The 50886-nt window shown below is 45.7% G+C and overlaps 2 protein-coding genes and 2 long non-coding RNA genes across 9 annotated transcripts; 2 read left to right on the plus strand and 2 right to left on the minus strand.

Moving 5' to 3' along the window:
• Positions 1-7364: 7364 nt before the first annotated feature.
• On the minus strand, positions 7365-26264 carry LOC123589098 (pyridoxal phosphate binding protein). 3 transcript variants are annotated; one of them, XM_045460755.1, is made up of 9 exons: positions 26108-26232; positions 25670-25902; positions 23771-23878; positions 23657-23692; positions 22956-23031; positions 12937-13071; positions 10908-11050; positions 10412-10510; positions 7365-8803 (listed from the first exon to the last, which is right to left on the minus strand). In XM_045460755.1, exons 3-9 carry the CDS (start codon positions 23819-23821, stop codon positions 8672-8674), a joined length of 672 nt encoding a protein of 223 aa, XP_045316711.1. In that variant the 5' UTR covers positions 23822-23878; positions 25670-25902; positions 26108-26232; the 3' UTR covers positions 7365-8671. The 3 variants fall into 3 exon arrangements, with proteins under 3 accessions (XP_045316711.1, XP_045316704.1, XP_045316700.1); XM_045460748.1 differs by lacking the exon at positions 25670-25902 and having other exon boundaries at positions 26108-26262; XM_045460744.1 differs by lacking the exon at positions 25670-25902 and having other exon boundaries at positions 23657-23878; positions 26108-26264.
• A 129-nt stretch (positions 26265-26393) lies between these two features.
• LOC123589113 lies at positions 26394-37944 on the plus strand. Of its 2 annotated transcripts, none has more exons than XR_006708170.1 (5): positions 26394-26476; positions 27515-27625; positions 30522-30697; positions 36385-36467; positions 37798-37944. It is a non-coding gene; the product is annotated as an uncharacterized LOC123589113 (long non-coding RNA). The 2 variants fall into 2 exon arrangements; XR_006708168.1 differs by lacking the exon at positions 26394-26476 and adding an exon at positions 26492-26904.
• ERLIN2 (ER lipid raft associated 2) lies at positions 31536-49487 on the minus strand. Of its 3 annotated transcripts, none has more exons than XM_045460724.1 (12): positions 49368-49487; positions 48057-48178; positions 46457-46538; positions 45204-45250; positions 43260-43321; positions 43000-43125; positions 38846-38919; positions 38628-38686; positions 38001-38092; positions 37126-37215; positions 35378-35457; positions 31536-34985 (listed from the first exon to the last, which is right to left on the minus strand). In XM_045460724.1, the coding sequence occupies exons 2-12, from the start codon at positions 48161-48163 to the stop codon at positions 34791-34793; spliced, it is 1014 nt and encodes a 337-aa protein (XP_045316680.1). In that variant the 5' UTR covers positions 48164-48178; positions 49368-49487; the 3' UTR covers positions 31536-34790. The 3 variants fall into 3 exon arrangements, with proteins under 3 accessions (XP_045316680.1, XP_045316688.1, XP_045316681.1); XM_045460732.1 differs by having other exon boundaries at positions 49088-49369; XM_045460725.1 differs by lacking the exon at positions 49368-49487 and adding an exon at positions 48393-49349.
• LOC123589122 lies at positions 38047-40202 on the plus strand. Its single transcript, XR_006708172.1, has 2 exons — positions 38047-38240; positions 40032-40202. It is a non-coding gene; the product is annotated as an uncharacterized LOC123589122 (long non-coding RNA).
• Positions 49488-50886: the final 1399 nt, after the last annotated feature.

The following is a 50886-nucleotide window of genomic DNA, read 5'->3' on the forward strand; positions in this document are numbered from 1 at the left end:
CCCCAACCGCCATGTTATGCAAGGGTCAACTGTATTTCATTTAATCTTCAGTGTCGCCCCCCTATGGGGCTACTATATTGTCTCAGAGATGAGGACGTTGGAACTGCTCTTAACCAACTTAACGGTGGTTAAGCGACATGCGTGTGTGGGCACGCGTGCGTGTGAGGGCAGCTGCGTGTTGGGGCTGGAGGGGGCTCATTTGGCCTCACTCCTTTCTGTGCTATGGCAGAGTCCCTCAGTGGAGCAGCTGGTTGGGGAGGGAAGTAGGGCTCTCCCCAATCCCTCCCTCCCCCACACACTCATGGTGGGTGAGGGCCTCCCCAACCCAGGGCCCAGGCTCACACATCCGCGTCCCTCTCAGCCCACGCAGCACTGAAGAAGACTGAAGAGGCACAAAAAGCTACTTGGTGGAGAAAGCTGGCATGTGCTATTCCTGGTGGGAGGAGAGATCCAGATAAGCCGGGGGTATTTCGGGTCCCCCCATGCAGGGGGACAGGGCCAGCTGGGGGCTGGTGAGGCTGAGGACTGGGCTCTCCCTTTGCAAGGCATGTGGCAAGGGGCCCAAGGTTGAGGCAAACCTCAGACTTTGTCTAGAGCTAAGCTTGCTTCCAGCCCTCACCGCTATTTATAAAAATTATTTTTATCAAAGTAATGCACACAGATGGTTAAAATATGAAATCTCATGGAAGCGCTTGTAATGAAAAGGAACAGTCCCCTCCCAAACCAGCTCCCCGGAGGCGGCTTTCACCCGGGTTTGCTTTTAGTTCTATGCTCTTTGTTGATGAAGCCACTGAGGGAGCTTTTTAGTCCCCGGGATGGAGGGGGGAGGTCGTTCCTCTGGCTGAGGGTGGCTTTGCAGGTTCAGCTTTCAGGAGCACCCCCAACAGCTCTCCACCGGATGGAGCTGCCTTCAGGCTGGTGGCTCTCCATAGATTTTCAAACCTGGTTCTCTGGGTCACCATCACCCTCTCCCAGCACCATGGCCTGTCCCCGCAGGTCCCTCTGGCCCACTTGGAGTGTGTGGGAAGCCCCTCCAGTCGCGGGGAGCCTCATTAACACACATCTACGGCTGAGCCTCAGCCTGGCAGTTTGGGCTTGTAATCTGCATGGGACCCCAATTCCCTGAAGCAGCTGTCCTCTTGATGCCTTGCCGGCCATGGGGGATTTCTGGGCTGGCCCTTTGGCCTTTGTCTCTCTTATCTCTCTCTGCTTCTTTCCCTCTCTCTGTCATTTCTTCCTCCTTTCCTTTCCTTTCCTGTCCACTTTGTGCACCCTAAACCTCTCCCCCACCCCACCCCCCCTGGACGGTCAAGGTCAGACTTCCGTGCAGGAGATGAGGCTCTATTCCCTAAGACCTGTCAGGCTGCCTTGGGGCCCTGGCAGGCCTGTGGCCATGGAGGGGGAGGTTGGGAGACACATGGAAGGAGAAGCCCCCTCCCTGGGCCTCCGTCCTGGGGACTGCGCTCAGGGAGTTTGGGTGTGTCACTGGAGTCTCAGTGCCCCGGGTGTGTGAGCCAGAGTATCTAGTTTTGGTTTCACTCGGGGCTGATTTGGCTGTTTTTCTGCCCCAGTCCCTAGCTGGGTCTTTGGTTTAAAGCTATGGGGAAGGGAAGCGAAGGCTTGGGTGTCCGGATCGGGCAGCCTGTTAAGGGGAAGTGGGGCCTCTTAACCTCCCTGTGTCCAGCTTCCTTATGTACTCAGTGAGATGCCCATGAGGGCAGCTGGTTGCGGGCGCTCAGGAGTTAGTTGCCTCTTGGACGGTCTCCCTTCCTCCTCAGCCTTAGAGGATCATGTTTCATTTATGAAGGAAGGCAACAGTTTTCCCGACAGCCCTTATCTGCTGGGTCCATCAGGACTCCACCCCGGTTTTCCATGGAGATTCAGGCAGACCGCAAAGCCCAAGCGGGCTGGGTCCAGCACAGGGACACTAATGTCTACTGAGATTTTACTACGTGCCAGGTTCTGTATACAGCGTTTCACATGCTGAATCGCATTAAAAAAACACGCGTCCTTGATTTTTTTATGTTTAACTAGTCTCTACACCCAACGTGGGGCTTGAACTGACGACCCTAAGATGGCGTTGATGCCTTAATCACATTTAAACTTCACAACAACACCAGGAGGCAGTCATTCTTCCTATCACCTTGGGGCACCTGGGTAAGTGGCCAACTGTTGATTTTGGTTCAGGTCATCATCTCACAGTCATGAGATCGAGGCTTCCCCCCGCCCACCCACCTTAAGTGCTCTCTCTCTCTCTCTCTCTCTCAAAAAAGTTTAATATCACCGCTATTTACAGATGAGGAAACTGAGTCACCAAGGAGGTTAAGTCTTTGGCCGAAGGGAATTTGACTGGTGAGGAACAGATGTGGGAGTCAAACCCAGACAGACTGGTGCCAGAGTCTTGGAGCAAGCATTTCGGCTCTGTGCGTGTGCGCGCGCGCATGGGTACACACGTGTGCACGTGTGTGTGCCTGTGGGCAATAGCTGCTCCCCACCCCTGGCGTGGGCCTTCTCATTTCACTTCTGCAGCTCTTCTCCCCGTGAGCATGTTCCCAAATCAAATGCATAATGTCCTTTTGATGCCTGGGCTCCTTGAAGTAGACACAGTGAGAGCCCTGTTCCTCCGTCGCCGCCCGCCCCCCTCCCCCACCCCGCCACCGCCCCAGGCTTGGGCGTCAGCTCAGGACTCTGGGGGGGGCACAGTGGCTGCCAGATTGGCCCGGGCCTCACAGGTGAACAGAGCCATACTGTGGACAGCCTGCACCACGGCCGAGACGCACATTCAGTCTGGGAGAAGGCCCGTGACCAGGCACACAGACCCAGGCCCAGGCAGAGGAAGAAGGTGGCTCTCACATGCATCCCAAACCTGGACCTTTACAGTCCCTGCAGGCCCCAAAGTCCTCACACCGTCAGCAGCAAGGTCAAGTAGGAAAGCAAAGCAGGGACCCTGAGAGACCTCGGCTTTGAGGTTCTTGCCCTCACCTGCAGGCAGTTTGTGGGGGAAGGGTGATGAAAGGGATCAGAGGCCAAGGTGAGTAGAGACAGGATACAAAGAAGGAAAAAAGGGGAGACAGGGAGAGGGCTGGGCTCACCCAGAGGCCCCCCCCCCCCAAAATGGAGGGACGCCCGCCCTCTTTCTCCGGTGGAGGAGACGCCCCTCTTCGGAAGCCAGCAGGAGGCAGGAAGGCTGTGCCCGACTAGGGTGAGACCAAGCCGGCTGGGCTGTCTGGTCCATGGAGGTGTCTGTGGGGAGCCCTGGGGGATCAGCGGCAGCCCCTCCAGCCTGAGGCCCAGCTGGTAATCTCTTCCCCGGGGGCCAGCCGCCCCAGCTGAGGAAAGCTGTTGGCGGAGGCTGCCTCTGCGGATCCTGGCTTTATCTTCCCCACACATTGAAACCATCAGGCCCTCCGACTGCAGCCTGCCTGGCCCTGTCAGCTAGAGACACCGCGCTTTCATCCAAACCAGACCTTCCCTCCTCTGGTTCCCCCCCCCCCCCCCCCCACCGGGGCAGGGGGCAGTGAGCACAGCCTCACTCGTGCCCCCCTGGAGCCACTCTCAGAACTTCTTAACTAAAAGTTAAGATTTTGCTCTCCTCTCTGAAATGTTTACGAGGCCACCTTCCATGCTGGGCCCCTTGCTCCGCCCTCATTCTCCAAAGGGGATTTTAGTCGATGCTGCAGAAAGCGGGAGTTCTGGGGGCCCCGAAGCACCAAGCTGCTCCATGAAAGCAGTGAGTGAACACTCTTCAGCGCTGCTTGTTCTGGGGAAGCCAAATCAGAGGCAAACCCTGAATTCCTCTTGCTCACGGCCAATAAAAACCTTGCTTCAGTGCCGGCTTCCTCTGCTGAAATCAGATATCCTAGTAATAAACAAGTCTGAAAGGCAGGGAAAAGCTCTTGCTTCTTTTTTCTGATTAGTTTTTCTTCCTTTTAAAAAAAGTTTTCTCCTATAACAGGACGCCTGCCCCAGAAACTTGAGCCCCGAATTGTGCCCTCTCCTGCCCCTGTACCCCCACTCCTTACCCTCTGGGTTCCCGCCGGCGAAGGGTGGGGCCTGCCTTCCCCAACACTAGGCCACTAGGTGGCTGAGCTCAAAGTCAAGTCAAAGGGTCTTGGGGAGAAGGGTCTTTGCTGCAGGGGGAGTTGACTGCCAGCTTACGGGGAGAGCTGGGTTCTCAGCCTTCCGCTGCAGGTGGCGGTCAGCATTGGGAAAGTGAGGCAGGAGAGGTTGGGACCACTTTTTTTCCCCCCTGAAGACAGTCCTTCTGAATCTCCCTTGGTGCATCACGAGGCCGTAAAAAGCCCAGCACTGTGGATTCTGGTGTTGAGGGCACAGGTGAGAAAGCCAGATAAAGTGCATCTCTGATGAGAGGGGCTCGTAGGGCAGAGGACTTGGAGTTTCCCTTCCTGGGGTTGTCCTCGCCTGGGCTCCCCTTCCTGTCCTTGTCCCTTCCCAGGGTAAGCCGTGTCTGCACACGTGGCCTGCAGTGGAGCGCCCTCCCCTACGTGCTGACATCTCTTCTCTCCCCTCCCTCCCCCAAATAGGTTTTTAAGTGACTTTGCTGTCAAAGATGCTATTCTGTTTGTTTTTCCTTCTGACACTATCTCTCTGGAGAGTTTCTGGTCAAGAGAATTATGTCGAGGCGGCAGATTGCAAAAGGATTGCGCCTAATGGGGAACAGACAGACAAGACACCTTTCAAGTCCAGCCAAGTTTTCCCCCCTCTTTCTCTCTCTCCCAACTTCTCATCTTCCCTTCTTGGCTTCAAAGTTGGCCCTGGTTTGTGCTAGTTTCTTCGGTACAGCTGGCGAGTAAGGTCACACATTGATTTTATTGTGGAGATTGGCAGCTGGGTCAAGCTTTGCTGCGGAGTCTGAGAGCCTCAGGGCGGCGCTGAGCTGGGGCGCCTGGGCGGGGTGGGGCGGAGTGGGGGGGAGGTGCTGGCAGGGGGCACATGGAGCCCCCGGAGTGCAGCTTAGGAGGGCACTCAGGCACCCAAGGAGTGCCTTCTGCTCCTTTGTGAGCTCGGAAAACCTATTTGAAATACAAGAAAGGTACCCAAAGCCCCTTCCCCTTTGTCCCTAGCATATTCCATTTTAAATGTTCATCTGTGCTGGACTTTACCAGGCAAAGAGTGTTAGCTCTGAAGTCTCTTGCACCCTTGAAGTGATTAAAGGAGAGGAGGTGAAGTTCAAGGGCCCCCTACCTTGTGTATAGCCCAACAGCACACGGCCACGGCCACGGCGGATGCCCATTGATGCAAACTGGCTGGAAGAGGAAGCCCTTTTCTTTTTTACCTATAGGCTTCTTGCAGGGAGAGGGCAGATTAGTACAACTTCTTGGTGGACGGTTTGGATTCTTTTGCCCTTAGTCATGAGGCTGATGTAATAGCAATTCGACTGATTTCATGGTAAAGAGGGTCACAGTTCCCACAGCAAATCAGTTCCAATTGCACCACTGACGACATCCACCCTTATCACAGCCCTTCAGGAATTGGTGGGCGAGTCCTTCCTGTGCAGAGCTTTGGTGGGAAGCACGGGGCCACTGCTTTTCAGAAGGAAAGAAGTGCCTTGGGTTTTAAGAATGTCCCATTTGACCTCATTCCCCCATGTAGCCGTGGGGAACACAATTTCCTGCCAGTCTGGCTCAAAGGGGAAAAGGGCACTGCTCTGCACGACCCGATCTGGGCCTCGCGGCCCATGGGATAGTTTGAATCTGGGGGGGTGGGAGGGGGGGAGATGTGTGTTAGGGAAACAGAATGACAGAAGGGAGAGGCTGGGTTCCACTCAGGCTGAGTTTAATTCTCTCCTCCCTGCTCATCCTCACTGCTTGTGGTTTCAGAGTTTGTTCTGCATTAAAGATGTGTCAGTTTTCCACAACTGCAATAGACTAAAAGCATACAGTTCTTTAACGGGAATACGCTTCTCTTAACTGAAACTTATAGATCTATGAATATGCCGCTTACCAATCATTATAAGCCTGCTCTGGACTGGGAATCAAGAGCCTGGAGTTTATTTCTTGCTCTGCCACTGACCCACTCTACCCTCAGAAGAGTGTGCAGGGCACCTGGGTGGCTCAGTCGGTTAAGTGTCTGACTTCTGCTCAGGTCATGAGCTCACAGTTCATGAGTTCAAGCCCCGTGTCGGGCTCTGTGCTGATGGTGTGGAACTTGCTTGGGAGTCTGTCTTTCCTCTCTGACCCTCCCCAATGTCTCTCCCAAAATAAATAAACATTAAAAAAAAAAAAAAAAAAAAGGAGTGCAGAACCTTCTCTGGGACTCAGCACTCTGTCCACAAAGGGACACCACCATGTAGCCTAAATTATCCTACCAACTTCTGTGAGGGCAAAATGAGAGAATATAGGTGAGAGCACTCTATGTGCCTGGAATGTTTACAAAGTGAGGTACGGGGAGCAGAGTATGATTTGAGTAAGAGATGCAGTAGCTGGAAACTAGGAGGAAGTTTTCCAGGACAAAGCCTTGCGGGCTAATTGGGAGCCTTTGAGCATCCAAACCTTCTGAGGCAGACACCGGCCCTGGCAGCTGGTGGCACAGAGAATGCTAGGCTGAGTGGCGGGTCAGCCCCGAACAGCATGCTGTGGGGACCTGGGAAACTTGCTGGGGATGCTATCACTGATCTGATGAAAATCTGGGAGTGTTCTACCTGCTGCCTGTCACATGTAACAAAAGCAAAGTCACAATTTTGTTCAATTTTCTTTCCGCCGTGGGTACACTGGACAGACTTACCATGGTTTCCCTTTCCTTATCTGCATTTGATCAGGCCCTGGCTCGCCTCTTTCATTGCTCTCAATCTCTAGGCACAGTCCAGAGAGTTCTTTATTAAGCTTAGTTAGACCAGTTCCCCTCTCCCAAAGTGCTCCACGGCCACCGTCAGGCCACTAGCCCAGGTAGCAAAGAAATGAAGCATCTGGAAGAACCTAGCGGCGCCGCAAGAGTCAGTCACATCACTTGGAAAAATCGTGCTCTTTGGCCTCCACTCCTGCTCTCTGAAGGGGTGAGACTAAGGGTGAGGGGCCCCTCCCAGGAAATTTGCTGAGCTGGGAACCCCAGTGCTTGCCCACAGGTTAGCCAATGTCGCCATCTAGAGGCCACTTAGAATACAGGTTCTTGCAGTAAGAGGTTAGTAAGCTCTTGATTTTGGTAATTCCTGAAATGCCAACATTTCCTTTTCTTGCCTTTAGAAGTTCAGAATTGCTCTCTCATCCACTGTGTGGCTTTGGCTGCATTTGGGACTCAAGGGAAGCCCTCCTCTGAAGCCAGGCTGGCACAATGTCAAGTGATGGGCACAGCTGCTACCTGTTGGTTCCAATGCCCCGCTCCTGTTAATACTCACTCGTTACACAGGGTCATAAAAAATAAATCTTTTAATTGCTTTGTAATTGGCACAGATGGTATAATTCAAACTCACATTTTTATTTACTAGACTCTGAGACATGTTATAGCTCTGACTGAAACAGTGCAGGAATCATAATGGTTTAAGTTTTACAAAATTACATTCAGCAGCAGCAGCATCATGTTCTGAAAGTTATTTCATAAAATGAAGACTGGGGCTTGAATAAATAAGGAAAAAAACATCTAGAAAATAAACCACCCAGACGGAAGTCATCTGTTATGGATATCTGAGAATTGTGCTTTCTGGTGTTTGAAGACCTTGCTGCTACTTAACAATCAAGAAGTTGCCAAATTCTGGCTTATATATACAGCAGGGCAGTGGGGACGAGGAAGGGCTTTAGAGGTGCCTGGAAAATGCTCTGCAGGAACAGGAACCTCAAAGCCAGGCCTTGTTGGAACTGTGGGCCTGAACTGGCCTTAAAGGAGTTTCTGGGGAGCTACACTCACTGTGGGGCTGATCTTTGAGGCTGCCTAGAGATTGAGAAGGAGTCACTGGCCTTTGAGATAAATCACCATTAAGAGGATTAGAGTGGAGAACAAATCATAGCATTTAATTCTCATTGAGGAGAGCCCTGTCTCTTCAGGAGGATATTCGAAAGGCCCAAGTCCCTTTATTTTACCCCTGTAGTTTTCAGGGTCCACAGGGACCACCGAGGTAACCAATGACATAACCTCTGATCAATGTGATTTGGGTTTGCAGCACTACCTTGAGCCAGCTCCTGAAGTTACCTGCACTGTCATTCCAGAGTAGGGACAAATATTTACTGAGTGGAGTCAAACCTGGGGGCAGAAATCACTTTGCCCCAGAGCAGCAAAGGTGATTACTCAGTAGGGGGTCTGCATGAAGGGACTTTCCATTAACGTGGATGACAAATGGGAATCCCTCTCACTTTGGTGATTATAGGCATGAGTGACCACATTTTAACCTGGGGAAGGCATTTGTGGGTTGGTTGGTGCTCCTGGGCAGGATTCAATACTGAACTTGATTCCTGGCTACTGATTTGATACCTGTTTTGCAGAAATGTCTGGATTTCTCAAACCCAATCCAAAGCCACTACCTGAAGTGAGCTTCTTATGTCAGATCCCAAGTACACACGGTTCCCATCAACACCCACAATCATTAGCGCGCTCTCTCCAGGTCACAAGGAGAGCATGGCTGTGTTGTGACATGGGGAATACCAAAATGGAGACCAGGTAAGTGCATAGTTAGTGTTCCTGGACAGGCCCACGGGCCACGAGCCACGGCTGGCTGTGCCTGGGCTCAGTGTGCCTGGGCCACCTCCACTGGGGCCTTCAGGTCAGCCGGGGACTTGTCCAGGGCAGGTTTCTTGGAGTAATCTCGCTCTCCAAAAATGGTGCTTCCTATTCGGACATTCGTAGATCCTACTTCAATCTGTGGGAAAGAAGAGAGAGTATCAAGGGCTGAGTTTAAAATCATGCAGCAAATGCTGAAGTCCCGCCTCTCGTTCTGGCTTTGGAGGGGCTTCTATGAAGAACAAGGATGAGGCAGCTGAAGAGGGGTGCAGGGCAGGGGTTCCCTTTGGGACAACAGCACCTCCAGGGGTGTGTTTAAGAAGTCAGGATTTCCTTGGCTGTCACAGTGACTAGGGGACATGACTGCCATTGAGTTGGGGCTGTTAAGACGTATCACCCTGTGTGACTGAGACACAGTGGCACAACGAAGGGTTGTCTGACAGCCCACACCCCTTTCTAACGTTCCATTGTCAGAAGAAAAAACCTCCCTGTAATTGTTTGAGCACGGGACCAAATTCCAGTTCACTTATAAACACAAAGCATTTTTGCACCGTTTTGATATATATGATTTTCCGAGACTGCAACTACTGGATACACACAGTGAGGTTGACACTTTAGTTTTTAGAACTTGATCAAGTTATTTACTGTTCCAGAGCCACACACCTCTCTCAGCATATAGTTACAGCTGTTGTGAATCTACCCGCAAGATGAACTCCAGACTATTTCATTAGGACTCATTGTCACACATTCATGCCCAAACATTTATACAGTGCGATGCTTTTTAAAAAAATTGCAGTTTAGGGGCCTTTGGCTGGCTCAGTCGGTACAGCGTGTGACTCTTGATCTCAGGGTCATGAGCTCCAGCCCCACAGTGAGTGTAGAGATTACTTAAAAACAAAGAAAGAAAAATAAGAAATTAAACTATAATTTTAAAAAGTCTATTTAAAAAAAAAATTTTTTTTAAATGTTTATTTATTTTTGAGACAGAGAGAGACTGAGCATCAATGGGGGGAGGGTCAGAGAGAGGGAGACACAGAATCCGAAGCAGGCTCCGGGTTCCGAGCTGTCAGCGCAGAGCCCGACGCGGGGCTCGAACTCGTGAACCACAAGATCATGACCTGAACTGAAGTCGGACACTTAACCGACTGAGCCACCCAGGTGCCCCTAAAAAGTCTATTTTTGAGAGCGCGCACGTGCGAAACAGTAAGCCAGGGAGGGGCAGAGAGAGGGAGACAGGATCCAAAGCAGGCTCTGTGCTGTCAGCGCACAGCCCAGACTCACGAACCATGAGATGGCAACCTGAGCCAAAGTCGGATGCTTAACCGACTGAGCCATCCAGGTGCCCCAAAAATAAAGAAAGAAAAATAAGAAATTGAGCTATAATTTTTAAAAGAGTTTATTTGTTTTTAAGTAATCTCTACACCCACCATGGGGCCTGAACTCACAACCCAGAGATGGAGAGTCACATGCTCTAGCAACTGGGCCAGCCAGGTGTCCCTTCTGATTTTTCTTTAGAATCCCCTTAGGGAATTAGATGGAGTTTAGGAGAGTTATGTGTCAGGCTGTAATTTCTATACATCTCATTTCAGAAAAGAAGGGGGTGGGGGATATTGGGACAGTTGAGGGCCACTGCTGTTGGCTGCTCTATTGCCATGATGAGGCGTTTCGAAGGTTTCTCCGGCAAACATTGCTTTCCTGCGGCCTTTCGGGCCCTCCCCTTGGGCGGACAGGGCAAGGGGACACTTACCGCATGCTGGAAGTCCATGGACATGCCCATACTCAGCTCAACCTGCTCAGTGGGGACGTTGAGCTTTTTACACAGCTCCTCTCGGAGGGACAGTAATGCCTAACAGAAGGACAAGTGTCACATTATTTCCTCCTGCCTTCTCCAAGGGTGTCTGAGAGTGGCTGAATCTGAACATCTCTGACAAAGACTATTGGTTCTTCGCGGTTTCAAGGCCTGTCCAAATTTCCAGAAGTTACCTAAAGTTTTTTAGCAATGCTCCTACTTTCAAAACAATGATCAGTCACTGGAAAGGAGGAAAAGAGCTCATTTTCTCTAGAGACTGTGTTTTAGCCAGGTTCAAGGGGAGTTGAGGAGAGTTCAGAAGAGGGTCATAATACCCGACAGGCAATATCTGGGAGGGCTTTCAACTTTATTACAATAGCCAGCCCTGCAACAGCATTTCGTTCAGATGCTTCTCTAGTGCATGAGCAATCCCGCCATCCTTGGACCCCAGTACCTGGAAATCTGGGTTTGGTCCTTGACTAAGATCATGTCCAAAGCTTCCTATGGTCATCAGCCCCACGAACTCCAGGCTGGGGCACTTGGCATTTATGTGTTCCACCATGGCTACTGTCTCTGAAGGCAAAAGGCCATGTTTACCTTCACAAAAAGAAACAGAAGACACTTGCACCAAAATGTTTTAAGTAGCCAGAGGAAGGCTCAGTTTCCATCCCTTCCTTGTAACAGAGGAGGTGACTCTCAGACAAGAGGACTTCTTGAAAAACACATATCCTCAAGTCCTAAAGAGTAACCTAATTTTTGAGGTCTTTGTCTATGTTGCTTCCCTTCTGAATAATAACCATCTGAATCTCAGTGATATGAGCAGAGAACAGCTAGAGTAGAGGGAAAAGAAAAAACACTGCTTTTCTTGGGACACCAACAAGACTCACATTGCCAAACACCAGATTTATCTGAGGATTCTTTTCCTAGTTCTGGTATTTCTACAGTTTCATTAATTTATTAGAATTGTAAACATTTTATTTTAAATGTTTATTTATTTATTTAGTTAGACAGCAAGTGCAAGTGGGGGAGGGACAGAGAGAGAGAGAGAGAGAGAGAGAGACAGAGAATCCCAAGCAGGCTCCATGCTGTCAGCACAGAGCCTGATGAAGATTATGACTTGAGGCAAAATCAAGAGTCAGACTCTCAATCGACTAAGCCACCCAGGTGCCCCAAGACTGTAAACATTTAAAAATAAAGTATCTATCACACGGGTTTCACTATATATTTTCAAAATTTAATTGAACTTGCCAATTAACAACTAGAGGAGGAATCTGCAGCAAATGATTATTTGTTATGCAGTTATAAGGAATATTGATATCCTCTTTCCCTCATTTATCAAATGGAGATGCTAAGAACATTCACTTTAATCTTTAACTACAGCAAATTATAATTACCAAGAAATGATGTCACAGACTTGACCTGAAGTCAGTTTCAGATTTACCTATATTGGTAATGTAAGATATAATCTAGGTATGTGTAGAAATAATGACAATTATTAAAATTTACAGAACACTTCTCTGCCAGGTACACATGCCAAGTCCTAAGAACCTTTCACTTAATACAGTAACTATGAAGTAAGTACTCTTACTATCCCCCTTCTATAGATGAAGAAACTGAGGCACAGGAAAGCTAAGTACCTTTTCCAAGGTCATACAACTAGAAACTGTGCAACTGGGATTTCAGTCTGGGAAGCCTGACCTGAGGGCCCATCTAGAAAATAGTCTTGGCACTGTGCTCCTTCATATTAACGGTTTGATGAACACTGGTCTGATGGTCATAAGCAAACGACTAATCTGTAAACACTCAATCAAGTGGCTAACAAGTGAGATGGGTGGGGTTCTATGCCAACAGCTTTGCCCACAATTAAGACTTATAAACCTTACAACACTCTCTGAAGTAGGCATCATTATGACAGCACTGTCCACCAGGGAAACTGAGGTACAGAGAGGCTAGGTAACTAACCCACAGTTATGACGGACAGTGCTGGAGGTCAAACCCAAGATCTGATTTCAAAGCTCCTGTTCTGTTCACTAGGTTACAACGTTAACGCAAGCCCCTTGAAGGTACTCATTAACGGGTGCTCACGGGATTTTCTTCTGTTCTCTCCCAAGATTATGCTAAGTAAATTTTTTTTAACACTGGAGAAGTGTTATACAGGTAACTATGCCGTCTCTTTTAGGAGTGATGGTGACTTTTGGGAATTTTCTGGAAATCAAAGTCACAATCCCCTTCCTGACTCGTCCAATTTTGGGCCACCAAAAAATTAAGAAATAACAACCCATGATGTTATGAAAGAATTATATGTGGATGGGCTTAGATGTCACTGTGCCTTCTAGATCCTACTTACAGGCATGAAACGTCTTACTTACAGGCCCATGATTTCCTTCTATAACCTTAGCTATCAGATACTTAGGCCTGCCATTCTTGCTGACCTTCAACCATCCTAAGGGAAGAAAAATATATAGTTAGGTCTGGTCACTTACTCTCCTCTCCACTGGTGTTAACCTGGACCATAACCTTTAACCTTTCAGGAGAACCTTTTTTCTGCCACGAACTGTTCACTTTGTCTGCCAACTTCACAGAATCCACTGTTTCCAGCATGAAGAGATTGGGCACAGCTGTAATGAGAAAGAGGCAAGGTAATTCTCCACTCGTCCCAGTGTGGCAAGCAACGCGCAACCAATATTGGACTTGGCAGATGGGAAGACAGTTTTCCAGAAAAAGAACAAGACAGTTAAGTCTCAGTTCTGCTAAGACTCACGTGACAGTTTTACTAGATGTGAGTTCGGATGTCGGCCCATTGCTGTCTAATCAGAGAAGACCAACAGGGGGAATGCTGACGCACCACAATCCGGCAGCGTGCCAACTCTAAGAGCTTCCTGAGGGTCGGGAATTGCAGATTCCTAATAGCAGGCTTGATCCGACTAAATCGCAGCTCACACAGCGAGAAACAGGTCAAGATGACTATAAAGAGAGGATAACCAATGGAGGCCAAAGTGCTTCCCTGGCATGCTAACACCATGTTCTTAAACTGTGCGCTGGGGGTGCTCTCATTCAACAAGGACATCAGAATGACCTCAATACGGAGAGCTAAGGGAGATGCTGACGTCATCAAAGCCATCTTCTTTTCCAGAGATGCATGTGAAATGAAGTATTAGTCTTGCCCAGATAAAGAACGACAAAGAGAGAAGCAGCATCAGCAGCTTGCATTTATAAACACTGAAATCCCCCAGGCAATTTGCTAACTGTTGTATATGCATGATTTCTTTTTAATCTTTTTCTTAATTATTATTATTTTTTTTAAAAGATTTTATTTTATTCTATTATTTAACTTTTTTTTTTTTTCAACGTTTATTTATTTTTGGGACAGAGGAGACAGAGCATGAACGGGGGAGGGGCAGAGAGAGAGAGGGAGACACAGAATCAGAAACAGGCTCCAGGCTCTGAGCCATCAGCCCAGAGCCCGACGCGGGGCTCGAACTCACGGACCGCGAGATCGTGACCTGGCTGAAGTTGGACGCTTAACCGACTGCGCCACCCAGGCGCCCCTTATTTAACTTTTTTAAATGTTTATTTATTTTGAGAGAGAGAGAGAGATAATGAGCAGGGGAGGGGCAGAGAGAGAGGGAGAGAGAACCCCAAGCAGGCTCTATGCTGCCAACGCAGACCCCGATGGAGGGTTCGAACTCACTAACCATGAGATAGTGACCTGAGCTGAAATCAAGTCAGCCACTTAACCGACTAAGTCATCCTGGCCTCCTAAAAGATTTTATTTTTAAGTAATCTCCACACCCAACGTGGGGCTCAAACTCACAACCTTGAGATCAAGAGTCACATGCTCCTGTGACTGAGCCAGCCAGGCACCCATTTCTTTTTAATCTTTATCATGGTTCATGAAACACTATTATTACCTCCATCTTACAGATGGGGAAACTGAGGCTCAGAAAGGATAAAGTTTATTCCAGTTTACAAAATTAACAAATATTAGAGCTGTGACTTGAAATGATGGCAAACTGACTTCATGTTCTTCATACTGAATTTGAGTTCAGGCTACTTCACTTAAAAACTTACATATATTTTAAAAAAGAGACTGAAAGTACACATGCTTGATGTTGGGAAAAAAAAAAAAAAGAAGAAGCAATATAGAAGTAAAAGCAATATATGCAGTAAAAACTCCAAGCCTCTCACCCTAGAAACTATCACTATTACCGCTAGAATAAGGATTCTTCTAGATCTATTTTAGTGTATTTCCATCCAAACAAACACAAACACACACACTCCCCAGACATAGGATTTCCTGTTATTTTTTGAAATAACATACAAATTGGCTCCTACTAAATGTTTTATGGGTTGCTTGCTTCCAGTTAGCAATACATGTTGGAGATTTTTTACATCAGTACCATAAATCCACCTGTACTTTTAACAACTGCATCGTTCCACAGAACAGATGATCACAATTTATTTAACATTATTCTTGTTAATAGACATTGTTTCTTTTTTACTATAAACCCAAAGCTTACACACAGGCCTTTGCACACTTATACATGTTGCTATAGGCTGCATGAGTCCAAGAACTGAAATTACTAGTTAAAAGAGGAAGCACAATTTAAATTGTATCGGATATGAGAAATTCAAAAAAGCCCTACCATTTTAGAGTCCTCCTGGCAAAATGTGGAGTGCTCACTTACTCATGCTCTCAAAACATTGCATGTTAGCAGCTTTTTAATTTTTTTGCAAACCTGACTGGTGAAAGGTAGAATTTTTTATTGTGTTTTGCATTTCTCTTATTGAGGTTAAGCATTTTTCACTTGATTCCTGGATTTGTATTTTTTATCCTTGTAAATGACCCGTTCGTTTTCCCCTATGTTTTTCTCATTGATTAAAAATATATACACATGGTTCTTTATGCATCATGGACATTAACCTCTTTTGCTTTTAAAAACTATTATTTTAATACCAATCTGTGCTTTCTTTTTGCTTTAATTTTTGTGTAAGCAAATGTGCTAGTTGTTTCTTTTATGGTTTCCAGACTTTATGCTTTATTTAGAAAGGCCTTTCACCAGCTTGAAAAAATAAAAATATTTTCCTATGTTTTATTCTAACACTTGTTTATTTTTAAAGTTTATTTTGAGAGAGAGAAAGAGAGAGGGAGAGAGAGAGAGGAGGTGCGTGTGAGTGCGCGAGCCCTGGAGGGGCAGAGAGAGGGGGAGAGAGAATCCCAGGCAGGCTCTACACTGTCAGGGCACAGCCCAATGAGGGGCTTGATTTCATGAACCATGAGATCACGACCTGAGCCTAAATCAAGAGTTGGACACTTAACCACCTGAGCCACCCAGGTGCCCCTCTTCTAACACTTTCAGGGTTTTGATTTTTCACATTAGGATTCTTTAATCTAGCTGGAATTTACACTGTGAGGAAGGGAAGCTAATTTAATTATTTCTCAAATTAAAAAGCTGGTTGTCTTGCTGCGATTTATTAAGTGTAAATAGTCTCTCTACTTCCCCCATACCTAGTGTGAAATAGCTTTTAAGAATAATGTAGTAGACTTCTGCTTCCTGACAAGATGGAGTAACTACAGGGACCAGAGTGACCATTCCACCTGAACAACCAAATGGACAAAATGTGTGAAACATATATGAAACAATGGTTTACAAGACCTGTGTATCATAGAGTGAAACATAGTGATCTCTGAGACATGAGAAACACATGAAGTGACTGCCCCACCTCTCTTTCCTGGAGAGTTTCTAGAATGTGTTGCAGAAAAGGGGAAGAGAGGAAGAGCGTGGGCCTTAGGATGAGGACATGAGCTAAGAATATGGAAAGACTATGCAGCTAGAGTTCACAGGACAGAATTCAGGAGAGGAGAGAGCTGCATACAGAGGCATCACCGGTGATTTGAAAAGGGCTCCCCTCCAGAACTCAGCTGGGTACAGACTGGCACGTGCATCACCCAGGGCTGGGGAGGGAACTATTTGAAAAGATTAGAAGAAACAGTGCCTGATGTTCACAGAGGGCATGGAATAGTGCCTGTATCCATCAGACAGGCTGGAACATTCAGGATTCATGGGGCACTGGCTAGAGTATACAGAGGGCCTTGCCTCAGAAATGGGGAATAATTAACCCTGAATTGAGCTCTCTCCAGTCACACCAACTAATCTTAAAAGCAAGACCTAAAAAGATCAAACCGTTCCCGAGTAACTTAACTGTGTTCCAAAAAAGCTCAAAAATATTTATAGGAATACAAAACTGACCAGCCCCCAACAAGAAAATTCACGTTTGGCTATCCCCCCCCCAAAAAAAGCAGGCACTGAAAGATTCAAAGAAGCAGAAAATATGATATATTAAATCAATCTATTGAAACTGTTCCAGACTGTCAAAGATGATAGAATCAGTAGACAGCACATTAAAAGTTACCATAACTGTGTGCCATCTATTAAAAAATAGAGAGAGACAGGGAAGATATTAAAAAAAGACCCAAATTGAACTTCTAGCATGAAAACCACATGTAGGAGATGAAAAATCCACTGATGGAATTAATGGCAAATTAGACAATGCTAAAGAAGATCAGTTACTTTGAAGATATTATCCAAAATGAAAACAGGAAAAAAATCATAAAAATTAAAAGGGTATTAGTGAGCTGCCGAAACACCTCAAGCAGACGAACAGGTAACCGGAGTCCCCAAAGGAGAAGAGAAGTTGTGGTAGGGAGGGAGTGGGGAGGCAGAACATATATATGAAGAAACAGTGATTGAAAATATTCTAAACTTGACGAGAACTATAAACTCCAGATCCAAGAAGCTCCATGAACCCCAAACACAAGAAATGTGGAAAATATTACACCAGGGAACATCATCATCAAATTGCTCAAAACCAGTGATCATGAGAAAATCTTGTAAGTAGCTAGAAGAAAAAAAAACACGTTACATACAGAGGAACCAAGATAAAGATGACATCCCATTTCTCACTGGAAACAATGTAAGTGAAGAGAGTGGAGTGACATCTTTAAAGTCCTGAAAGAAAAAACCGTCAAGCTGGAATTCTATAGTTAGCAAACATTTCTCTGAAAAATAAAGGTGAAGGTGCAAACAGTTCAAAGGACAAGAATGAAGTTGCACCTCCCTCTTCCTTAGGCTATACATAAAAATGAATTCAAAAAATCCCAAAAGTGAGAGCTAACACTATAAAACTCTTAGAAGAAAACAGGAGTAAATCTTGGTGACCTTGGGGGCACCTGGTTGGCTCAGCTGGTAAAGCATGTGATTCCTGATCTCCGGGTAGTGACTTCAAGCCCCACATGGGGCATACAGATTATTAAAAAAAAAAAATCTTTGTGACCTTGGATTTCCTAGCTATAACACCAAAAGCACATGCCACACACACACAAAAGAGACAAAGTACACTAAATGTACTTTAAAATGTCCATTTTACATTAAAGTGTACATGAAAATGAAAAATTCCTGTGCTACAAATGATACCATAAAGAAAGTCAAAAGACAATCCATGGAATGGGAGAAAAAAATCTGCAAATGATATACATCATAAAGGCCTGGTACCTAGGATATATAAAGAACTTTTACAACTCAATAATAAAAAAACCCAATTAAAAAATACACAAAGGATTTGAATAAACATTTCTCCAAAGAAGATGCACAAATGGCCAATAAGCACATGTTCAACTTCATTCGTCATTAGGGGAATGCAAATCAAAACCACAATGAGAAACCATTTCACAAATTTTTTTATTATTCCAGTTGATCTCCTTTGCTGACTTATTAGCTATCATTCTCTGTGTTATTGGTTGCTTTATTTTATTTTTTAAATAAGTTCTACATCCAATCTACACCCTGAGATCAAGTCATGTGCTCTACTGACTGAGCCAGACAGGCGCCCCTATTGGTTGCTTTAAAGTTGAACTTATGCATAGTCTACCTTAAAGTGGTGTTATACTACTTCCTATATAGTTTAAGAACCTTATAATTGTGTACTTCTATTTCTTAACTTTCCATTCTGTATGCTATTGTTGCAATGCATTTTGACTTTTTCATATGTTATAAATCCCACAATACATAATTATTTTTGTTTATATAACATATACTAATAAAACAATAGAGAAAAATTAATGAAACTAAAAGTAGTTCTTTGAGAAGACTGATAAAACTGATAAACCTCTAGCCAGATGGATTAGGGGAAAAAAAAAGAGAAGACACACATTACCAACATCAGGAATCAGCTGACATCACTACAGATCCTACAGATATTAAAAGGATAATAAAGGAATATTACAAACAACCTAATGCTCACAAATTCATTACTTTATTTTTTTTATTGCTTATTTATTTTTGAGAGAAAGAGAGTGCGAGAGTGTGAGGGAGGGGCAGAGAGAGAGGGAGACACAGAATCCGAAGCAGGCCCTAGGAACTGAGCTGTCAGCACAGAGCCCAGCATGGGGCTCGAACTCACAAACTGCGAGACCATAACCTGAGCTGAAGTCGGATGCTTAACCAACTGAGCCATCCAGGTGCCCCATAAATTCATTACTCTAGATGAAATGGACAAACTCCTTGAACCTTGAAAGCTCACCCAAGAAAAATCAGATTATATGAATAGTCTTAAATCTATTAATAAAATTGAAACTACAGTTAAAAACCTTCCCACAAAGAAACTCCAGGATTCACTGGTGAATTCTACTAAGCAGTTAGGAAAGAGACAATACCAATTCCACACAAACTCTACCAAAAGACTGAAGGGTTGGGAATACTTCCCAGCTCATTCTATGAGGACAGCATTATCCTGTTATCAAATCTACAAAAAGATATTATAAGAAAGGAAAACTACAGACCAATGTCCTTTGTGACTATAGACGCATACACTTTTTTTTAAGTTTAGTTATTCGTTTTTGAGAGAGAGCAAGAGAGGGGCAAAGAGAGGGAGAGAGGGAGAGAGGGAGAGAGGGAGAGAGGAGAATCCCAAACAGACTCCACACTGTCAGCACAGAACCCAATTCTGGGCTTGAACCCATGAACCATGAGTTCATGACCTGAGCCAAAACCAAGAGTTGGGTGCCTAACTGACTGAGCCACCCAGGCGCCCCTAGATGCAAACATTCTAAACAAACTTAACAAATCAAATGCAACATTATAGTAAAAGGATAATACTGCATGACCAAGTGAGCTCATCCCTAGGAATATAGGAGTGGTTTAACAATAGAAAATCAATAAATGTAATTCAACATGTTAATAAACTGAAAGAGAAAAACTGTAGGATCATTTCAATGGATGCAGTAAAAGCATTTGACAAAATCTAACATCTACTCTTGATAAAGCCTCTCAGCAAATTAGGATTAGAAGTGAAATTTCTCCTTCTGATAAAGCACATCATGAAAAACATGCATATACACTCTTAGCCCTTCTACTCAATATCGTATTGAAGGTATTAGCTAGTATAATATGGCAAGAAAAAGAAATAAAAGGCATCCAGATTGGAAAGGAAGAAGTAAATTGTCTTTGTTCATAGATAACATAATTGTCTACGTAGAAAATTATATGCAATCTGCAAAAAAAGCTACTAGAATAAGTGAGTTTAACAAAGTTGCAGTATACAAGATGAATATACAAAAATCAACTGTATTATATATTAGCAACACACAATCAGAAATTAAACAGAATCAATAACAGTATAATAGATAGCATCAAAATAAAAGAAAAACAAAGATATAAATCAGAAAAAAGATGAAGAAAACCTGCACAATGAAAACTACAAAATATTACTGAGAGAAAATAAAGAAGACCTAAAGAACTACTGAGCTATACCTTGTTAATGTGTTGGGAGGTTCAATATTTTTAGTATGTCATTGTTCCCCATATTGATCTATAGATTCAATACAATCCTAATTCAAATACCTGGCAGGGCTTTTGATATATAACATATACGTATATGTGTGTGTGTGTATATACATACATATATATATATATATATACACACACACACACACACATACATATATATAAAACATATATACAACATATATATATATAACATATATATATATAACATATATATAACATATATATATAAAACAAATATATATATATATATATTTGGTAGAAATGGACAAATTGGTTTATATGGAAATGGGGAGGATCTAGAATAGCCAAAAGGACTTTGAAAAAGAACAAAGCTGGGGGCTAACAGTACTCCATTTTAAGAATTACTATAAAGCTCCATGAATCAAAATATCATGCTTTCAGTGTAAAAGTAGATAAGTAGATCAGTGGAACAGAGTAGATAGTCTAGCAATAAACTCACAGATAATCGATTTTTGATAAAGGTACAAAGGAATGCAATGGAAAAAGGACGGACTTTCCAACAAGTAGTGTTGGAACAATTAGATATTTATATGCAAAAAAAAACCCCCAGAAAACCAAAAGAACTTGGAATCATACCTTGCACCACATACAAAATTAACTCAAAGTGAATAATGAAGCTTAATATAAAACTGAACACTGTAGAACTGCTAAGAGAAAATCTGTGACTTGAACCATAGAGAAATATTTTTTAGACACAACACCAAAAGCACAGTATTGATAAACTGGGCTTCGTTAAATTAGAAACTTGGGCCCTTCAAAAAACACTGTTAAGAGAATGAAAAGACAAGCAACAGAGTGGAAGAAAACACTTGCAAAGCATGTATCTGATAAAGGACTAGTCAGAATATATAAAGAATTCTCTTGTCTTAAAAGTAAAAAAATCCAATTAGAAAATGGCAAAAGACTTCAACAGACACTTCACCAAAGAAGATAAACAGATGCAACCATGTGAAAAGATGTTCAACATCATAAGCCATTAAGGTAATGCAAGGACACTACCACATACCTACTAGAACGGCTAAAATTAAAAGACTGACTGTGTTAAGTGTGGGCAAAGATGTGGAAGAACTTGAGCACTGCTTGTGGGAATGTACGACGGCACAACCACTTTGGAGGATGGCTTGGCAGTTTCTTAGTTAAACATACACGATGGGTACAGGGTTTCAGTTTTGAGAGAGGAAAACAGTTCTAGAGGATAGAAAGTAGTGAGATGGCTGCAAACAATATGAATGTACTTAATGCCTTTAAACTGAATACTTAAAAATAGTTAAAGGTGATAAATTTTATGTTATGTGTACTTTCTCAGAATTAAAAAAAAAATTAAACATATACTTATTGTGAGATTCAGCCATTCTACTCCTAGGTATTTATTTTAAGAGATAAGAAGAAGCCCATATGGCGTGCCTGGGTGGCTCAGTTGGTTAAGCGTCTGACTTCAGTTCAGGTCATGATCTTACGGTTCATGGGTTCAAGCCCTGCGTTGGGGTCTGTGCTGACAGCTCTCAGCTTGGAGCCTGCTTGAGATTCTGCGTCTCCCTCTCTGCCTTTCCCCTGCTCGTGCTCTGTGTCTTTCTTCTTCTTCTCTCTCTCAAAAATAAATATTAAAAAAAAAAAGTCCATACAAAGATGTTCATAGCAGCTTTTTTTCCGCCACTGCCATAACAATTTTATTTGTCATGGCCCCACATTAGAAGCAACCCAAATGTCCATCAGTGGGTGAATGGATAAAGCAATAAAAAGGAGTGAACTACTGATATACAAATGAACATGATGAACATCAAAATAATTATGCTGAGTGGAAGAAGTCAGACAAAAAAAAAGTACATACTTTATATTTCCATTTATATAAAACTCTTAGCAAGGTAAACTAATCTACAGTGACAGAAAGCAGGTAAGTAGTGTTGGAGGAGGGGAGTGGGGAGGAGCGGAAAGAAGGGGTTATTACAAAGGGCATGAGGAATCTTTTTGGGGTGATGAATGTGTTCACTATTTTGACTGTGGTGATGGTTTTACAAGTACAAACATACATCAAAACTAATCAAATTGTGCACTTTAAATATATACAATTTATTACAGGTCAATTATACTTCAAAAAAGCTGCTTAAAAAAATACAGGTTATTTTAGAAACCTTTGAGAGAAATAAGTATTCAGTTCCTCAGACAGATCTCCACATGTCATTGTCATATGGTTCTTTTGTAGTTAATTCTTAATCGTACTTTACTGTATATTGTATTTTATATACAATATATACTGTATTTGATTTACTGTATATTATTATATTTCATTTACCATAGTCTTACATCCAGAGGGAAAAGGAGAAAAATGTCTCCCTTGCCCACTGAATAATTTTATGGGCTACAATTCCTTATAACTTATTTGGAAGACTACCGAATGATACCTAACACAAAGTAGGGTAGGTTTCCAAGTACATACAACCCAGTCAATGGTGAATTCATTCTGTTCTTGGTATGAGGCTTTTTCCTTATACTAAGCACTAACATTTTTTTCCCCAAAACTCCAAAACACAAACGGTGAATTAGGACTATTCTAAAAGCTGTTCTCTTTTTCACAGAAAGTAGCATAAGCAGTATAATGACAGAGAAATTTTGTCTTCATGTTTAGAATTTTATCTTACCCATCAATTTGTTGACATTTTGTTTCTGTAGGTGGCCAATGAAGTGCCATTTGATCTCAGGACACGAAGACAGAATCTGAAGGAAAAAAGGTAACCATGTCTGACTCAGAATTTATGAAGGCCATACCAGCTCAAATACCTTACACACTCCCTTCTGACTTTTCATGTCTATGCAATAAACTGCTATCACCCTCTTCAGCTGGGCTCCTAAGGATACTACTACCTAAGGCTTCTGCTCTTTTCCTCTTCCTTATTCCCCATCAGCTCCCTCCATCTTTTAGATATCATCCATTAAGGACAAACTGAATATGGGGCACCTGGCTGGCTCAGTTGGTAGAGCATGCGACTTGTGATCTCAGGGTCATGAGTTCAAACCCCATGATGGGTGTGGAGACTTCTTTAAAAAACAAAAAATGAAAAAAAACCCAAGAAAGATGAACTGAGTAAAGCTTTCCAATCTCAGAGGATCCAGGATTATAGCAAGCTCCTAAATTACCATATCCAAAAAGCTGCAAAGGAGATAACTATAGTCTTAGTTTTAATAAGAAAATCTAGCTGAGATTTATTTGGAGCTCAAGGTGAATGGAGACATTTCTACTGCCAGTCAACCTTGCTATAAAACCCAACCGCTAACAAGGGTCTAACTTTCAACTGCAGAGCCAAGATTAGATGCAAACTCAAGAATTCAGATATTCACTTACTTTAGGATTTGATGCTTTTTCTAGCAGTTCTTGAACCTGAAGGGTAAAAACAGAACAAGTGAGAAGCCTGGCAATCACAATTCTTCCAAAGGGAGTTTGGAAAAGGGATCTTACGTAGTTCTCCCCGAAAGTGCGCTGGCCATGACTGTAGGCTTCAATCACCATATCTGCAGGTTTGGTTTTGCTGACTGCTACTAGTCGGGGCTGGATGGCTGGGAGATCCTGCCAAGAGAGAAAGAGCCCAATGGGTGAACGTTTAGGAATATTATTCCAGTGAGTTCTATAAGATAGACCCTGTAGGATCAGTTGGCATAGGTCTTAACTTGACATTTGGTAAGCTCCATTATTCTTACACTGGAGGGGGACCAGTATCAAATAATGTTGATCAAATGTCTTTCAAATGCATGGCATCCAAATCTAATATGGTAGCTACTTTAATACCTAGCAAAACACAGTTCTCTCTCAGGAGACCTGGGAAGGTAAATAAAAGCAGTATTTCCTTAAAATGCGGTCTTTGACCAACTGCATCAGCATCATCTGGGTACCACTCCAGACTTACTGACTCTGAATCTCTGGGGCTGGAGTCTAAGAATTTCCTTTTTTTTTAATTAAAAAAAATTTTTTTTTTTTTTTTTTTTTTTTAATTTGAGAGACAGCACAAGTGGGGGAGGAGGGTTAGAAGGACACAGAGAGAATCTTAAGCAGGTCCCATGCCCAGCATGGAGCGTGATGTGGGACTCGATCCTATGACCCTGGGATTATGACTGGAGCTGAAATCAAGAGTCGGACTCTCAACCGACTGAGTCACCCAGGCGCCCCTGAGAATCTCCTTTTTAAACAAACTCTTCAGATGATGCTCTTGCATGCCAATGTTGGAGGTTTAAGAATCAGTTTCTTAAGGGAAGGCATTACTCTCTGACTAGAGGGGATACCACTTCTGGCTTCTGAAACCCCAAGGTTAAATTTTGGAAACTCATTCTGGTCCTGGTATATTCAATAATATTGCCCCCCCCCCCAAAAGTGGCCTGTGTAGGGTAGCTATGTAATTTATTGTTCAATCTAATTAAGAACCAGCAGCAGAACTGAGGCAAGGACACCACAAACTCTGAACTGAGGGTTAGGACCATATGACCCTCTTACGGCCATCATGTAAAGAGCAGGGCTTCCCTGAACTCTGTTGCAACCAAATCTATACAGAGGCAACAAGAGATCCACCTATCCTCACATAGCTCAGTTTTCACACAGCCGATGACCCTCTGCAATTTTTACAGAATCACTGTATTTTCAAAGGCTCTAAAGATTCAGATCCATTAGCAAAAAGTTCCAGCTTCCTTCTGAGGGATGATGCATCACCAGCCTTTTATGAGACCATGTCATAGCTCCTAGGATTACACTGACGAATTGATGACTTCCAGAGAGAAAAGTGGAACAGGCGGCCGGCCCATCCACCTGTGGAGTTATGCTGGGAGAACTTCCCAGAGTGATGTTTATTAGGGAGATCCCTAGCTGTCCTTGGAGAATCGCTAAGAATCATAGAACATTAATGCCAAGGGTGGGCTTAAAAGGCAGTCAGAGCTCATTCCGTTGCCTATGCAGGTGAGGAAACTCCGGGCCAGAGCAGTTGAGTGACTTGGTTCAAGGTAAGCCAAGGAAAGACTACACTGATATAGATCTTCTGTCTCCAGAAGAGCATTCTGAGTTCTGACACCATAAATGCTTGATGGGGGAAACTCTGACCTCTCTGTTCAGTTGTGTCTCACTCCACACCATTGGCTTAAACTTGCAGTGAGGGGGAGCAGACACTGACCCTTGATCTAATGAAATTCCCAGAGAAGACAAAATATATTAGAAGCGGGCGGGGGGGGGGGGGGGAATCTCCCTCTAGACTGCTTGGGATTGGATGTCAGCCCCCCTCGAGTCCAAACGTGCTATGCAGCTCTGGGGTCTCCAGAACCCGGCCCGTCCACCGTCTCTTTCACCTCCGGGTGGAGCTGACTGTTCCTGAGCACCTACTAGCAGTCAGACGCTGCCACACACGTGATCTGGGGATCTGGCCTCCTCTGGGTGCTCCTGTAGTAGACGTCTCCTCTTGTAGCCTCTGGGCACGGGACTGGCGCTGCTCCTGTCCGCTAAGGCTGTTGGCCACGACACGAGGTGGGACGGGCAATGGTCGCGCTGCTGGCGGACTGGTCATCTTCCCGGGTAGTGGATACCTTCTGCTCCAACTAAGCCAACCTCCAGAAAACCTGACAGACTCACGGCGAGGTGGCTGAGGACACCGTTCGCTAAGCGTTTTGGGGGCTCTGCAACCCGAGCCAAAGCCAAGGCGGAAGGACGGCTCCCGCCCCTCCGGGAGACCCCTCTGCGTCACCGTGACGACCCATTCCCACGCAGGTGTTTCCCCCTCCTCAAAGCAGCCGCCCACCGTCCCCACGCTGTCCCCTTCCTCACCCGCGGCCGCCGCGCCACCGCCTGCTGCACGCGCTCGTTCACTGCCCGAAGTGCGAACCCGACTCCCAGCTCCGCCGACATGCTGCCAGCTCTCCACATCCCCCGGGACGAACGCAGAGCCCCAGACCCGAGAGCCCCCCCCAGGCAGAGACCACCTTCCGGTCCCGCCCAGTTCACGTCTGGTGTGACCCAATCGCAGCTCACCACTGAGTCGTCTCACCCAATCGACACCGGGCAGCGCGGGGGCGGGACGGGGGCAGTGTGGCGGGAGGCCCCACCCGGCCGTGGCGGCCATCTTGGGGAGGTCGTCCCCGGCCTTACTGGGGACCGCCTGGCCCCGCTCTGGAGGCGGAGCTCCGGAGGCGGGGGGTGGGTGTGGGGAGGCCGGCCTGACGTGGTTCCGGTGCCCCCTGGCAAGCCTTGCCAGTCCTCCTGCCTGAGCCACGGTCCCCGTCCCCGCGGGAGCTTCCTGACGCAAAAAACGCGGCCTGTTCCGGGGTCCTGGTTCCTTTCTAAAAGACCCACATTTTTGCCGGTCCCTGGCGTTGAGAGAGCTGTGAGCTAAGATTTCTGTGCGCGGGGACCAGGGTTCGAAGCTGCTAGAGCCGGAGACATGGCTGCTGGTGTCTCAGATGAGGCTGGTGAGGAACCCTCAAGAGACAGAAAACAGTTTCTGAAGGAAACGGCACGATTCAATTATATGGTTATTCTTGTCATCCTTGTGACCAGTGCTGTCAAATAGCAATATGATGCGATCCACACATGTATTCAAAGAATTACCAATAGGCGCAGAAAAAGTAAGACATTTTAATGAATACATTAAACACCACGTTAAAACCCAGTACCTCCAAGGTAAGGTTTCGGTATGTAACCAATAGGAAACCTTACTGAGATCTTTTTTAGCGTACGTAATTTACAAAACCCGGTGCAGAGTTTTGACTTACCGCATGCCCCAGTTCGGGCTATCCATTATTTCAAGAGATTGGTGACCACCTGCGGTAGCGCTGCCTTATCAGAGGGCACAGGTGGCCTTGGACCGCCTAGCATGAGCTCCGCACACATTCAGTCCAGTCTTGAGTGTCCTTATGTGTCCAGCTCTGGGCAGTGTGAAGGTCATAAACATGGCGAGGAGCGAAACAATTTAAAGGCTAACACAGTAAAGTACGAAGTTTAATAGATGGTGAAATAGTAGGTGCTGTGGGTAGGTAGAGAGAATTCTGTTACGGAAAGTGCTTTTGGCTGTACTGTTTAGAGATTCTCAAACGTTTCAACTGGATGGAGTGGGACGCTATTATGTTGGAGAAAGGGCCAAAGTGCGTCCCCCAGGTTGTCTTGGGGTGACTGGGCTTACTTCAAATCTTCAGGAAATAAAGGGCAATATTCTTTCTTCTATTACCATCTCCCCAGGCCCCAGGAACTGAGATAAAATTTCATATGTTGTGTTCCGGAAAATCACTTTGAGCAGAACCGAGGGTGCTTGCCATCAAGAACTACTTTGGGGGAAGTTTCTGTTTACAGGTAACTGGGGGTATCTGTAAATTAGGGTTGTCAAAATGGCTCTGGACTTGATAATTTCTACTCCTGACAAAATGATAAAAATTTTAAAAATGACTAGAATAATTATTCATGGTGTGTATATAATAGACCTTTGCTCTAGAGAGATGGAGTTGAAAGGTCTGGGGCTAGGCAGCGGTCACTGGTGAAACAAAAGGGATTACAGTGATGGAGATCATGTTGAAGAGATGTATAGAGGAAGCATTGGGTGAACCTGACATAAAGTGACACGCTATTTGGAAAACATTTAAAAAACCATAAACACCTCATCAGAGCTAAAGGATGTACAATCCAGGTGATAGGTTGTTACGATAACAAGTAGGAGTAACTTCACAGGTCAGGTGTCGTCTTTGAATTCTAAGGTCAACCTCCCCCACCCCGGCCTCCACTGTTGAGTGTGTGCATGGCTCCCAAAAAGGCATCAGGAGAGTGATTTGAACTTTCAAGTTAATACGGATAGTGGTGCCAAGATTGGGTAGTGGTGGCACAGGATTGACACACCGAATTTTGGTTTCATTGTTGAACCGGCATCTTGGATAAGTTACTGAAGTTCTTAGTTTTTCTTTTATAAAATGGAGTCACAATCTCCTTCAGAGCTGCAGGGGGGATCAATCAAGATAACCTGTTAACACCCTTAGTAGAGTGCTCTGCCAAAGCGAGTGCAAAAACGTTCAACACATGTGAGTTCCCCCACCCTTCTTATCTGTTCAGCCAACATTTATTGAGGCATTTCTCTGTAAAGGTACCTTTGGGGAGACCAGGATGAGTAAGACAGGCTTTACTACGAATTCATTTCTAAGATGCTTTTCATCGCTAACCTTCTATAACCCTACGGAAATAAATGGAAGTAAAGGCAAAAAGATCAAGGTGACCCCGGTCTCATCATTTCACATTTTCCAATTTCTTTACTTCTTAGCTATGTTTTTGAATGAATTGTATTCCACTTTTTTCTCCTGGTTTTCCTTTTTAAATTTCTTCTCTTCCTCTTTCTGGAACATCAACCATGTAATTTATTTAACCTTTCATTCTTCCCTACCACCTAATCCTTAAAAAATGGAAGTCCACAATCACATCATCACCAGCAACTGTCTTTACATTGCTCTGACAGTTTGCAAGGATAAAGGGGAGAAGAGAAAGATTAAAAAGCCAAATACCCAGAGGAACAGATTAAATAATTTTATAAAAATCTAGTATACTTATTCATCCTAAAGGCCATCAAGTGTTTAAAACATTCACCTCTATAGTCTGAGGCCCTGAATTATGGGAAATGCATTCGTGGATTTTAAAACTGTTTCCTTCTGCGCATACTGTGATGCTTTCGGGGATAAAAAGAGATAAAATAATAGAAAATTAATGTTGCCTGGCTACTTGGCTCTAAAGAGAAATGGAGAAATAATGTCTGTGCCCCAGTTTAAATGACTTGAGGTAGAGAAACCATGACAACAATCCCTCAGCAAACATACTGTCACATTTGGCTTTTGAAATGTGAATATAGATTCTAGAACCACAGACGTAGGGAGGACCTTTAGAGATCATTTGATCTTTCATACAGAATTAGAATGACATTTAAACCCTCCAAACAGCATAGAATCTCCCCAATTTTTGAAAAGCATCAGAGAAAATGTTATTCATGTTAATCCCTGGATTTATTTCCTATTTGCACACAACTACTTTTCTGGATTTCAAATTTTAGCTGGTCTTATCTCAAGCAGAATCTTTTAAAAAATACTTCATTCTGCAAACTAATTTCCTCTTCTCTGGTCTCTGGGGAGCTAGAGGATACCTAGCCAACCATTATGCAACTTCTATGAATGTGAAGTCGCTAAATTCCCCTTATGCCTTTTATGGGGTCAACCCATGGGCTTTATTTTCTTACTTTTTACATTTTGGTCTTAGCATTTTGCTTTGCTAGCCTCAACTCTTTTTATTTTTTATTAAAATTTTTTTTTAATGTCTTATTTTATTGATGAGAGATACAGAGCTTTTGCTTGGGAAGGGCAGAGAGAGAGGGAGATCGGGAATCCGAAGCAGGCTCCAGGCTCTGAGCTGTCAGCTCAGCGCAGAGACCAAAGCGGGGCTCACATGCACGAACCAAGAGATCATGACATGAGCCAGAGTCAGATGCTCACTACTGACCGAGCCACCCAGGTGCCCCACCTCAACTCTTTTTAAATCAGAGAACTGGGAGTTCTCCACAGGACCAAACCTGCTTACTTTTTACATATGCCATTTCTGTAGAAGCTGTATTCTTAATACTGTTTGCTGCATTCTAATATTGTTCCCCTTTCCCTCTCTGTGCCGGGCAGTCTGTAATCTTATAGTGGTACCCACTTTATAGTTGTATGCTTCCTAGGCCTGTTTTTCCAAATGATTGAAAATGTTATTTCTGAGCACTTACCCACAGTAGGCACAGTGCTAACCCCTTCACATGCGTTATTTCATTTCCTCCACTCACCCCATTTTATAGATGAGGAAACTGAGGCTCAGAGAGGTTAAAGAATTTAAGGCCATACACCTAAGAAATGGTAGAGCAGGGATCCAAATCATGGCAGTCTAACGCCAGTAACTACATCCTTAACTTACCTACTCAATTGTAAGTTCATAGTATTTGCGTAGCAGCTCTCAAACCAATAGAAAAAGTTTGGGAGCATCATTGAAAAAAACAACTCAGAAAGCCTGGGCTAGGGTTGCCAAGTTTGGCAAATAAAAATATAGGATATCCAGTTAAGTGTGCATTTCATATAAATAATATATTTTTTAGTGTGTCTCTTGCAGTGTTTGAGACATCCTTACACTAAAAATTATTAGTTGTTCATGTGAAATTCAGACTGAACGGAGCACCCTGTATTTTGTTTGGCAGCCTTAGGCTGGGCGGCTTTCCGGAGTAGAGTCTGTGACTTTCTCGCTAAATTGATATCAAAATGAGTTTTGGCTCAATTCAAGGTATCTCTGCCCTTTGGGGAAGTGCAGCCGCTATGGATTCTTTAAAATCAGCAACCTCTACAGCACCTACCCGGAATCATGCCAAGTTTACAGGTTAGTTGTTTACGGTTTCTACATTGATGATGGGGGTATTCGTCTGAATATATTTATGTATATATATATTTTTTAAAGTTTACTTTTGAGAGAAAGCACGTACAAGTGAGGGGGTGGGGGGAGGGAGGGAGGGAGGGAGAGAGAAAGAGAGAGAAAGAGAGAGAGAGAGAGAGAGAGAGAGAAATATGAATCCTAAGCAGGATCCATGCTCAGCAGAGCCAGAAGGGCCTTGATCCCATCATGAATCTGGGGTCATGACCTGAGCCCAAATCAAGACTCAGATTCTCAACCTATTGAGCCACCCAGGTGCCCCACTAGTTTTATTTCTTTATATCACCTATCCTAACATTAGCTATTGCTGAATTTCACTTTAACAAAGAAGTAAATACAGGGGCACCTGGGTGGCTCAGTCAGTTAAGCCTCTGACTTCAGCTCAGGTCATGATCTCACTGTTTGTGGGTTTGAGCCCCGCGTCGGGCTCTGTGCTGACAGCTCAGAGCCTGGAGCCTGCCTCGGATTCTGTGTCTCCCTCTCTTCTTCCCCTCCTCTGCTTGTGCTCTGTCTCTCTCAAAAATGAATAAACGTTAAAGAAAATAAAAAGTAAATACAGGGGCGCCTGGGTGGCGCAGTCGGTTAAGCATCCAACTTCAGCCAGGTCACGATCTCGCGGTCCGTGAGTTCGAGCCCCGCGTCAGGCTCTGGGCTGATGGCTCAGAGCCTGGAGCCTGTTTCCGATTCTGTGTCTCCCTCTCTCTCTGCCCCTCCCCCGTTCATGCTCTGTCTCTCTCTGTCCCAAAAATAAATAAACGCTGAAAAAAAAAAAATTTTTTTAAAAAAGTAAATATAAAGACTTGTTTTATTTAGCAAGACTGAAAATAAAACTCAGATATAAATTCACACCTTTAGTGTTGTCTAAAACAATTCCTCCAGCTATCAACCTAAGGCAATTAATCCAGCATATAATTTATAGAGTTATTAATATAACAAGAATCATTTCTCATTTACAAAGGGGGTCATTAAACTGTTGGGGCTCTTTGAAAGCAGAGTTTGTTTGACTATTCAATTACCAGCTTACACAGAAATGGAAATACAAACACAAACTGATTGGCTATTAACTCTTTTCTAAGGAAGCAATAGAAACCGTGGCTAGAATCCTACTGAGCACTAAAGTAGAGGTTAAGTTCATGGACACAGAGCAGCCACTAGCCAAGATACCGGTTTATTTTCAACTGAGGGAGGTTTATCTTCAATCAAACTTAGAGAAGTCAGTAAATATGGTGATCTTACTTTCACTACTCACTCTCTGTAAATGGCAAAGTTATCAATGCTGAAAGATACACATACCCATAGAAATTACAACAGATCATGTATAAAACAACTTTTTTTGGATCAATATAGTGCTACAATTGTCAATTTTTTTCCTCCTTCAACTTAATATGACCACAGTTACCTTCAGATTTATGTTATTTTAGTCTTATAAAAGTTATTAACAAACTTTGGGTTCCTTGCAAATATTCTGTCCTTATATTAAAAAAGTGATTAAAAACAGTACCGAATATGAACCACTTCTGTAAAGTTTAGTGAGAAACATTCAGCCAAGGTGACTTTTCCTTGGAAAATCCTACAAAAACTGAATTTTATAAACAGTTACTTATTTTGATAGAAGTTCCATTTACAAATAGCAGCCATGACTTTGCTGCCTACAAAACTGTAGGCTGTCACATTTTACATGTTTAGAACTCAAATGTTTTAAGATCGGATTTTCTAGTGAGTGTTAAAGAAACAAAGTCACACAGACAGACTGGTTAGTCCCATGCTGAGGAAACCGCTGACCTCCATGATTTCACCATTTAGGCAGGTTATAGATAACCGTTGAATTTGAACCGAGGGCTACTGCAACATTTATACTTTGTGGTTAAAGAGGAAGCAACATTAGCAGTGAGGGGGGCAGGTGCAGCAGACTTTACTGAGGCTCTGTTGTGGTTAAAGTGTATCTAGTGCAAGGGACAAACTATCACAGAATGTTGGTATTAGGGAGACTTTCAAGTTAAGAACCTGAGCAAACGTACTGTTCAGAGGCTGAGACATCCTTGCCTTGGGTTCTGTTAAGGTAGCGTTTTCTGAGGCCGAGGCGGCAAGTCTCAGGGTAGGGGGAGCTCACAAATATGAAAACTGGGGATGTTGGATATCATGTGTCCTGTTGCTCCTAACAAGGGATCAATGGCACCGAAATGGAGGAGGGTGAGTATATCTTAATGACGGTTACCCTGTTGGCCTCGGGAGACTGACTGTCTTCTGCAAGCGCCTGTGAGCACATTAAAACCCATCATTCCCACGAACATGTGGTTGCTTGCACAAAGTGTGACCAGGACCAGTGGTTTGAAAATTCTAAGTCCCAGAGATAAGAACAGAGAAGGGCAGCATTTCAGAGGAGTTCACATTTTGTTTCTACCTAAGCAGGCTGATTGTTCCCAGGACCCTAGACAAGCCTGGTACTACTTGGGAGCAAGCTGGCCCGAATTTTGGGGCCGTTCGATAAACCAGGTCTGGGCATGGGATCAAAAATGAAGTGGGGATCCGTGCCAGAAAGTATCATTCATAGTATCGCTGAGGGGGTACAGTGGTAGTTTCTTTGGTGGTGGTGGGGGGGGGCGGGGGCTAATAACAAGGCTGAATCCTCAGCCAGAGCTTGTCATGGAGAATACCAACGTGTTTGCAAGTTAACTCGAGACAACCTAACAATCTGGTGCACGACTCGTGGGCTACATAAGCTGAACGCCACCCCACCCCCCGTTTCAGGATAGAAGAAAACCTTTCTTTCATGTTTGTTCTCCTCCATCCCAAATCTCCCAGAGTGACTCAAATTTTTCCTACTTAGAAATGGAAAAACAAAAACAAAACTAAAACCAAACTCAAACATTTGAACAGATTTTGATGCAGCCCTTCCAACCCAGGGGCCAGGGCAGGGCCTCGGGCATGTACCCCCATCGCTGTCTCTGGAGATTTAGCACTCAGTCGGACCCCTGTGTGGCTGTCAGTGCCCTAGATTTAAAAACACGTGCTACTTAGAGAATGGGCTCCCTTTTTATCACTGCGTCAGACTAATGCCAGCACAAGCTAGAAGCATTATGACTAGGAGATCTTCCAGGGGACCGTCCTCCTCCCCCACAGGAGCTCTTCAAGGTAGAATCCCCACAATAGAAAAGACACTTGATCTCAAGGAACACACGCAGTTTGCCAAGCAGGTGCCACGGTGGCTGAGAGAGATGACGACCCCACGTCAGCAGCTATTAAGACACTTGGGTTGTTTGCTCCTGTCTTCCTGATGCCGAGTGGAATCAATGAACAGACGTGAGAGGAAAAAACCAAATCACAGAACAGGTGAAAAGTTTTAAAAAGAAGCGTGTGGTGGTGCCCAAAGCCTGACTCTGGAATGTAGTTGGAAACCACCACTCTTTGAGCCCTGGGGCAAGGAGGGCAGTGGATAGAAAGGTCTGCAGAGCCAACAGCTCAGGTTCTTCCTTAAGAGGACTCCAGAAAAGCGTGCCTCCAACGTGACTCACAGATGCCCCGAGAGAAATGCCAGCAAAGCCCAACATCCCCTGCAGCTGTCCCCCCGGAGCTCTGCTGGCAAACTCAAAAGCACACATTTGCTCAGTTGCTGGGCCTCACCCCCAGGTGTCTCCCACCTTGGAGGCAGGGGCGAGAAAACTGGACCCCGTTTTCCCAAATAAGGGAAATCAGATCACCTGGAGGCAACACCCTACGTTTCTCCCACTCTGTAATGACTGAGTCCCTCCTTAAATCTGCTTCAAAGGGCTAAAATTAGTGTCTAGAAGGCAAAGGTCAAAGCCATGGTTTCCCAGTCTTAACAGAAGTCATCTGACCCACTTACCTGAATAAAACCCCAAATCATCAACCCCTTCCCGTCCTTCCCAGGGAGGGGATCTATTTAAATCCATTTCTTCTTTTTTTTCACCACCGAATGTGGGAGAGAGTCAAGGCAGGTAATGTGGGAGGGAGGAGCATCCTGGTTCATCATTCAAAAATAAAGATCTCTTTTAAGTGTCATTTGAGGTCGTATACAAAAATTTCAATTCTCCTCAGGGTCTGCTTCCAAGGGGTCATCATCGAAACTCAGCTTGTCAGCTAGCCCCTCGAACTGCTTGCCCAGACCGCCTGCGGAGTCCATGAACATGTTCGGGATGTCTTTGCCAAAGTAAATCTTGCTGTTGGAAGCAATGGCTTTGTACTTCATCAGCTGCAAATACTCAGGGGTCAGCTTCAGCTGTAAGAAAAAAGGAAAGGCGGCTATGTGGAGGCAGATTCGAGAAAACTCTGGGTGGCACCCTTCACTTTTCATAAGGAGAGGGTCTTTGTCGAAGAAATGTGCCTTCCCTACCCCTTCCTGGTCTCACTGTTCTGTTAGTAACGGGTACTGATTTCCAAGGTCAGAGCTGCAAGGGAGTTTTAGGGAGTTTCTGGGTTTAGCACGACAACTGAGCTTCTATTGAGGCACGGCTAAGGAACAGGGGAGCACCAGGCCCACACAGCACGGCAGCCAGCACGTCTGGCTAGGAGGGGCTTTGGTGGCAGTGGCCATCCAACATCACAAACCCTCAAACCACATCAGCCCAAAGCCGAATATACCCTCTCGTCACCAGGTGCATTGGGCTTTACCTTGTTTGCTTCAGCGATTTTCATAGCGGTGTAGCACTCGGCATCAGCCTTTGCCTTCTCCCGGGCCAGAAAGGCAGCATCTGAGGGCAAGAACGCAGTGAACTGCAGTGTAGACGTTACCAGAACCCTGGGCCCTGTGACGTTCCCCTGGTTGCCTCTGTGACCTTGGGAGACTGCTCTTTTCTCTCTGTGGTTTGGTTTCCTGTTCCGTGAAATGGTGGAAAGAGGCATTTTTTCCTACTTCACAAGTTGTGAAAATCAACCATGGGTGAAAAATGCTTTGAAGGCATCTCCGGGTAGTGGGGACCAATTCTGAGCACGTCTGTTGCTATGCCCAGCGACACTTACGAAGGCAGTCTCAGGAAAAGTGCTGCCAAGGGACACTTCCTGTGTCCACAGGCTGAGTCCTTGTCGCTCTGCGTCTGGGAAGACGGGTGGGGTGCCACTTCACCCCTCTTGTGCTGCACAGCAAGAGCGCGAGGAGCCCAAAGAAGGCTCTAAAGACAGCCAGAAGTGGCTCCCCCTAAACCTGGATGCCACGAACATGAAACAGCTCGGTCCCTCTCCACCTTCATTTCTCTTATTTCCACTGACCATTTCAAAAAGATTCTAGTTAACACTGGTTAAGCTGGCACAACTCCCAACAAGAGAAGTCCATGCCATGGTCCAGACTAACACCTGTTTGGATGAAGACCTATTTAAACTTCCACCATGCAAGCAAAACACTTCCTTAATCTGCTGAGACCAGCTTTCTGTCAAGCTGATGCAAAACTTTTGATGCTTCCTCCCTTGCCTTGGGAATGCGGCCAGCCTCATGTAATATCTGTAGCAAAAAGCCTGGAAGAAAGGTCAGCCTGTGGGTGGGTTCTTACTGCACACCCCCAGCACGGCCCCGGGCAGAAAGAGCGCGCAGTCTGGCAGGGGCGCTGGCTGCATGGGGCCCACTCAAGTGGTCTTAGAACCTGATGACATGTTTTTATAAGAAATAAAAATGCGTTGTTTTGCAGAGAGCTCCCTAACAAGGAACTGCTGGCCTGTAAAATCCCAGCTGGCTCCTCACTGGGCCCCTGCAAAGCCTGAGAGCCCCATGGTGAGTACAAGTTGACATGGCATTTCGAAGCTGGGCCTCGAGGTCCTATTTTTGTCCTAGAATTTGCTTGATACAAGGCACCACGTGAAGGAAAGGGCAGGTGGTGGGGATGAGCTGAGGGCTTAGGGGCAGGGAACTGAAGGTGCATAATATTCAGAAAAGCCAGTCAAGAAAACACTTTTCTCCGGCTCCAGTGTTGTTGGTACCGAAAAGGTGTCTTTTTCAGACCTGCCTCAGTGTCTACCATAGGGATACTGAGAGCAGACTTAGAAGCCACAGCTGTGGGGGGTAGGCACGGCACAAGGAGGGGCTCTTCTGGCCTAGCCTCTGAGTTCACTGCCACTGAGACCCTTGCCAGACAGCAGGGATTTACACAATTTCCCTTTTTCTTACTCCTCACCCGAGAGCACCTAACAGCACTACATGGACATTTGTTGAATGAATGAACGCTCTCTGAAGTGGAAAACGTATGCCAGCCTGGCCCAAATCTCCCTCAAACTTGAGTCAAAGCACAGAGAAAAAGGAATTTTCCAAAGAAATCAGGACATCTTAGAACAAAGGTTAAAGAGCCAAGGAAAGGGCTCTCCCGACCCCACCCCCACCCAGCCACACAGTGGGGCGTGAAGAAAACTCAGGCACTCATTTCAGCTTTGCTCACCTTCAATTTCCGAAATCTTTTTCTCGGTCTCCTTCTCCATCACCTTCTGCCCATAGGTGATTTCTGCCACCTGAGCCACTTTTTCTGCCTCTGTAGTGACAATGTTGAGAAAAGGCTTAGAGCACTATGGATATCTCACAGGCTAGACTAAATCCCACCCTTCCTGTGATCAGAGTCCCTGATGCGGGGATGCGGATGTGTTTAGAGGGAGGGCCCCAGAGGGTGACCTGCATCCGTGAGTGCAGTACCCCGACATCGGCACGAGACAGTCAGCCGGGAGACCTGGGCCCTTCCACAAAAGCGAGGAATGAGTCCCAACCTCTCTCCTAAGTCACAGGGGTATTTCTCCCAAAAGAGTATTTTAAGGAATACGGTAGTGTCTAAAAAGGTTCTTCCTGCCACTTGACTCCGGGAAGCAGTCAGTAGTCGTCGATGATCTAGTGCAGAGGTTAGGAGCTGGGTTCTGGCCAGGGTCTCTGCGGGTGAACCCCATTTCCACCACTTACTTGCCATATGACACTGGGCACGTTAGTTAGTCCCTTCGTGCTTGTGAGGAGACGAGTCACATGTAAGTGCTTAGAAAAGTGCACGGCTCATGGTAGGTGCTTGAGAAGTATTAGCTACTACTATTATCGATTAAGAATGAACTAGGAAGGGATCCTTTCATTTCAGAGATAGGGGGAGACTCAAAGCTCACCGGCCCTGCCCACCATCTGACAATTTCAGCGTCGCTTCCGGGAGTACAAGTGCCGCTCCTGTGCGCGGCCAGGGTTTGCAGGACCGTGTGACCTAACCGCGCCCGAGGCTTCCTCGCCATCTGCCCGCCTTCCCCAGCCCTTCCGCCCTGAGAGGGGATCCCAGAACCACATCCAGACCAATCAGGGCCTTCTTGCGCTCTGTCTCAGCTTCCTTCTCCACCACCTTCTGTTTCTGGGCTGCAATGAGCAGCTTTGTCTTCTCGCTTTCCCTGAAGGGAAGAACAGTATGCAGCCATGAGGCGGCTGCAGAAAACGCTTCCGAGGACCTTCACTGTCCCCTGGAGGAACCAAACTTCTGCTAAGGAGAGGCAAACCTGGCTTTCTCACTCTCGCCTGGAAGGCTGTTCCCTGTCCCAAGTAAGAGCAGATCTGTTGCAGGCAGTAACACGGCTCTCTTTCTCCTCCCAAATAACTCATTTGTGAGAAGTAAAGCATAATTTACTTAGGTAAAATGCACCTGCCTGCCCACTGAACCGCCTCTCCCTCCCATCTTCTTTGGCACGAGCCATGAAGCACAAACAATGCCCCCTGGCCCTTTTCAAAGCATCGCTGCTTGAAAGGGCTTCTCCGGAGCCCAGGTGACTGTTGCGACACACCCGCCCCATCTTACGGTGCAGCGGGCTGTGCCGAATACTCAAGGAGGGGAAGAAACGCATGGCACGGCTTCGGTTAACTCTGGGATGGGATGAGGTGAGGGGTGTGGGACAGAGTGGGGGGTACAGGTTGGACAGAGGGAATACTCACATCAACTCGTAGTTTCTGCGGATCGCCTCGGGTATATTGGGCTTTGTCACCCGCACAGCCTGGGGAAGGATAAAAATAGCACCTGATGGGAAGGTGAGGGTGGTGAGGGACCCGAGCAGCTGCCACTAGCCCTTGATCTGCTTGCATGAGAAGGACATCCCTTGGAAGAGCGGGGGATATACCTTTACCAGGGGGTGTCCCACAGTGGCCATGCTTACTTGGATGACGAGCCCGGGGGCCATGGAGGTCAGGTCCTGTTGCAAAGCCAGCTTGAGATTTTCATCAATCTGATCTGGAATCAAGAAAGACCGAAAACGTTGTTGTTACGTTTTTTAGGCAGGGTGGAGGAAAGTGTGAGGGCAGAGTACAAATTAACACGCCAGCTCAAGAATGCACCTGACAGGCCAAAGGTCTTTCCAAGGCAGAGCCCAGAAATCTAAAGATACCCTGCACGTCTTTCTTGTTTTTAAAAAATTTTTAATGTTTATTTATTTTTGAGAGAGAGACAGAGCACGAGCGGGGGAGGGGCAGAGAGAGAGGGAGACACAGAATCTGAAGCAGGCTCCAGGCTCTGAGCTGTCAGCACAGAGCCAGACATGGAACTTGAACTCATGAACCAGAAGATCGTGACCTGAGCTGAAGTCAGATGCTTAAATGACTAAGCCAGCCAGGCGTCCCCCGCCACCCATCTTTCAAAGTGACATCCCTGTGCGGCCCCTCTACATAAGCTAGATGGGAGAGTGTCCTTTTCCTGTGGCCTCCAGATAAAATCACTGAGGCTGTTGAAAATATCAACCTTGCCCAAAAGGAAACTGAGCTTTCAAAAGAACAAGTACAAACAACAATTCTAGCACATTTCTTGAGTCAGGCAGCAGCCTTCTCCTAGACAACAGCAGCGAAACAGAAAGGCAGGCCCCCATTTTCAAGAGGAAGGAAGGTGGAGTGGCTGTGTTAGGTATTTCGAAGGGAGCCAAGCACATTAAATCTGGTAATTTTAGAAGTTTCTACCAGAAAAACAGACTCTGACGTCAAGGAAAGCCCCAGGGAAGACTATTTCCATTAAGAACTCTAATCAAATAACAAAAGGGGAAAATGAAAATTTACGGTTCTGGAAATGAGCCCAAGTCCTCTGATGTGTCGTTTGCTTTGGCCCTGATTGCTCTATGAGAATTCACATGGGAGTCGTTTCATAGGGAAGTTTAGGAAGAGCTCTAACTGGTTGCCCCTTCTGGCTGTGACCGTGCGGGGCCACAGCTGCCCTCTCTGGCCTGAGGCTTCTCTTCCTGCCCCCCCCCCCCCCCCCGAGGTCTTCTATGAGACCCTGCAAGGCCCTGAGAAGACTCCATGAAACCTCGAAATCTGCCTGGGACATCGGAACTGAATCACCTCTCTTATTACTGTCAGCTGTCACCTGCTTGAAGTAGCCGTTCTTGGTCACCTGTGCCCAAAGAGGAGCCACTGAGGAACAGCAAATGCCTTTAACAGATGCCCAAATGGAGGCCCATGGAGGTTCAGTGATGTGCTCAAGCGAGTTAGCAGTCAAACTAATAAACCTGTTTGGTCACTATGCTTTAATTTTTAGGTCTAAAATGGCATTTTCTTCAACTGTCATATCGGTCAGCAAGGAATTTTAACATTTCTATGGACTGGATATGCTCTCATGAGCCTGTCAGCGTGAGGGAGAAATGCCCCAAAGGCAGCACCTCAGACCTGATATGTGTTTAACAATTTGACAGATGGAGATAAACATCACGTTTCATATTTTCTATTTTAGATAGATCAACCAAATTTGAGATGTTCTGTGTCCTCCCTAGGTTAATAATAACATTGTCATTTATTAGTGGACACCTGTGGTCCTGGGCTAGTAACTTTCTAGGACAATCTGGAAGAAATATTTTGCAAGGTGGTTTATTATCAAAGCAATACCAATAAGTTGTTTACACATTATAGTTCTGCAGATAAATGCTGATTAGGTTATATTACACAAAGAGGTTGAATCAGGTCAACTTCTGAGCAAGTACCAGGTAATGTTTTTACAAAGTGGGCAGACTGGGGTGCCTGGGTGGCTCAGTCGGTTAAGGGTCCGACTTCGGCTCAGGTCATGATCTCATGGTTTGTGAGTTCAAGCCCCGCATTGGGCTCTGTGCGGACAGCTCAGAGACTGGAACCTGCTTCAGATTCTGTCTCTGTCTCTCTGCCCCTCCCCTACTCACTCTCTGTCTCTCTCTCAAATATAAAAAATAAAACATAAAAAAATTTATAAAGTGGGCGAGAGGACGCAGCAGGGTAAGCAGTGATGAGAATTAGGCCGCGAAGCTGAGTCGGGGCTGTGAGTCCTGAGAGGACAGAACCAGGAGAAAACCTCCATGCCTAACGAGTGGGATTTGAGACATGAATTTCTCCTTTACAGATGCAAATAGATTCTAAGCAAGACAGTGATCTCCCAAGACTTAATTTTTTTAATCAATTGATTAATTTTTTGAGAAAGAGAGAGAGCATGAGCAAGGGAGAGGGGCAGAGGGAGACAGAGAGAATCTTAAGAATCTAAGCATGGAGCCTGACGTGGGACTCGATTCTACAACCCTGGGATCATGAGCTGAGCCAAAATCAAAAGTCAGATGCGCAAGCGACTGAGCCACCCAGGCACCCCAAGACTTAACTTTAAAAAGAAAAACAGGGGCGCCTGGGTGGCTCAGTCGGTTAAGTGTCCGACTTCAGCTCAGGTCACGATCTCGCGGTCCACAAGTTTGAGCCCCGCGTCGGGCTCTGGGCTGATGGCTCAGAGCCTGGAGCCTGCTTCCGATTCTGTGTCTCCCTCTCTCTCTGCCCCTCCCCCGTTCATGCTGTGTCTCTCTCTGTCTCAAAAATAAATAAAACGTTAAAAAATAAATAAAAAATAAAAAAAAGAAAAAGAAAAACATTTCAAAGCAAATGTATTTTCTGAGCTTCTCTGAAAAAGAAGCTTCACTAAGCTACTAAGTTTATCTCTACGACAGTAAGTTTTCTTTCTTTCTTTTTACTTTATCTCGAAGATTTTATTTTTAAGTAATCTCTACCCCCAATGTGGGGCCCAAACCCATGACCCTGAGATCAAGAGTCACGTGCTCCACTGACTTAGCCAGCCAGGCGCCTTGACAGTAAGAAGTTTTCTAACGCAAAATGATGTCACATTTTCATTTTCTCTTCATGGAAATTAGACTCCTTTGCCTTTTGTTGTTTCAAATGCTTTAAAATGTTCATTTAATGGCACAAGTTCTAAAACAGTGGCTCTAGAGAAAAGTAATGATATTTTATAAAATGCTAATCAGTTTGAGGTAAAAAAAAAAAAAAAAAAAGAAAAAAATAAGGCAAACTTACTGCATTTTTTGTAAAAGCATGCTGAATCCAAACCCTCTAAAGGGAATTTAGATTCACTTCCTACTGCAGAAAAATTGAAAGTGACTCTGACGATTTCCCAAATCTGGAACACCGTGTGCAGGGGGCTCTGATAGCGGTCTCCCCCAGCACCAGGCGCTCCTCCCCTGTCTACTCTGAAACGTCCTCATGCACGGTCCTTTTTCAGGAAGATTCCTGGGAAAATCACTGTCTAGTCCTCATATCAAGACTAGCTGTACCATCGTTTACTTTCGGCACCGGCTACTAGAACACTTCCGGCAGCAAGCTGAACCAGAATGCTTCTTGCGAAAGAGCTTTAAGGATTACTGAACTGTTTCCCTCCCTTGCTGCTAAAGTCACGCTATGTTTATTTTGGTGGCTAAAGAGGACAAAAGGTATCCACTTAAGTACGTGGATTCTTTTAAGGATTTTCCTATTCATCCCTACAGGTATAGGGTTAAAAAGACCCACCACCACAAAGCTCTGGGAACTTTAAGTAGCTATGGTCCTTGTCCCGCTTCCAGAATTAAATGCGACTCCTGCCGTCCTCCTCACCTTTCCTGGCTTCCCTGCATTCGGCGTGGTGTGGTGGGAAGCAAGGTGAAGCGAGAGTTCTAGCTTCAGCCCTGCCATTTGTCTCTTTGGGCCTCACTCAGTACCCTTATCTGAAAATGAGGCTGCTGGGTTGGATACTCTCTGAGGTTCTTGAGAACTGACCCTGTCTAATTACAGAAGGGTGTTTTAGGGACAGCAGGTGTTTTAGGGACTGCCATTCCAGCCCTGATGTGGACCAGGAGGCCTCCAGTCCACTGTCATCTGTGTGCCCAAACTTCACCTGCCTTCTTGACCTTCTGCTGCTATCAGCACAGACCGGTTCCTGAGCACTGGGCTTGCACTTCCTGTCCACCCGTACCCATCCTGCCCTACGGTGGCTTGGAAGTCGGTGGTGGGGGGAACAGCTGCCAAGGCATGCCATGGCCAGAAGAGGCTTCCTTACCAAAGAGCTCGATGTAGACCTCCTGAAGCGTATGCACGCTGCAGAACTGGTTCAGTTCGTGGTGGATCTTGTTGAAGATGAGGGCCTTGTCGTAGTCAGCAGTGTAGTTCTTCACTATGTCATACACTGGGAGGGAGGGTGGGATTGCAAGGTAAGGAAAGGCAGGCCCCCCCCCCCCCCCCCCCCCACTGCCTGAGGTGCTGCAGCAGACCCTGGTTGGGGGGGTAAGCCGGTGGAGAAGGGAAACTGGAAAAACGTACCTGCATTTGGGACCAAGAAGTTCACCACTTCAATTCTGTCAAAGTAGATCATTACACCACCACTGTTGGAGGAAAAAGGGACAGAGAAGTCACCAGTAGGCTCTGGAACATAGTGCAGTCCCAGGGCGATGGCGTAAGAAGTGTGACTCAGCAGGAAAGAGTTCTCGGGAGGTCAGAAGGCAGGAGGGATCTCCAAGGAGGAATCTTCCAAGTTTGGAGCAAGAACACAGTCTCCCAAGAAACCACACCTCCTAAAAATATCTCCAGATGGAGAAAAATGAAACTTTTGGGGTACCGGTAAGAAAAAGAATAGTCTGTATCTTTTGAATCTGCCATGCCTTTTGACTGAAGCAATCAATTGCAGGGAAAAGTCAAGGTGTTCTCAGAACTTAAAGGTCACAGTGGGATTTTCCGGCCACCATTTCCCATGGTCTCCACCCTCACTTTGGTTCAGCCCTTCCCTTTCCCTGAAAATATTCGTTTTTATAAACAATTTTGGGTATACAGGAACGGTGAAAAGAATAGTACAACTAACGGCCATACACGAACACTAAACTTAACAACTGTTAACATTTTACCTTATCGATTGATCTTTTTTATGCTGAACATTTCAACGTTGCAGTCATGATACTCTTTACCCCTTCATACTTTAGTAAGCAACACTCACCTAGGAGTAATGACATTCTCCTTTGTAGTCCTAACTCCATCCCCAAACCTAAGAAAATTAGCAAGAATTCCTTAACAGCCTCTGATACCTAGTCCTTATTCCAATTTCCTCACTTGATCCTGCTGCGGACTGAAGTGTGTGCCCTCCAAAAAGCCTTAAGTGTAAACTCCAAAACCCCCAGGTGACTGTATTGAGAGATGGCCTTTCAGGTGGTAATTAAGGTTATGAGGGCTTAGGGGTGGGGCGCTCACCCAATTAGAGTGGTAAACGAAAAAAGGCAGCCACCAAACATCTTTCTCCCTGCACGTACAGAGGAAAGGCCGTGTGAGCACACAGCAAAGCCACCACATGCAAACGAGGAAGAGAGGCTTCACCAGCTTCCACCCAGTCTGTGGCGCTGTGTTATAGCAGCCCGAGCTGACGAATCCAGGCCTTCTCTGTCTTTCATAGCTGGTATTTTTGAACCAGGTTCTAATCAAGGCTCACCATCCATCACGTTTATGTCTTTTAAGTCTCCTTTTCAACCCAAAGCTCCTCCTTGTGATGAGATCAGGCCCATTATCCTGTGAGATGCCCTAATTCTGGATTTGCTCCCATGTTTCCTTGTGGTGGTGTTTGTCACCCTGTCCAGTTTAGATCTCCTTTACTTTCCAAGCGGACCACTAGAGCAGTGTTCTGTTTGGATCACCAGACCCTGAGGTCTCCCCCTACCTTTTTATTTATTTTTTATTATTATTTTAGATGTTTATTTATTTTTGACACAGGGAGAGCACAAGCGGAGGAGGAGCAGAGAGAGAGGGAGACACAGAATCCGAAGCAGGCTCCAGGCGCTGAGCTGTCAGCACAGAGCTTGATGTGGGGCTTGAACTCACGAACTGTGAGATCATGACCTGAGTCGAAGCCGGACGCTTAACCGACTGAGCCACCCAGGCGCCCCTCCCCCTACCTTTAAAACATTCTCCATAGCTGGTTATGCGAAACCTATCTTCTTGTATCGGGTCATTTGCCTGCTGAAGGTCTTTAGTGGATCTTCATTTGTAACAGAAAAAGTCCAAACTGATCACAGCATTCCAGGCTCTCCCAAACCTGTCTACCTCCCATGATTTTCCCCGATGCACTGCACCGCCTAGTCAAATTGGAGCCTAGGGAGCTAGGAGGTGGGGAACTTGGTAAAACTACCAAGAAGGAATGCATCCCTTTTTGCTATCTCTTGCTGCAGTCAGCCAGACAGCCCTTCTGTTGCTGCAGGTGTAACTGCTTTACCCCAGGGCCCTTACCTAGTCCCGCAAGGCACGTTCTTCACCTCATCTGTCTGCAGTGTGGTCTAGAAATGGAGGAGACATAAAATGCTGTAAAATGGGCAGTGACAAGCAAAGTAACTTCATTTTAGAATCCCAAATGGCCTGGTCCTTGAAGTTATCTGGGATGAGCTTTGCTCTTGTTAAACATGAATGTTTCACCTAATCCTCCTTACTTATAGGGTGTGACACCCAAACAAAGGTACCTACCCACCCCCCCCCCCTTCACTGTAAGTGAATCACCATATAGATGAGCTTAGTAATGACTTAGTAAAAAAGACCCTGCATTAGGAGTCCTAAGACCTGTGTTTATCTCTGTCTCTTCCTTTACCAGTCTTGAAACAGCGGATTCTTTATTTGGCTCAGCCCATTCTCAGCCTTATTGTGAGACTCGTGAGGTCATGTGCACAAATGCACTCTAGAAACCATCGAGCAGAGGAAATAGCAGAAGTGATGTACAGGAAGAATGCTGAGGAGGTATCCTGGGATATTTTCCTGGGTTAGTTTTAAAGTCATTCTCTAAATCTTATTCCTCTTAGCTGGACATACTTCAAAGATGGCTAGTCTAACTTAGCCAGGCTTTTAGATCTGTCATAACTAATCCTACTTCTACTTAGATGTCATTTCCCTTCACTGAGTCCAACTCCTCCCCCCCCCCCCCACCAAATTATGTTCACATCTATGAATTTCAAATAAGAACCAGCAAATTTACCATGTTTTATTTCTATTTATCTTGGTAGCCTGTGATTTAAAACACACAGACACACGCACCCTACTTTTCCTTCTATACATTCAGAACATATTCTTCTTTGGTTTTCCCTTGAAGTGAAGAAATAATTCCCAGCTGGGGCTGCTGGGCCAAGGCAATGACCCCCTCCAGCTATTTCAACAACCAAATAAAGCTCTAGAGTACATAGTTCATGGAGCCTCATTCTCCATTAGATATATGTACATACACATATACATATATATATGTACACATATACATGCATATATGCATATGTGTATATAAATAGGTGCATATACATACATACACGTGTACGTATGTATGTATACACATATATATGTGTGTGTACGTGTTTGTGTGTACGTTTGTGTGTGTGTGTGTGTGTGTGTGTATGAGATTCCTTGGAAAGGTATTATACTGACCTAATGGTAAGTAATTACAATCATGCGTTTGTCAACACCCCAAATCTGCAGTGGTCCAAACATATCCCATAAGCCAAGTATACCTGCACAGACTTATATGATGTGATGAAAGGGAGCATGAGATGGAAACCAGGGCCACTGGTGGAAGTCAGTAGGGCACCGCCTCTGCAGAGGAAGAAGAGAGAGGCAGTTTAGCAAGAGGTATCTATTACATCAATACTATTTGCACCGGCCCCATAAACGTTTCATATAGAGTGCCACGTGCCTCAGCCATGTCCACAGACCCCTTCCTCTCAACTCGACCCTAATATTCTAGGAAGTCTGATGGTAAAACATAAAACCATTATTTATGCTTTTGTGGCAAGAAAAATAGGCACATGGGCCAAGTGGAATAAAGACGGCAGAATCCCTGGCAATACTTAACGTAAGAGGAACTCTGTCTTTGTCATATCCGTTGAGCTTGTGGCAATCCAGGAGGGCAGTTAAGTCCAGTAACACATTTATCAATTAACTGCACTAATGCTGGATCCCAGTGACATGAACAATCAAAAGAATAATTTTAAGAAATGCTTTAAAAATCATTTACAAACAAGGGGCGCCTGGGTGGCTCTGTCGGTTAAGCATCTGACTTTGGCTCAGGTCATGATGTCACGGTTCGTGAGTTTGAGCCGTGTCGGGTTCTGTGCTGACAGCTCACAGCCTGGAGCCTGCTTTGGATTCTGTGTCTCCCTCTCTCTCTGCCCCTGCCCCACACACCCCCCACCACACTCTGTCTCCATCTCTCAAAAATAAATAAAAATGTTAAAAAAATTTTAAAAAATCATTTACAAATATTTTTCAGGCGGTAGCATTACTTTACAACCAAGTTGTATGTAAAGGGTAACAAAGTTAAAAGCCTTTTTTGGGGGACACATAAGCAGAAGGTGGGGAGAAATAAAGGGGAGAGTGGATCCCAACGAGACTTTTAGAACTTGCTATCAGCAATCCAGGAATAGGCATCTTGAGCATATAGAAGAAGGAGTTCATAAAGACTTAAAGCAAAAAACCTGGTCATGGAGGTTACTGAAAGGAAAGCAACCCAAGATTTGTAAGTGCTTCTTTGCTTTATATTATGAAGGAAAAAAAAATACATTATTATATTTTTTAAAAAGAGCAATAAAACAGCTACCCAATGGAGCTTTCTTGTAAGAACCACTATCCTAGCGCTTGCCTGAATGGTTATGTATCAATCTGCAGGATTTCTCATTTTGCCTGAAACGTTAATTTTAAAGAGTGGGTACAAACTGGCAGATCAGGCGAGCTCAAGTTGCCATCAAGAACTGGTGCTCATCGGAGGTAACCTTGTGGCACCAAGATGCCGGGAGGGGGATATGAGAAAACGAGGTTTCAGAGATAACCTGCAAGCACTGGTTTCCTGTGGATTTTAACTCTAAACCTCTATACACATTTATCATTCACCGTCCACAGCATCAACTTGAGACTACTAAGTTTCATATTTACATTTATGTATGTATATAAGCGTGTGTGTATATGCCCCCCTCCCCTGGTCACTGACACAACAGCTCAGTCTAAAAGATTCCTCTATTCAATGTACACAGATATTCAACAGAATCTGCTAGACAGTGAGTAGGAAAGAAAGTCATTTAACAGGAAGTGGCAAGCTTCTCCCTGTCCCTTCCTTACCTGTAATACACCCCAATATGTCCCTCTTCTATCTTGTGCACAGCTGAGAAAAGAGACGCACAAAAGAAACTGGAAGCCACAGCCACAACTGCTCCCAACTGAGCCATCAGTGAGCCTTTATCCTAGGGAAAAAGATGCAAGAAAATGTGTGTGGTCCGACATGCAGGAGAAAAGCTATGACAAGCAGAGAGAGCACCTTACTAAGCTGGGCTCCCTGCAAGGGCTCCTATCCAGCCTGCTGTAGTATGAACACAAGGCTAGATCTACAACTCTCTTCATCCCTGTTCTCAGGCAACATTCCCACTCCTTCCTTAGCTGTGGAATTATATTCCCCACCTCGCTGGAGAGACAGTGGCTCCAGATACAGCCGGGCCCCAAGAGAGAACCAGTGCCAATTGGGCAGCGTTCAGAACACAGCCTTCTCTTCCTGTGAACACGAATGTGCTGTCACGGGAGCCACTCACGCTAGTAAAAGGGAAGAGAGGCAGCTGCAGTATGTTGCCCAAATTACAGAGGATGTCAAATGACAGGCAGTTGTGGCTATGTAATTCTGGTCAGAGCCTCCCAGTCCTAATTGCCTGCCATTTCAAAAGAAACCATTATTTAGTCCTTCCAGATGCTGGAGCGACAGACACAGCATGTGAGCAGAATTCCACGATGGGATTCTCTGGCTTTTCGTCCACCTTCCCAGTTATTCCTCTGGATCTAAACGGGGGAGGGCTCTACACTCCCTCCCATACACTTGACTGGCACTTTGCACCCGACAGGTCCCCAAGCCCCACGGTTAGAGAAGAAAGAGGGTTCCCAAGGGTGGGAAGATGGGCTCCTGGGTCCAATTGGGTCCAGGTACCAGGATGAGAAAGAGCTGGCATCTAGAGACTCATTTTCTGAACACCGAAGGATCTGGAAAAACGATGGTAACTGACAGCAAAGTTCACAGGCGTGCCCGGGCCCACCCGTGCAGGGCGTGGATTCTGCCTCCCAGGACTAACATAGCTAGGGCTCAGACATCTGCAAGGCGCTTATTTTACCGTAGCGGACTCCAGCTACCGATCTGCAGCTGTGTCCTTTCTGCAGATGCCCTCCTCCCCGCTCCCAAATCGCGCCCCTTCCCTGCCCTCTTCCGAGAGAGGGTCGCGCGTCCCAAGCGCCCTGGGGTTCAGGGGGAAGGGACGAAACAGAAAGGGGTTGCTTTCTAGCTCCTGAGGGAGAGAGGCTGCTGGGGTTCGAGCCCGGGAGAACGGCTGATCAGCTCGGGCCGGGAGCCGCAAAAAGGCCCAGTGCGCACACTAAGGGGCGGGGGCCGCGTACCAGGCTGTCCCTCCAGGCGCTCCGTACTCGTCCGAACCCCCGTGCAACCGTAGAAACCGCCACGCCCCTCCACACGCTACTTCCTTCCGGGTCCGTCGCCTCGATGACGCCTTTAGTTCACGCGAGAAGACTCCCGCCTTCTTAGCTCGTCAGCCCCGCCCCCGCGCTCCCCGAGTTCGGTGTCCGCGCGTGGGCGCCAGGGGGCGCCCTCGGCTTGGTCCGGCCCTTTGGGACCTCTGGTTAGGGTTTCCAGGGCGGGGACCGTGCGGAGCGCCTGGAGAGTAACGCGCGGGAGGACGCTAGTAGCGGCGGGTGCTGAGTGACTGAGCATGTAGCTTTCCGAGGTTTTGACTTTGGAATTTGCCCTGGATTCCCCCCCGCCCTCCTCCCCCCCAGCCCTGCCATTAGGTCAAGTGTATTTTTCGGGGCAGGTACCAGCGAGTTGCAGCCATTCTAGCCCTCTGCTCGCGCTTTCCTGTAGCACCGGTGAATGAAACACGTCTTTTAACGCGTGGATTAGCACCTTTACGTCGTTCATCAACAAACAGTCCCTATTTTGAATTGCTTTCCTAGGAGCCTTGGCCTTTGAGGTCCCCACAGCACCATACAGAAGACAAAAAAAGAGTTATCCCAGTTTTAGTAAATAGGATCCTGAGCTCAATGTGGTGCGGGGGTAACGGTGGATGAAAGCCTCCCTTGCGCTCCGTCAACTTCGGGAGCTTAACTGCTTTTATAACACCTAACTGCGGTACACAGAGGCTGGTGCGCTCTCCTTGGAGGGACTAAGTTCCCTGAGGGCAGCTTAGGTACTCAGCAAATGCAGACTGAAGGCATAATGGCACCAGGATCAGGATCTAGAGCTTGGGTGTTCTCGTCTCAGGGCCTCACGTTGTCCGCAGCTGTGGCTGTTCAACAGCAGCACATCGGGACATTTCTCATTCAGCCACTGAACTTATTTTGTTTGCAGAAGAGAAAAGAGTCCAGTTAATTGCAGCCCCCAGTAAATGAAAAGCTTTTACACAGAGAAGATGGCAAGATGGTGCTGTTAGACAGATTTAGGACACAGGGAAAGAAAAGCGTAGGTTTTCCGGGCATGTCTGCTTGGAATTCATCCTGGGTTTGCCCTGGATGAGTCTGTGCTGGGATGTTTCAGCATTATATGGTTAAGCCCACAAGTGGGCTGCCTGGTGCTGCCTTGGGGGCTCTGTGCCCACCTCCATCAGCGAGGACCTCTTCTCTCCCCATCCTGTCACTGCAAATCCCCCCTCCTCCCAGCTGGTCAGTCTCCTGATGGATCCTATCAGAACTTAAGAGCTTTTTATCTCCACCTTCAGTGAAATAATTCACCAGGGCACACTTAGTAAGTTTATTAAATGGTTGAGTGGATGAATCAGAGAAATAGAAATATTGGGGTTTATCAGCCCAAGGAATGGGGCTTAGCCTGTAGTATAAAGGATTTGAATTTGTTGTAATTTAAGAATATCTTGACTGTTAAGTTTTGGAATGAACTATGAGTGAA

This window comes from Leopardus geoffroyi, chromosome B1 (assembly GCF_018350155.1).
Source record: "Leopardus geoffroyi isolate Oge1 chromosome B1, O.geoffroyi_Oge1_pat1.0, whole genome shotgun sequence".
Lineage (NCBI taxonomy): Eukaryota > Metazoa > Chordata > Mammalia > Carnivora > Felidae > Leopardus > Leopardus geoffroyi.

What these genes read in the sequence shown, in the direction of transcription:
- ERLIN2 (XM_045460724.1), bottom strand. Translation starts at nt 48,163, where the DNA reads ATGGCTCAGTTGGGAGCAGTTGTGGCTGTGGCTTCCAGTTTCTTTTGT. An exon ending in CATATTGGGGTGTATTACAG is followed by an intron (nt 46,539 to 48,056) that starts GTAAGGAAGGGA and finishes CTTCCTCTGCAG; the next exon opens with AGGCGGTGCCCTACTGACTT. An exon ending in CTTCTTGGTCCCAAATGCAG is followed by an intron (nt 43,126 to 43,259) that starts GTACGTTTTTCC and finishes CCTCCCTCCCAG; the next exon opens with TGTATGACATAGTGAAGAAC.
- LOC123589098 (XM_045460744.1), bottom strand. Translation starts at nt 26,206, where the DNA reads ATGTGGAGAGCTGGCAGCATGTCGGCGGAGCTGGGAGTCGGGTTCGCA. An exon ending in CGGTGGCGCGGCGGCCGCGG is followed by an intron (nt 23,879 to 26,107) that starts GTGAGGAAGGGG and finishes CTCTCTTGGCAG; the next exon opens with GATCTCCCAGCCATCCAGCC. An exon ending in TAACACCAGTGGAGAGGAGA is followed by an intron (nt 11,051 to 12,936) that starts GTAAGTGACCAG and finishes CTTTTTGTGAAG; the next exon opens with GTAAACATGGCCTTTTGCCT.